The sequence below is a fragment of the Hemiscyllium ocellatum genome, chromosome 10, assembly GCF_020745735.1.
Source record: "Hemiscyllium ocellatum isolate sHemOce1 chromosome 10, sHemOce1.pat.X.cur, whole genome shotgun sequence".
In the NCBI taxonomy this organism is placed as follows: domain Eukaryota; kingdom Metazoa; phylum Chordata; class Chondrichthyes; order Orectolobiformes; family Hemiscylliidae; genus Hemiscyllium; species Hemiscyllium ocellatum.
The window spans coordinates 12,153,541-12,225,629 of NC_083410.1; positions in this window are offsets into that span (position 1 = coordinate 12,153,541).

Here is a 72,089-nt window from a genome sequence, read left to right on the forward strand (position 1 = left end):
TGATAAACACTGGAGGGGGATGGTGGGATAGGTGCGGAAGAATCCTCAATTAGAAGTACTTTTAACTGCAGCAAAGTCAGAACAAACATACCCCTGCTGTGTAAATGGGGCTCCTGGACCCACTGCTGGGCTGAGTCCCAAACCTCTCTGATCCACCGAGGGGAAACAAGGCTGGGTGTCTCCTCACTATTGGAGTGGTGAGATTATTAAAGGTTTATTGTGGGCTTTTAGAGAGGGGCTGACATTTGGACAGCTGAAGCTGCTTGTTTAAGCAGCTGTCTGCCTTCCTGATGGACAGAGAGCTCAGGGGTGGGGAGGGGCGGTTGAGCAAACGGAGACTGGAATGGGTTCATCAATGCGGCCCTCCCACCCAGTCACATGGAGGTGATGGAATCTACGTGGAGCAGGGGACTTTGCCTGAACTCCCTCCGTCCGGAGTAGAGACATTGTAAGCTCACCGGCTTTTCATCAATGAATGGGAGCTGGACTGTCTCCCTTGAAAGGGTAAAAATGATGCTAGAATCCCGAGTCTGAATTAGAGTGGTGCTGGAAAAGCACATCAGGTCAGGCGGCATCTGAGGACCAGGAAAATCGACATTTCAGGCAAAAGCCCTTCATTAGGAATAGAGGCAGGAGGCCTGCAGGGTGGAGAGATAATTCTCTCTCCCTTGAAAAGTTGTCCAGGTCGGGTGGGGTCATTTGCAATTTCAAAATGGAGAATGAGGTAAGGATATTCATTCCTGTAGGACCATGTTGGATTTACAATCCAGGACTGAACTGAATGGTAGAATCAGCTCAAAGGGCTGAATGGCCTCAGCATATATCCCTGTGCAGAGCCAAGGCCATTTCTGCATCTCAAACCATTTTTGAAAATTCTCTTCAGAGATGTGGGTGTCTCAGGTGAAGCCATCGCTGACCACTCGCCTGTAGTTGCACCTGGAGAAGATAATGGTGAGCCACCTTACTGAACCTCGGGAGTGTATGCCATTTGAGTACATTCAAAAACCTCGTTGAGAACTCTGAGGCACGTCAAGGGCATGTTCCGAGTGAACACAGAGTGCTTTTGTTACTGCATGAAGTCCTGCTAATCCTTGGTCCAAAATTGCATCTGACTTCTTTCATGCCCGTGGAAGTGGCAATATCTTCAATGACTTGACTCAGTAAACTCGCTGCGGTCCCATTGGGCTGCTTAGAGAGAGAGAGAGACAAGTGATGGTGGTTTAACCTGAGGGTCCCCACTCCTCAGGCAAGGGACACGTATCAGAAGGCAGAGCCTTCACAGTAACTTGAGCTGGTGTGGGAATCGAACCCATGACGTTGGTGTCACTCTGCATAGCAAACCCACTGTCCAAGCTAACTCACTCCCAGCCTGCACTAAGGATCCCATCATTCACCGATTTCACAACATGTTGTACATAAAAGTCGCACACACTCTAAGCTCCTGTTATGGTTTATTGGGCTGTCCTGGGGTGACATTCCTGATGAAAGGATAACGCTGCAAATGCTGACTCTCCTGCTCCTCGGATGCTGCCTGATCTGTTGCGCTTTTCCAGCAACACTCTCTTGACTCTGATCTCCAGTATCTGCAGTCCTCAGATTCTCTCCTCGGGAGTTGACACATTCCAGGTCATGTGTGAGAAATCAAGAACCAATCACACTACTTCTTCCCTGTGTTATCACAGGTCCATCATTCTAGCAGAATGGTTGATTTCCAAATTGGAAGCTCTAGTCCTGTGATGTGGAGAGACCCAGGAAAATGTACACATTGCCATGTTCCATCCACGAGGAACGCCTCCGAGTAAAATTATTCCACCACCAGGCGTGATCAGGTTTGGAACACCAAATTGGATCGATTTACCCCCTTTGCACCCACATACTCCGCTAGAAAAGCAACGTGTGGAATCCCAAAAGGAAATGGCCCCGTCGAAACTGCACATTCAGCTCTGCCAAAAATCACAAGCGGATCAACAAACAGGTCTGTGCTCAGGATTCAATGTGACAAATCCATGATCCCAATCCGGCTCAACAGTGAGATGGAGCTGAGGTAAAACCGGACTGTTCCAGTTTCCGATCCTCACTCCAATCCCGTTGCATTGTGAACCCAACAGGAATGATACACAAAGTCATCATTTCAAGATGTAGAATTATCAGCACTTTAATTGCATCTAATAAAGCCCCTCAGGCTATTATAAAGAGTTGAACTTGCTTTCAGAATGTACACTCATCTTATCTTTAAGAGAATTCAACTTGAAGGACTTCATGTGCTGTGTGTACACAATGTTGTGATCCTTCCTGCTGCTGGGTCTATGTGGGTTTGGACACTGCACTGTTGGTTGCTGCAATGTCAGTGTCACATTGCAATGTGTTTTACTGTTTTAAACAAACTAACCCGGAGAGTAACTCAGACCCGAATGTGAATTGATTATTTGACCATTATCCTTAACATGAGAACTTCTGTGGAATCCTTTCGTGCAATAGGCTGTCGGGGATGGCTCATTAAGTACAGTCAAGACTGAGATTTTAATCAGGAAGGCAATGAAGGGTTATGGGGAAAAGGAAATGTAGAGTTCAGATCAGCCAGGATCAGATTGAATGGCAGAACAGGCTCGATGGACTGAATGGCCTCCTTCTGCTCCTATGTCTATGGTCTCTGCAGTGATTATAATGAGGTCAGCCAGGTGGCTGAATAGAATATGGGTTTCCTGATTGGGGATGTAACCCTGGTCCAATTGGGGAGCCTTGGCTGACAGACATCAACAGGAGGGTCAAAGATTCTGTTCACTCTGAGAGCTGGCTCTGGGGGAGCAGATCAGTGTCAAGGACTCTCCATAAAGAGTGACTCAGGGACAGGGTACCGGCCTCTGTGGAGTTACATCCGTTTCTTTTGAAGCAGAAATATTAGGAGCAGAATGGGCCTCAGCTGTGTTGGACTTCCAGGGTTAAACTCTTGAAAAGCAACCATTTGGCTGATGTATCTGAGGAAAAAAAAGGAATTTGTATCTATACAGTTTCTTTCACAACTTCAGGGTGTCCCACACTATGTGACATTCAATAAAATACTTCTCCAGTTGAAATTCAGTTGAGTTGTTGGAGGAAGGATGGCAAAGGTTTAAGCATGTCACAACGTGTCAGTGAGCACAGATCCTGCTGGTTCAGGGATAGATGTTGGGCACAACATCAAAAAACCCTTTTCCTCAAAACTGGGCTGTGGGGTGCTTCAGTCCCGCAGCAGGGAGAGAGAGTAGGTTTATCAACACCCATGGGTGACACCACCTCTGACAGTGTCACACTCTGTCAGTATGGCACCAAACAGCCAGACCCAATGACAGGCTATCCTTTAGAAATTCGCTCATGGGAGGTTGGTGTCACTGACTGGGCCAACATTCATTGGTCATCCTTCATCACCCAGAAGGCAGTAAAGGGTCAATCATGTTGCTGTGGGTCTGGAGTCATGGGTAGGCTGGACCATGTAAGGATGGCAGATTTTCTTCCCTAGAGAACATGAGTGAACCACAATGAGTTTTCTCAATAATCAATGCTTGGTCACCATCAGATTCTTAATTCCAGATGCATTGAATTCAATGCCACTGTGGGATATGAAGTGAGATCCCTGGAATATTAGCTGGTGTGGGGAGTAGTCTAGATTAGTAATCTAGCAATAATACCAGAAGATCATCATCTTCCCTTGAAGCCTGTGGATTTCCACTAGGTGCTCCGGTTTCCTCCCACAGTCCAAAGATGTGCAGGTTAGGGTGGATTGGCCATGGAGAATTGCCCATAGTGTCCAGGGATGTGTAAGCTAGGTGAGTTAGCCTTGAGAAATATTGGGCTGGGGTGGGGGCTGAGTGGGACTCCTTTCAGAGAGTTGGTAGTGACATGAAGGACCGAATGGCCTCTTTCCACACTGTAGAGATTCGACACTTTTATGATTCCAAGTCCTGAAACACCCCAGATCTTCTTGGAAGGTGTGTCCTGTCACGTCTCCCTGAGGGTCCAGCCTGCGCCTTGGCTTTTTTTGTAAATATTTTTATTGAGAAAAAAAAAATTTATAAGTTTTTTACAAAATTACAAAACCACTACAAAATAGAGTGACAACTTTATAATATAATGACAATAACAAGAAAGTTCAGCCCACAAATGGCTGAAACGAGAGAGAGAAAAGACCCTACAAAAACTACAATTTAATCAATAACTAAAGGGGGGAAAAGAAAATAAACCAAATAAAACTAAACCAAGTTATACCAAGGTAACAAATTATATAGAATTGTCCTTCAGCACAATCCCACTAAAGCTCCCCACCACTGGGACCATTAGTAAGTAAACCCGTATTTATTCAGGATTCTTCCCCCCAGGAGCCCCCAGACCGCCAGACATAGCCCTCGTGACTACACAAAGGCCCTGATCAATATAGCCGACAAGTCTGCATCAATATAATTCAGAAAGGGACGCCATGTTCTAGATTAGATTCCCTATGGTGTAGAAACAGGCCCTTCGGCCCAAGTCCACACCGACCCTCCGAAGAGTCACCCACCCAGACCCATTCCCCTACATTTATCCCTTCACCTAACACTACGGGCAATTTAGCCTGGTCAATTCACCTGACCTGCACATTTTTGGACTGTGGGAGGAAACCGGAGCAAACCCACACAGACACGCGGAAAATGTGCAAACTCCACACAGACAGTCGCCCGAGGCTGGAATTGAACCGGGTATCTGGCGCTGTGAGGCAGCAGTGCTAACCACTGAGTCACCGTGCCGCCCATAAAACTGTTCTATAAAACAGTTCCATTTTTTGGTGCACCATACCCAGAAGGCAGTGCTCGATAACTAATCTACACCTCCCCGAAAGTCCCGGGGGATTCTCTGACGCCCAGCTCACTAGAATCCCTCTTTCTCGTGCAAAATGAAAGGATATTAAACAAGTTCTTCCCATGTACATCCAAAGAGTTGGAAGACCCAAGAGGAGGGACACAGGATCCAACTTAACGTCAGTTCCCAAAAACCTCTTCCAAAACGCTCGCTATGCCATCCCAATACCTACTGAGGTTTGTGACATGAGCACAAGCATTGGAGGAACACAGCAAGGCAGGCAGCATCAGGAGGGACAGGCAGGAGGCTGGGAGAACACAGCAAGGCAGGCAGCATCAGGAGGGACAGGCAGGAGGCTGGGAGAACACAGCAAGGCAGGCAGCATCAGGAGGGACAGGCAGGAGGCTGGGAGAACACAGCAAGGCAGGCAGCATCAGGAGGGACAGGCAGGAGGCTGGGAGAACACAGGTTGGGAGTGCGTCTTGGTTCAGGTCTGTACACCAATAAAGAGACAGCAGCTTCTGTGGGAGAGGGAGGGGCACGAGCGAAATTGTTGATTAATAAAAGAGGGTCAAAAAATATAATTAATGACAAAACGAAATACCACAGATAAAAGGAAAAGTAATGAAAGGGCCGCGCAACAAAGCAACATTTCTGCTTTCCACCAAGTTCAATCACTCTGCCTCAGGGGCAGGAAGAGACAAAAAAAAGTCCAGATGCTAGAATCCAAAGTAGACAGGTAGGAGGCTGGGAGAACATAGCAAGGCAGGCAGCATCAGGATGGACAGGCAGGAGGCTGGGAGAACACAGCAAGGCAGGCAGCATCAGGAGGGACAGGCAGGAGGCTGGGAGAACACAGCAAGCCAGGCAGCATCAGGAGGGACAGGCAGGAGGCTGGGAGAACACAGCAAGCCAGGCAGCATCAGGAGGGACAGGCAGGAGGCTGGGAGAACACAGCAAGCCAGGCAGCATCAGGAGGGACAGGCAGGAGGCTGGGAGAACACAGCAAGCCAGGCAGCATCAGGAGGGACAGGCAGGAGGCTGGGAGAACACAGCAAGGCAGGCAGCATCAGGAGGTGCAGAAGTCAACATTTTGAGTGTAACCTCTCCTGCCTGTCTACTCAGAGTGAGAAAGGAGCAAGAGTGTGTGGAAAGATCCCAGAGTCTGGTCCCCTTCAGCTATTTATCTATCGATTTCTCTCACAGCCTCCAGCCCTACAATCAGGCAAGATCTCTCTGCTCCTTCAAGCCTGGCCTCCTGCTCAACCCTGATATTAATTGCTCCACCGTCGGTGTCTGTGCCTTCTGCTGTCTGTGTCCTAAGCTCTGGAATTGCCTTCCTCTCTCTCTCTCCCTCTTTCTGTGTCTTTCTCTCTCTCTCTCTCTCAGTCTTTTCATAATATAACCTTTACAACATCTCTAAGCCTTTGGGTCAGTTACCTTCATTTCATGTAGCTTGGTCCTGTGAAATGCCTTGGATCATTTTACTATGTGAAAGGTGCAACACAAATGCGGTTTATCGCTTGCAGTAACTGCAGGAATTGTGGCAGGATCGGTTGATAGATGGCCAGATCTAAGCATTGGACGACAGCCGCCTGTGTCTGCTGCATTGTTTGTGCAGCGGTCTTTAGCTAAGACTCTGTTAAACTCAAGACTCTGTATCACTGAAGTGGCAGAAAGAAGCTGTCCAGTTCCCTGTGTCTGCACAGGTTTCATCACCCAATCACCTACCTTTCCTCCAGATCCCTGCATTTCTATCCAAATGATCATGCAAGGCCCTCTTGAATGCCTCAACTGAATGTCCTTCCAGGCAGGACATTCCCCACCCTAACTACTCACTGTGTAAATCAGTCTTCTCTGACATCACTTCTGCTCCCTTTTGAATCTCACTTTAACTCTACCTCCTCCTTCCTGTTCCTTTCATGCATCAGAACAGTGTCTCCCTGTCTACTCTGTTCCACCCACTCAGGATATTGAAGACCTCGGTCAAATCTCTTCATCAGTTCTCCTCATTGAGGTTCCTCATCCCTGGGACCATTTTTTGTATGTTGCGTCTGCACTCTCTCCAACGAATTCACATCCTTCCTGTACTCCAGCTGAGATCCAGCAAGTCTCTTGCTCAAGTTCAACATCGCCCAGGTGACAGTGAGGGCTGCAGACGCTGGGGATGAGAGTCGAGAGTGTGATGCTGGAAAAGCACAGCAGGTCAGGCAGCATCCGCGGAGCAGGAGAATCGACATTTTGGGCAAAAACATAGCCTAAAACGTTGATTCTCCTGCTCCTTCGATGCTGCCTGACCTGCTGTGCTTTTCCTGCACCACATTCTTGACTTCAACATCACCTGCCTATTCTTATACTCGGGTTGGTGTTGTGCCCTTCTGTCTCAGTTAGACGCCCTGGGTTCAAGTCCCAGTCTAAATGATGTTTATCAAAGTAAAACTCAGCCACCAGTATGTGAGTCACCCTAACATCTCTCAATACAGGTCACCAGCCTGGGTAAACGAAGGTAAGCAGGCAGGAGGCTGGAAGAACACAGAGAGCCAGGCATCAGGAGGTGCAGAAGTCAACGTTTCAGGTGTAAAAGGAAAGGTTACCACCAAAACGTTGACTTCTGCACCTCCTGATGCTGCCTGGCACACTGTGTTCTTCCAGCCCCCTGCCTACTTACCAAGGTATCCAGAATCTGCAGTTTTTTTCTCTCTGGGTAAATGAGGGGGCTGCTGGTAGGAGGAACATCCAGCTGTTAAAAAAAATACCCACCCAACAAGTTCAAAAACCAGGATTGATGTGAGCCAGCGTCATGGCAACTTCTTGTTATGTTGGGAAAGTTGTCAGAGTTTTATTGGGATAAGAGCTGGTTAAAATCCTTCTTTTAACCACCACCACCACTAGATCAATGGATCATCAACAACTCATCCCCTGACTCTGTAAAGCCTGCCAACTATTTACAAGACACAGGATGGGGTTGGGGTCGCTCCTGTCTGTTTACCTCACCCTCGACGACAGCACCTATACAATGCCAACTGGGCATGATTGTTAGCAGGATATTCAATGACAGTGGGAATCATTTTTAAACAGATTCAGTCCTTGCTTGCTGCGCACACAGACACAAACAGACACAGACACAGACACACACACACACACATACACACACATACACACACACACACACATACACACACACACATACACACACACACACACATTCACACAGACTTTCACACACTCTCACACAGACTCACACACATTAACACAGACACAGACACAGAATCACACACACACTCTCACACAGACACACACACACATAACACATACACTCACAGACACACACACACACTCTCACACAGGCACACACATTTTAACATAGACACAGACACACAGACTCACATACACACTCTCACACAGACACACACACATTCACACAGACACAGACACACAGACTCACACACACATTCACACAGACACACACACATAACACATACACCCACAGACACACACACACTCTCACACAGACATATACACATTCACACAGACATACACACATAACACATACACCCACAGACACACACACATTAACACAAACACAGACACAGACTCACACACGCATTCACATAGACATACACACATAATACATACACTCTCAGACACATTCACACAATCTCACATACACACTCTCACATACACTCACTCACTCAGACAGTCACACAGACACACACATACACAGAGGCACATACAGACACACATACGTTCACACATACAGACACACATACGCATGCATGCACATTCATGTACAGCATACATCTGTGTAGACCACACACTGATATGCACATGGTTTCCAGTTGTTATATCAATGTAGAGTGTAAAATTCTGTCAGTCTCACTTGTCATGGGGAACTGTTTTCTGGGCTATACACTGTATTTGGTGGCAGTCACCCACGGGAGTTTGAGGAAGTCTTTTAACTGCAGGGCTGTTTCAGGCTGATACACTAATTGTCATCCCCACCCATGATCAGTTTGCTCAGAAAACAGCAGGAACTGACTGTGAGGTCATCTGCTTTGAGATCGTTTATCAGCTGAGGCTACAAAGGAATGAGAAAGATGCTTTTTGTGAAATTATTGAAGTGAAATATGGATTTGAGTATATTACCTAGAGTGGCTCTTGCTCCCTTTTACATTGTGCACACTCACACACTCACCAACTTACTCCCTCCCTCCCTCTCCCACTCTCTCCATCTCTCACTCTCACTCCCTCACTCATTGTTCCCCCTCACTCCCTCCTTCCCTCACTCCCTTCCCTCACTTTACCTCTTGTAAGATGTGTACTTTGCAATTAAGAGTTGGTTTTTAAAATCTCTAAGTGCTTTCTGAATATGATATATGACACCTCTCTCCTACCTGTTGCCTAAGGTAAGGTTCTGAAAGGGTTACTGTGGGGACTGCATTAAGGTCCACTCAGTCGGATAATGGCATATTCGTCTGGGGGCTGGAATTGTGAAAATAGCCCGAATCTGAAAGGGAAAGATGTGTTGTCTCCGTCTCCCAAGAGACCAGATATTTTCCTAAGCAGCCTGTTTAGAGATGTTGTGATGTACCTCGGGAGCAGGTGGGACTTGAAACCCGGTCTTCTGGCTCAGAGATAGGGACACTACCATTGCACCACAAAAGCAACTTCCAACAGGCTAAGTAACAATCTCTAAACAGCTAATATAACCCGTGCCTAATTGCTGTCACATAATAAACGCCAAAGTTCCCTTGATGTTGACATCCACTAATGGCTGTTCCCTTGCCACTGTGGACTAAATAGGCCCTCAGACTTCGTCAACGACCCTCAGACACAGCACTATCTCTCCTTCCTTCCCTCCCTCCCTCCCTCTCTCTCTCACTGAGTTACATTCTTTCTCTATCGGATCTGACACTCAGCACAGATGCTAAGGTAGTGAAGACAGCCAAAATGGCATTGTTTCCCCTCGTGGTGATTGAACCTGGTTCAATCCTCCCTCTGCTGATATCAGCTGTGTCAATACACTGGGGAAGGCTTGCTCAGATTCCTGCTCCCAGTCACTGTCTAATAACCATTACCAGTTTGCTCAGATCAATAAGGTGTTCCCATGATATGGTGTACGCCTGTCAGCCCACAACCCTCCAGGCTTATCCTTCTCAATGGCTACTGGAACATGGGTGTCACCCACGGAATTTAAATTAATCTATAGAAAAATGATCATGTCAAACCTGAAGGCAGATGGCATTGAATAAGGAGTATGATAGAATTACGGAATTATGCAAGAAATAAATTGGGCCACTTATCACCTATTGGATAGGAGCTGCTGTGGAATGTTGCTGTTGCATGGTGAGGGATCGGGTGACATACAAACTATTAGATGAAAATCATCTTTAACTCAAGTTGTCAGACAAGAGGAAGTGAAATGGACTGAAATATAATAGGCAACAATAACAAATCTGATCTGCTGTGCCCCTCTGATGTTCAACACTTCATCCTCAGTGATGGGGCCTTCATGGGCTGAGACCCTAGATTTTAGAATTCCTTCCTAAACCAGTCTGTTTCACCAAATCTCCTTCCTTCCCTCCATCTCCTTCCTTCCATCCATCTCCTTCCTCCTCTATATCTCCTTCCTCCTCTATATCTCCTTCCTCCTCTACATCTCCTCCCTTCCCTCCATCTCCTTTCTTCCCTCCATCTCCTTTCTTCCCTCCATCTCCTTCCTTCCCTCCATCTCTTTCCTCCTCTACATCTCCTTCCTTCCCTCCATCTCCTTCCTTCCATCCATCTCCTTCCTCCTCTACATCTCCTTCCTTCCCTCCATCTCCTTCCTCCTCTATGGTACTCCTTAAGTCCTGTCCCTTTGACCAAACTTTCAGACCCTCCTGTGACATGCCTTGAGATGATTGTCTTAAGAAAAGTTCTGTTTAGATGACAACGATTGTGCGTTATATTTAGCAGCTTGATCTTTTACCAGAAACCAGAGTGGTCTCAGATTTGATTTCTGTGTTGAATTCTGGGGTCACTGGCTAACTCTCTCAAAGTGTTTTGCCTCTGATTGTAGACCTAAGACAATAAGATGTCAGAGCAGAAGTAGACCATTCAGCCCATCGAGTCTGCTTTGCCATACAATTACGTCATTCTGGATCAGTGGTGCTGGAAGAGCACAGCAATTCAGGCAGCATCCAACGAGCAGCGAAATCGACGTTTTGGGCAAAATTCCTGATGAAGGGCTTTTGCCTGAAACGCCGATTTTCTGCTCGTTGGATGCTGCCTGAATTGCTGTGCTCTTCCAGCACCACTGATCCAGAATCTGGTTTCCAGCATCTGCAGTCATTGTTTTTACCTATACAATTATGTCATGGTTGACCCAATAATCCTCAAATTCCTCTACCCCTTAATTCTCTTAGTGGAGTGTCAGAGGCTGAGGGGTGGCCTTATAGAAGTTTACAAAATTATGAGGGGCGTGGATATGATAAATAGGCAAAGTCTTTTCCTTGGGGTCAGGAGCCCAGAACTAGAGGGCATGGGTTTAGAGTGAGAGGGGAAAGATATAAAAGAGACCTAATGGGCAATGTTTCCACTCAGAGTGTATGAAATGAGCTGCCAGAGGAAATGGTGGAGGCTGGTACAATTGCAACATTTAAAAGGCATCTGGATTGGTATATGAATAGGAAGGGTTTGGAGGGATACGGACCGGGTGATGGTAGGTGGGACTAGATTGGGTTGGGATATCTGGTCGGCATGGACGGGTTGGACCGAAGGGTCTGTTTCCATGCTGTACATCTCTGTGACTCTATGATTAAAAATTTGTTTGTACCAGCCTTGAGTATACTACATCCAACCTCTTTAGCCCTCTGCAGTATAGAGTTGCACAGATTCATCACTGTCTGAGAGGGAAACAAAAATCCTCCTCATTTCTGTCTTAAATAGGTGCGTCCTTATTCTGGGATTATGTCCCCTGACCCTGGAGTCTTCCATCTTATGAAACCTGCTGGAAGTTATTGTGTAAGAATGAGGTGAGAGTTAGATTGCCCTGCAATATGATTCCAGCTTACTTGTGATCACTCGTTAACAAGGAATTTACAAGAACTCGACAGTAACGAGGGGTCAGCATCAACAGGAGAAGATTTCCAATAAAGTGAAGAATTGGACACTTGCATTTATGTAGCACCTTTCTCAATCACTGGATGTCTCAAAGCACTTTATTGCCAATGAGGTTCCTTTGAAGTATAGTCACTATTATATCGTAATGACTATACTTTTATTCTAATATATTAGAATAAATTATATTCAAGGCTGAGATAAACAGATTTTTAATCACAAAGAGAATCACGATTTAGAGGGAGTTGAGGATTATCAGATCAGTCATGAGGTTCAGAAAAGATATACAAGGATGTTGCTGGGCTTGGAGGGTTTGAGCTATAGAGAGAGGCTGAATAGGCTGGGGCTGTTTTCCCTGGAGCGTCAGAGGCTGAGGGGTGACCTTCTAGAGGTTGGTGTAATCCTGAGGGGTGTGGATAGGATAAATAGACCAAGTGGGGTAGTCCAGAACTGGATGGCATATGTTTAATGTAAGAGGGGAAATATATAAGGGGCAACGTTTTCACACAGAGAGTGGTGTGTGTATGGAATGAGCTGCCAGAGGAAGTGGTGGAGGCTGGTACAATTACAGCATTTAAAAGGCATCTGGATGGGTTCTCTCTGGATGGGTTATGAATAGAAAGGGGTTAGAGGATATGGGCCAAGTGCTGGCAAATGGGACTAGGTCACTATCACCTGATGAAGGAGCGTCGCTCCGAAAGCTAGTGTGCCCCCAATTAAACCTGTTGGACTATAACCTGGTGTTATGCGATTTTTAACTTTGTACACCCCAATCCAACACCGGCACCTCCAAATCGGGACTAGGTTAGGTTAGGATATCTGGTCAGCATGGCTGAGTTGGACTGAAGGGTCTGTTTCTGTACTGTACTGCTCTTTGACTCTATGACTTTATCACATTGAATAGCAGAGCAGACTAGATGGGTTGAATGTGAGAATAAGAATTAACGTTTCTGGTCATTGTCTGGTCATGTTTTTTTTCCATTGCCCTCACACTGCCTTTGGGTGGAATATTGACCCCAAACGTGACTGGAAGAAGAACATGGAAGTCCTCTTGTTCTTCCTCCAACCAATAAAAATGTACAATCTTCCCACGTACCACATTGCCAATGGTGACATTTTGCTGTGCGCCTCTTGGTCGTCACATTTGCCCGAATCCCAGCAGCTGCACACATTGTTGGTGCTCGGGTGATTGTGGATGGTCTCAGGAAATGGATGGTTAAGGCAACCCCCACTTTTCTCCTTGGAGTGAATTGTGGGGTGGTGGGAGTTGGGGGTGAGGAGGGGAGGTGGGGTTGCCCCATTGTTGAGGAAGGGTCTCAGTGGTGAGTTCACGGCCTGCAAACTAGACGACAGAGAACTGCAAGCAATGGAGTGTGTGATGAGAAGATAAAGCCTCCCAGTCAGTTTTATAAACCGGCCCTTATGTCTGGGTTGTTTAGAAGAACATACGAACTCGGAGCAGGAGAACGCCGTCCGGCCCTTGGAGCCTGCTCCACCACTCAGTACGATCACGGCTGATCTTTTCGTGAACTCAGCTCCACTTACCCACCCTCTCACTGTCTCCCTTAATTCATGCACTGTTCAAAAAATTACAAATCTTAACTTGAAAAGCCTCAACCACTTCCCTGGGCAGGGAATTCCACAGATTCACAACTCTCTGGGTGAAGAAGTTCCTTCCCAATTCAGTCCTAAATCTGCTCCCCCTAATTTTGAACTATACCCTCTTGTCTTAGTCTCACCTGCCAGTGGAAACATTCTCTCTACTTCTATCTTATCTATTCCCTTCAGAATTTTATACATTCCTACAAATCCCCTTATTCTTCTAAATTCCAATCAGTGTAATCCCAGTCTACTCAGCCTCTCCTCATAAACCCATCCCCCTCACCTCCGGAATCAACCTAGTGAGCCTCCTCTGCATCCTCCACACTGAACTATGATTTGGTGATAGCATGGCCAACTGTGACTCTAATAACAAACTGTGCTGGTACTGCAGGGCAGAACTGAAGGAGTGCTGCACTATTGTAGGTGCTGCCTTTCAGAGGCAAGGTCAAACTGAGATCTGGCTTCCTCCCTGGGGTGTCCGAACTTTATTCAAGGAACGCTGTCAAAATTCTCCCTCATGTTCAACGTTTACCCCTTCACTGAAGCAGTTACCCAGGATACTATAACAGCATCATTTGTGGGAGCTGCAAATATTGTACATTAAAGCAGAGATGATTCCTGATGAAGGGCTTTTGCCCAAAACGTCGATTTCGCTGCTCGTTGGATGCTGCCTGAACTGCTGTGCTCTTCCAGCATCACTGATCCAGAATCTGATTTCCAGCATCTGCAGTCATTGTTTTTACCATGGCTTGAAAGAGCACCAGCCCCCTGTACTGCAGGGACTGTGTTTCAATGACACAGAGGAGTGGAGGGACAGGTTTCAACAGGGATGCTTCCACCAGCTTTGATGGGAGGATGATCGAATGAGTGTTGACGAATCCTTCTTGAGATCAGCTCCATAAGTATCCAGGTCAAACTCAGGCCAAACCAACTCCAGTTAACCCGACACCGTGTCTGAACGCCTGGAAAGCATCTTGCCCGCCAAGGCCTGGTCTCTCAACTCTCGAATGGCCAGGGAACAGGACAAAGTCAAATTCGACAGGAGCACACTGAGGCTCAGCTGCATTGACCCTGAGGAGCTCATGGGGACAACTTGTTCATGGAGCTGCGAAGCTTTTTATGTCCTGATGGCTTCATGATGAGGTGTGGAATGAAGACATTCCTGTTCCCCAACTCCTACAATATCATGGGACACCCTCCCCCATTCCTGCAGGTCAACCATCGACCTGTACACTCGTGTAAAGACCCTGAATAGGTAAAATCACCGTCACTCTCCCAGACCAGAGGCTTGCTCTCTCATTAGAGAGAGAGAAAGAGAGAAAAACACAGAGAGAGAGAGAGAGAGAACTGGTGGTGGTTTATTCTGAAGGTCACTGCGCCCCAGGAGGAAGGGAGAGGTTGAAAAGGTGAGATACCCTCATGGTGACCTCGGTCAGTGTGGCACACTGTTAGCATCACTCCACGCCACAAACCAGGCATCCAACCAACTGAGCTAACCGAGAGACAGCTGGCAGCTATTCCGAAGTACTCCCATTGGCCGGAAAGCACTCTGGGACGTCCTGAAGTTGTATTGGGAGCTGTATAAAGGTCAGCTTATTCCTTCCTCGCTGTTAGCTATTTTAACCCAGCAATTCCCTGCTGGATAAAACAGCAAACATCGCTCCCCTAAGGAGAAAAGTCTCACCTGAAGCCAAGCCGTCTGTGTTGACAGCGAGCGGAAAATCTCCTATTACACTTTCACGTTTTGTTTTCCCACCAATGCCCCTTCCCTTTCCTCTGAGAAACTTTCCATTCAGGGAGGGGATTATTCGCTGGTGACGGCACTCCTCAAAAGCTGTGTTTGTGCGGTTTCTCCTTTGACCTGTGCCTGAGGAGGAGATGTGGAGGAGTTAGGTTTAACCTGCCCCCTGACTGCTTCCCCCCCCATTGAGCTGAGGGGCGGGGGGATGTCGGTGTAACAGCTGGGTTCCATTGCTGTCCCATGGTTTGGGTAATTTCCAAAACCTCCCCACCACCCCCAACAAGAGATGGTAGAATTTGAAGACTAACCTCCCAACACTGCTGTGAGCCACTTGGGTTGAAAGTTATTAATTTTTTTTCAAAAGAAAGACATTCATAGGAACGTAGGATGGGCCAGCATTTATTGCCTGGGGGAAAGTTAAGGGTCAACCGCATTATAGAATCATTACTGTTCAGTCCATTGAGTCTGCACCGACCCTGCATACAGCATCCCACCATGACCCTCCCCATCCCATAACCCTAAGTGGGGCTTTACCATAGAAACATAGAAGATAGGAGCAGGAAGAGGCCATTTGGCCCTTCGAGCCTGCTCTGCCATTCATCACGATCATGGCTGATCGTCCAACTCAATAGCCTAATCCTGCTTTCTCCCCATAACCTTCATTTGCCCCAAATGCTATATCTAGCCACTTCTAAAGTACATTCAATGTTTTGGCATCAACTGCTTCCTGTGGTAATGAATCCCACAGGCTCATCACTCTCTGTGTGAAGAAATGTCTCCTCATCTCTGTCCGAAATGGTCCACCCCAAATCCTCAGCCTGTGATTCCTGAACCCACCATCGAGAACAACCTCCCTCCTGCATCTACCCTGTTAAATGCTTATAAGCCTATATGAGCTCGTCCCTCTTTCATCTGAACCCTGCAGATTTCTGCACAACTGCATGGCCAATCCATCTAACCTGCAACCGAAACAGAAATTGGTGGAGAAGTTCGGCAGGTTTGGTAATATCTGTGGAGAGAAAGCAGAGTTAACGTTTCGGGTTGAATGACCCTTCCTCAGAAGTGTCCACCTAACATGCACATCCTTAATTCAGGTCAGGGCTCACATGGAGACCAGACTAGGCAAAGGTAGAAGACTTCCTTTCGTTATGAGTGAACCTCAGTGACAGATGTTCAACAATAGTCACAGCTATTCCAGATTTTATTGAATTCAAATTTCACCATCTGACATGGTGGGATTTGAATTCAATAAACAGCTGGATATTAAGAATCTAATCACCACCATACATCCATTGCCAATTGTCTGGAAAAGCCCCATCTGGTTCATTAATCTCCTTTAGGGAAGGAAGTCTGTAATCCTTACCTGCTTAAAACTGCTGGAAAAGCGCAGCAGGTCAGGCAGCATCCAAGGAGCAGGAGAATCGACGTTTCGGGCATAAGCCCTTCTTCAGGAATGAGGAGGGTGTGCCAAGCAGGCTAAGATAAAAGGTAGGGAGGAGGGACTTGGGGGAGGGGCATTGGGAATGCGGTAGGTGGAAGGAGGTTAAGGTGAGGCCGATAGGCCAGAGAGGGGGTTGGGGGCGGAGAGGTCGGGAAGAAAATTGCAGGTCAAGAAGGCGGTGCTGAGTCCGAGGGTTGGGACTGAGAAAAGATGGGGGGAAGGGAAATGAGGAAGCTGGAGAAATCTGCATTCATCCCTTGTGGTTGGAGGGTTCCCAGGCGGAAGATGAGGCTCTCTTCCTCCAGCCATCGTGTTGCCATGGTCTGGTGATAGAGGAGGTCAAGGATCTTCCATATCCACCACAAATTCACCTGTACCTCCACACGCATCATTTACTGCATCCGCTGCACCCAATGTGGCTTCCTCTATATTGGGGTGACAGGCCGCCTACTTGCGGAACGTTTCAGAGAACACCTCTGGGACACCTGGACCAACCAACCCAACCACCCCGTTTTTGAACACTTTAACTCCCCCTCCCACTCCACCAAGAACACGCAGGTCCTTGGACTCCTCCATCACCAGACCATGGCAATATGATGCCTGGAGAAAGAGTGCCTCCATCTTCCGCCTAGGTACCCTCCAACCACAAGGGAAGAATACAGATTTCTCCAGCTTCCTCATTTCCCCTCCCCCCACCTTATCTCAGTCCCAAACCTCGGACTCAGCACCGCCTTCTTGACCTGCAATCTTCTTCCTGACCTCTCCGCCCCACCCCCTATCACCCTCACCTTAACCTCCTTCCACCTATAGCATTCCCAATGCCCCTCCCCCAACCCCCTCCCCCCCACCTTTTATTTTAGCCTGCTTGGCACACCCTCTTCATTCCTGAAGAAGAGCTTATGCCCGAAACGTCGATTCTCCTGCTCTTTGGATGCTGCCTGACCTGCTGCGCTTTTCCAGCAACACATTTTTAAGCTCTGATCCCCAGCATCTGCAGTCTTCACTTTCTCCTGTCATCCTTACCCGGTCTGGCCTACATGTGACTCCAGACTCACAGCAATATGGTTCACTCACAACTGCCCTCTGGACAATTAGGGATGGGCAATAAAAACTGCTGAGTCATCATCCCATGAATGAATAAAGGAAAAAAAAGTGAAAGGTGCCATTGAAATGCAGGTCATTTTGCTTTCTCTCCTTCTTGCTTCTTGAAGGGATAGAACATTTTCTTCAGGCGTCTGAAGAAGGGTTACGCCAGACTCAAAACCCTTAGCTCTATTCTTTTCTCTCTCTCTCTACATAGAAGCTGTTAGACCCACTGCATTTCTCCAGCACTCTTTTTTAAAATTCCCTCAACAGTTTTTGACTCAGAGAATTCATGAACCCCTCTGTATTGACAAAGTGTAGGCTTCTCTGGATCAACTGAGGCCTACCCTGCAATCGTCCAACCTGACTGCAAAAGCAGTCACTTCACGGGAGTGGGGAGGGTTAAGTAATGGAACATATGAAGCAGGCCGGGGCCCAGGAGGGACTGACTCTGACTGTGCCTTGGAGACTTGAATTAAAAGCCACAGGAAATCTGAACTTCCCTGAGGAACAAAAGGGGATCAGAGAGGGAGAGACAGACAGGAAGACAAACAGGGAGCCCCATGATGATCTGTTTCAAAGCTTTTGGACTCATAAAAGACAGTGAAACATTCAGGGTCAAAGTCTGGCAGTTAAATGTCTGATGTGAATGAGATGCCTTTGTAGATTGGGCCGTGTGCTCCCTCGTTCAAGATCCACACTCGAAGTGACGGAGCGAACCGAGGAGACAGAAACCTGAGTCCATGAGATGTAGGAGCGGAAGTAGGCCATTCAGCCCATCAGGTCTGCTTCGCCATTTTACAAGATCATGGATGATCTGATACTCCTGAATCCCACTTTCCTGCTTTTCCCCATGAACCTCAATTCCCTTCCTGATCAAAAATCTGTCTCAGCTTTGTAGATACTGAATGACCCAGCTTGGAAAGTCCCATGTGGTAAAAGAATTCCACCTGTCTCCAACTCTCTGAGAGAGGAAATTCCTCCTTATCTCTTTTAAACATGTGACCCCTTATCCTGAGATGATGCCCTCTGATCCCGGACTCTCCCATCAAGGGAAAGCAACCGTCCAAGAAACAACCTTCCCACTTTGATCCTGTCAAGTCCCTTAAGAATCCTGCACATTTCCATAAGGTCACCTCTCATTCTTATAAATTCTAACAAGTACAGGCCCAAGCTGCTCAATATCTCCTCACAAGACAGTCCCTCCACACCCAGGAGCTGTCAAGTGAACCTTTTCCAGCCAGACCTTGCAGGGATGACATGCCCCTTTCTCTCAAAGGCACAGAACCAGCTGAAGGTTTAGGAGAATCTGACATATTTTTGGGTCCTTTGCGTTGAAACACCTGATCATCGATAAGACACTCGGAGAAAGTGAGGTCTGCAGATGCTGGAGATCAGAGCTGAAAATGTGTTGCTGGAAAAGCGCAGCAGGTCAGGCAACATCCAAGGAGCAGGAGAATCGACGTTTCGGGCATGAGCCTGAAAAAGGGCTCATGCCCGAAATGTCAATTCTCCTGCTCCTTGGATGCTGCCTGACCTGCTGCGCTTTTCCAGCAACACATTTTCAGACAAGACACTGGGTCCAGGTACACAGGATGGTGGGATGGGGTTCTAAGACCCCTGCTTTTTCTGATGTTCTGTTAATTTGGTACACAGGGATCAATTTCACAATTAGCAGATGACACAAATAATGAAGTGAACTGTGACTGTGGGGAGGATGGTGATAAGTCTCAAGAGAAGGCTGAAGCATATAGGGAAGTGGATTGGTAATCCAGAAACTCCAGACTCACGTTCTGTGGGACGTGTGTTTGAAACCTACCACAGCAGCCGATGAAAACATTGATAGGGGTCAGGTGACACGGTGGCTCAGTGGTTAGCACCACTGCCTCACGGCGCCAGGGACCCGAGTTTGATTCCGCTGCCTCACGGCACCAAGGACCCGAGTTTGATTCCAGCCTTGGGTGACTGTCTGTGTGGTGTTTGCACATTCTCCCTGTGTCTGCGTGGGTTTCCTCCCGGTGCTCCGGTTTCATCCCACAGTACGAAGATGTGCAGGTTAGGTAGATTAACCATGCTAAATTGCCCGTAATGTTCAGGGATGAGTTGGTTAGGTGGATAAATCATGGTAAATGCAGGGTTGGTGGAGGGACGGTTGGATCTGGTTGGTTCACTATGAACTCAATGGGCTGAATGGCCTGCTCCCAAGTTGTAATGATTCTACGAAGAACTGGAATGTAAAGCTAGCTTAAGAGTATCACCACTGTCAATTGCTCATTAAAACCCCATCTGGTTCACTAATGCCCTTTAGGCAAGGGGCTCTGCTGTCCTTACCTGGTCTGGCCTATATATGACTGCAGACCCACAGCAAAATGGTTGATTCTTAACAGCCCTCTGGGCAATTAGGGATGGGCAATAAATGTTGGCCTGGTCAGTGACACCTACATCCTGTGACTGATTACAGAAAAGAGGATTTAATTCAGGAATGTGTGAGGCTGGTAAAAATTATAACATTGTATTTGACAGAATGGGGAGAGGCAATAGAAACTTTAAAAGGGGTGCAGGGAAGGTGGCTAGGAATATAAAGATACAGACAAACCATTGATGGTGCCAGGGCAGTTAGAGAAAGTGGTCACACTTACCCTACAGTACTGAGAGAATACTGCCCTGTCGGAGCTGCTGCTTATTTGGATGAGATGTTAAACTCAGGGCTCACCTGCTGGGTAGACAGAAGATCCTATGGTGCTGTTCATAGCTGAGCAGCACAGCACCCTGGGCAATAGCTGTGGCTTAATGGATATCTCAGGAATCCAGTCGTTATCACGGTGCTGAGTGTGGGAGCTGCCTGTCTGCGAAATGTGGCTACACTTCATAAGCATCACATTGACCGTAAAGCACTTTAAGACTACTAGTGATTGTGAAAGATACCATGTAAATACTACCCTTTCCCTTTTTTAAACAAAGCGCAGAGGACCCTGGGCTGAAAAATGTGTTGCGGGAAAAGCGCAGCAGGTCAGGCAGCATCCAAGGAGCCGGAGAATCGACGTTTCGGGCATAAGCCCTTCTTCAGGAATGAGGAAGGTGTGCCAAGCAGGCTAAGATAAAAGGTAGGGAGGAGGGACTTGGGGGAGGGGTGTTGGGAATGCGATAGGTGGAAGGAGGTTAAGGTGAGGGTGATAGGTCGGAGAGGGGGTGGGGGCGGAGAGGTCGGGAAGAAGATTGCAGGTCAAGAAGGTGGTACTGAATTCGAGGGTTGGGACTGAGACAAGGTGGGGGGAGGGGAAATGAGGAAGCTGGAGAAATCTGAGTTCATCCCTTGTGGTTGGAGGGTTCCTAGGCGGAAGATGAGGCACTCTTCCTCCAGGCGTCGTGTTGCCATGGTCTGACGATGGAGGAGGCCAAGGATCTGCATGTCCTTGGTGGAGTGGGAGGGGGAGGTAAAGTGTTCAGCCACGGGGCGGTTGGGTTGGTTGGTCCGGGCGTCCCAGAGGTGTTCTCTGAAACGTTCTGCAAGTAGGCGGCCTGTCTCCCCAATATAGAGGAGGCCACATCGGGTGCAGCGGATGCAGTAAATGATGTGTGTGGAGGTACAGGTGAATTTGTGGCGGATATGGAAGGATCCCTTGGGGCCTTGGAGCGAGGTAAGGGGGGAGGTGCGGGCGCAAGTTTTGCATTTCTTGCGGTTGCAGGGGAAGGTGCCGGGAGTGGAGGTTGCGTTGGTGGGGGGTGTGGACCTGATGAGGGAGTGGCGGAGGGAGTGGTCTTTCCGGAACACTGATAGGGGAGGGGAGGGAAATATGTCCTTGGTGGTGGGATCTGTTTGGAGGTGGCGGAAATGACGAAGGATGATACGATGTATCTGGAGGTTGGTGGGGTGGTAGGTGAGGACCAGTGGGGTTCTGTCTTGGTGGCGGTTGGAGGGGCAGGGTTCAAGGGCAGAGAACGGGAAGTGGAGGAGATGCGGTGGAGAGCATCATCGATCATGTCTGGGGGGATATTGCGGTCTTTGAAGAAGGAGGCCACCTGGATTGTTCAGTATTGGAATTGGTCCTCCTGGGAGCAGATGCGGCGGAGGCGAATGAATTGGGAATATGGGATGGCATTTTTACAGGGGGCAGGGTGGGAGGAGGTGTAGTCTAGGTAGCTGTGGGAGTCAGTCAGTTTATAGTGAATGTCTGTGTTGAGTCGGTCGCCCGAGATAGAAATGGAAAGGTCTAGGAAGGGGAGGGAGGAGTCTGAGACGGTCCAGGTGAATTTGAGGTCGGGATGGAAGGTGTTGGTAAAGTGGATGAACTGTTCAATCTCCTCGTGGGAGCACGAGGCAGCGCCGATACAGTCATCGATGTAGTGGAGGAAAAGGTGGGGGGTGGTGCCAGTGTAGCTGGATCCTGGGCTTTACAAGGAAAAGCATAGAATATGAAAGTAAATATGATCTGATTAGATTAGATTCCCTACAGTATGGAAACAGGCCCTTCAGGCCAACAAGTCCACAGAAGAGAAACCCACCCAGACACATTTCCCTCTCACCTAATTCTACGGCAATTTAGCATGGCCAATTCACCTGACATACACATCTTTGGACTGTGGGAGGAAACCCACACAGACACAGGGAGAATGTGCAAACCCCACACAGACAGTTGCCCAAGGCTAGAATCAAACCTGGGACCCTTGTGCTGTGAGGCAGCAGTGCTAGCCACTGTGCCACCCCAGTGAACCATTATATAAACTCTGGTTTGGCTTCATCTAGAGTACTAGGGGCATCTCTATTTCATAAGTTCATAAGATATAGGAGCCGAATTAGGCCATTCGGCCCATCGAGTCTGCTCCGCCACTCGATCATAGCTGATCTGCCCCTCACCCCTATTTTCCTGCCTCCTCTCTTCAACCCATCACCAACTAAAAATCTAACTCCTCTTTATGAACATCTGACTTACAAACACTTGTATTTATGAATGTGATCCCGTACAGGGGTGTAATTTTAAAGATCTGACATACGAATATTTCCTGTACTTACCTTAATAAACGGTTACTTTTTATTGTCCTGCACTGTGTTCCAACTTGCAAACAGTCCCAGCGATGGAACCAGTTTGCACGACAGAGATTGCCTATATTGTTTAAAATTCTGGGCATCACACTCTGGGAAGGATGTGGATGTGGAATGCGTTCATGAGAGTGATTCTGGAGATGAGGAACTTTGGTTAAACAAATAGACTGGAAGGCTGTTGTTTTACAGAGAGGAGAGTTGAAAGGTGTGACAAAATCATGAGGAACTGAGGGAGAAACTATTCCCAGAGCTGGGAACGTTGAGAACAAAAGGGCACCCATTTGAGGCAATTGGCTAAAAAACCAAAGGAAGACTGCATTAGTGCAGCAACTGGTAGGGTATAGCTGGCACAGCCTGAGAATGCAATGAGGGCAGATTCATGCTGACTAGACATCCCAGTGTTTCTGGGACAGTCGTGTTTTAGTTGGTATCTGGACAATTTCCTAAAAATAGTTTAACTGTCCTGTGTTTTAACTATTTGCCACATTTAAACTGGGCCTGGGAAGGTGGGGTGGGAAATAAGTCTGTGTGAAACCCAATCCTTCTTCTCATAATCTCCCCCAGCCTCAGGAAGTAGCAGACTCCATATCCCTCCTCAAAGTGCTGCCTTGCTCAGGCACAGAGAATTATTCCTAGCTTTTAGACATTGGTGAGGCCACTTTTGGAATATTGGGATCAGATCTGGTCTCCCTACTATAGGAAGGATGTTGTGAAACTTGGAAAGGTTCAGAAACGATTTACAAGGATGTTGCCAGGGTTGGAGGATTTGAGCTATAGGGAGAGGCTGAACAGGCTGGGGCTGTTTTCCCTGGAGCATCGGAGGCTGAGGGATGACCTTATAGAGGTTTACAAAATCATGAGGGGCATGGATAGGGTAAATAGACAAAGTCTTTTCCCTGAGGTCAGGGAGTCCAGGACTAGAGAGCATAGGTTTAGGGTGAGAGGGGAAAGATATAAAAGAGACCTAAGGGGCAATGTTTTCACACAGAGGGTGGTATGTGTATGAAATGAGCTGCCAGAGGAAGTGGTGGAGGCTGGTACAATTACAGCATTTAAAAGACTGTCAAAATGTGTGGTACCAGAAAAGCATAACAGGTCAGGCAGCATCTGAGGAGCAGGAGAGTCAATGTTTCGAGTATAAGCTCTTCATCAGCTCTCTTCATTCCTGATGAAGAATTTAAGACTGAAATGTTGACTTTCCTGCTCCATGGATGCTGCCTGACCAGCAGTGCTTTTCCAGCACCACACCTTTCAACTCTGATCTCCAGAATCTGCAGTCCTCACTCTCCTCTCGCATTTAAAAGGCATCTGGATGAGTATATGAATTGGGAGGGTTTCGAGGGATATGGGCCAAGTGCTGGCAAATGGGACTGGATTAGTTTAGGATACAGGTTGGACCAAAGGATCTGTTCAGTGTTGTACATCCCCATGAATCTGTGGTAAGACACCTTTTAAATAATTGATGGAACAGGGTGCAACCTCTGACTGGACATTATCCCGGATCTGTCATCACATGCCACATTGCCCCTCCCTAACATGTCTGCCATTGGTTTCTCAATCTGTCAATCATGCCCAAGCCCCACCTTCCCATGGTTTTCCAACACGTCCCAGTCTGGTCAGCCAAGGCTGGGTCAATAGTGAAAAGGGATTAAATGGAAATAGTTCAAAGAGAAACGTCCATGGGATAATTCTAAAACATTCAGTGATGGTCCTTGTCTGGATGCATTGCAACTCCGAGGTGGGACTGTTCCCCAATGGGTGAGAGGCTGACTCTGTACAAGATAACCCTGTGAGAACAGGAATAGGCTGCACTTTGATAGTTGCTAGGGGATCCTGAGAAACAAAAAAAATCACGAAAAGAACTGACACTGAGTAACAGGGGAGCTAAATTCGATTTCAGCCTCGGGCGACTGTCGATGTGGAGTTTGCACATTCTCCCTGTGTCTGTGTGGGTTTCCTCCGGGAGCTTTGGTTTCCTCCCACAGTCCCAAAGAGGTGCCGGTCAGGTGAATTGGCCATGCTCAATTGTCCATAGTGTTAGGTGCATTACTCAGGGATAAATGTCGGGGGATGTGTCTGGGCGGGTTATTCTTCGGAGGGTCGGTATGGACTTGTTGGGCCAAAGGGCCTGTTTCCACACTATAGGGAATCTAATCTAATCTCATCTGAATGGAAGGTTGGTCTTTAATTCAAAGAGAATGGAGTATAAAAATTGGGAGGTTTCCCTAAAATTATACAAAGGCACCAGTCAGACCGCTGGTGTGATGTGGTGAAAGGTTTAGCTCCCCTTATTGAAGGCTGTCTGGAGGAAGTTCACCAGATTGACCAGGTAGGAAGGGACTGTCATCTTGGGAGAGGCTGAGTAGATTGGGTCTGTGCTCATTAGAGTATAGAAGATTAAAAGGAGACGTTATTGAATCATAAGGGGGTTTGACAGGGTAGATGGTGAAAAGTTGTCTCCCTTTGTGGGAGAAACCAGCACCAGAGGGTACAATGTCTGAACAAGTGGTCGCCATTGGAGATGAGGAGGAATTTCTTCTCTCAGAGGGGAGTCAACCTGTGGAATTCATTACCCCAGAGGGCTGTCGGGGCTGGGTCAGTGAGTATATTCAAGGCTGAGCTAAACAGGTTTTTAATGGGGGGGAAATGGGGGGATCCTAAGCTGTGGGTTATCAGATCAACCATCATGTCATTGAAAGACAAAGCAGATTTGATGGGCTGAATGGCCTACTTCTGCACCTATGCCTTATGGCCTTATGAGCATATTCCTGATGAAGGGCTTATGCCTGAAATGTAGACTCTCTGGCTCCTTGGATGCTGCCTGACCTGCTGTGTTTTTCCAGCAACAATCTTTTCAACTCTGATCTTCTGATCTCCAGCATCTGCAGTCCTTACTTTCTTTTGTGAACACATATACCCTCAAGACTGCCTCAAGTCCAAAATAAAGAGTGTTTCAAGTTGAAATAGATTTACCCCGTAGCCTCCATTTTAGGAAGTACAGGAGGGTCACCTCGATTGGGGGAATAATCATGTTTCTGGGGCTTAGACTGAGTTGTACTGATACAGGACAGATTTTCACTCTGCTCTCGGTTCTAACCTGAGGGCTCTATCTGACTGTCATGTTGATTCATGGTTCATCAATGCAGGGAGTTATGGCCAGGAAATGGAATGTGAGACTTCTCTCCAGCCCTGGTCCCTGACATCAATCACCTAACATTACCGGGCAAATTAGCAAAGCAATTGGCCGCGTTCAAATTTCCATCCTCGGGTTACGCTGTCATCCCAAAGCCAAGGCAACCATTGTTCCTCGACACAGTTGCTGAAGTTTAAGAGCATTGGGTTATTTTCCTCTCGGGCCCCTGATAAAGGAACAGAGAGTGTCGTAAATCAATGGGAACACTCCAACAAGGCAACCCAGTGGACCATCTCAGGGAGGGAAACCTTCAGTCACACCATCCGAAGGCCAGTTTCCAACCTCTGATTATTTTAATCCCTCACACAACATTGTCAAAGAAATACTTCAACCAATCCAGTTCACCTGTTCCTCTCCCCTTTCCCTTGATTCCTCCTCTCATGTCCTCTTCTCCCTGTCCTCTCCAGTCAATCCCCCCCTTCCTCTTGCCTTCCCTCTCCACCTTGCCCTTTCTCTCTCCCTCCCTCGTCCCCCTCCCCATGCCTTCCTGTTGCAGCTCCCTGTCCTATTGGTCCCTTCCTGCCCCTTCCTCTCCCATCCCCCTGCCCTCCCCATCCTCCTCACTTCCCCCTTTCCTCATCTTTTCCCACTTCTCCCCTCACTCCCCCCATCTTCTCTCTCCCCTCTCCCTCCCCCGATATCCCACCTCCCCTCAGCTAACTGTAGGCTGAAATCTCAGGGAGAGGAGCAGCTGATGAGCTGGGTCTGTCCAAGTTGTCCATGTCTCTGTAACCTCACTAACCCTTTGCCCCTTTGCCTGCTGTAGGTTCTAAGTGCAACCCCATTTCCCAGGGGAAAGGAAAGTAATGGGGGTAGGTGGGGGGGGAGTAAGTGGTGGTTTGATGTTCATTGTCAAGATTAGAGTGGTGCTGGAAAAGCACAGCAGGTCAGGCAGCATCCGAGGAGCAGGAAAATCGACGTTTCAGGCAGGAACCCTTCATCAGGAATGAGGCTGGGAGCCTCCCGGGTGGAGAGATAAACGGAAGGTGGGGTGGGGTGGGGCTGGGGAGAAGGTAGCTGACAGTGCAATAGGTGGATGGAGGTGGGGATAAAGGTGATAGGTCAGAGAGAAGGGTGGAGCAGATAGGTGGGAAGGAAGATTGACAGGTGGGACAGGTGATGAGGATGGTGCTGAGCTGGAAGGTTGGAACTGGGGTAAGATGGTAGGAGGGGAAATGAGGAAACTGGTGAAGTCCACATTGATGCCCTGGGGTAGAAGTGTTCCAGGGCAGAAGATGAGGCGTGCTTCCTCCAGACGTCGGGTGGTGAGGGAGCGGCGGTGAAGGAGGCCCAGGACCTGCATGTCATCGGCAGAGTGGGAGGGGGAGTTGAAATGTTGGGTCACGGGGCGGTGGGGTTTATTGGTGCGGGTGTCCCGGAGATGTTCCCTAAAGCGCTCTGCTAGGAGGCGCCCAGACTCCCCAATGTAGAGGAGACCGCATCAGGAGGAACGGATACAATAAATGATATTGGTGGATGTCCAGGTAAAACTTTGATGGATGTGGAAGGATCCTTTGGGGCCTTGGATGGAGGTGAGGGGGGAGGTGTGGGCACAGATTTTGCAATTCCTGCAGTGGCAGGGGAAGGTGCCAGGATGGGACGGCGGGCTGTTGGGGGGCGTGGACCTGACCAGGTACTCACGGAGGGAATTGTCTTTGTGGAAAGCGGAAAGGGGTGGGGAGGGAAATATATCCCTGTTGGTGGGGTCCGTTTCTAGGTGACGGAAATGTTAGTGGATGATAAGGTTTATGCAAAGGTTGGTGGGGTGGAAGGTGAGGACCGTGGGGTGGGGGGGTTCTGTCCTTGTTACGGTTGGAGGGGTGGGGTTTGAGGGTGGAGGTGTGGGATGTGGATAAGATGCATTGGAGGGCATCTTCAACCGTGTGGGAAGGGAAATTGCAGTCTCTAAAGAAGGAGGCCATCTGGTGTGTTCTGTGGTGGAACTGGTCCTCCTGGGAGCAGATATGGTGGATGGAGAGGAATTAGGAACATGGGATAGCATCTTTGCAGGAGGTAGGGTGGGGAGAGGTGGAATCCAGGTAGCTGTGGGAGTCGATGGGTTTATAAAAATTGTCAGTGTTGAGTTGGTCATCATTGATGGATCATCAATGTGTGATGTACATTGCCTATCCTGCCACCTTCCCCCTGAGCCCAGTGCTCACTCAGGCAGGCTGGCAGCCGTCTGATTGGTCAGTCAGTTGGCAATGAAGTTGGGGGCAGTTGGTCATGAGTGACTCTGCTAGTTTACTTCAAACGACTGGAGGTGAGATTGGCCACCAAACCCCTCCAAGTTCTTTACTCACACTGATTGTGCATGATCAGCCAAGCTAAGGCAGTGTGGTGGCTCATTGGTTAGCACTGCTGCCTTACAGTGCCAGGGACCGGGGTTCGATTCCAGCCTTGTCTGTGGCACATTCTCCCTGTGCCTGTGTGGGTTTCCTCCCACAACCCAAAGATGTACAGGTAAGGTGAACTGGCTCATAGTGTTCAGGGATGTATAGGTTAGGTGCATTAGTCAGGGGTATATGTAGAGTGATGGAATAGGAAGAGGCTTGGTGTGGACTTGCTGGGCTGGAGGGCCTGTTTCCACACGGTAAGGATTTGACGATGGTCAAGGTGAGTAGCTGTTTATTTCACAGGGTGATGTGCATTTAGAGTCAGCACCAACAGAGGATGCAAGGCACATCTCACTTCATCCCTCTATGATAACCCATATGAACACCTGGTTTGACAAAGACCTCAATTTTCAAATTCTCATCTTCATTTCGAAATGTTTCCAAGTCCTCAGTCCATTTCCTCGTTATCTCCTCCATCCTCCAAGACCCCCGCCATCCTCCAATCCTGGCCTTTTGTACAACCTTGATTCTCATCTCTCCACCATTGGCAATCTTGCCCTCAGTTGTCTGGGTCCTAAACCCTGAATTCTCTCATTAACCCTCTCTCTCACCCTTTAAGACATTCCTTAGGGACTGAAAGGTCACTGCATCAGGACCTAGCTTTCTTCAAGAATCACGTGAATGGTTTTTATAGAGTTGTACAGCACAGAAACAGACCCTTCAGTCCAACTTGTCCATGCCAACCAGATATCTGAACCTAATCTAGTCCCCCCCAAACCCTTCCTATTCATATACCCATCCAGGTGCCTTTTAAATGTTGCAATTGTACCAGCCCCACCACTTCCTCTGTACACACACCACCCTCTGCATGAAAAATTGCCCCTTAGGTCCCTTTTATATCTTTCCCCCTCACCCTAAACCTATGCCCCCTAGTTCTGGACTCCCCCACCCCAAGGAAGAGACTTTGTCTATTTATCCTATCCACACCCCTCACAATCTTACAAATCTCTTATAAGATCACCCCTCATCCTCCAGGGAAAACAGGTTCAGCCTATTCAGCCTGAACTCTCATTAGAAAGATAATATTGTGGGGTTTGGCTGGCATGGATCTAAATGCAGCACACAGCCATGATAGACCTCAGGATGTGCCAGTGAAGGGACTACATAAATACAAATTGTTGATGAAGATAAACAGGAAACAAATTTAATCAGCATTGACAGCATTGTCAGGACCGTGTCTTTGAATGACTGCACTGTAATCCAGCTCTCTGCCCTCTGTACATACCAATCCAATCCATTTTCCTTCCTCTTCCTCCCAAAACCATTGCATTACACCAGATCGTTCACTAACTTTGGCAGACTCCCAAACTGTTGCGACAAAACCATCCCTGAAGCCACAAGGATAGGATCACTTACATCCCGTCCCACAACTCCCTTCAGTGTGTGCACTGAAGGAGGGGTTGAAAGAGCTTTCGCTCTAAAAGGGAGCAAGGCCCTTTAACTCTTAAAGGCACAGCACCCACAGAGCTCCAGTTAGATTAGTCTCAGCTGGAGGTCATCCACCTAATCTCTTGAGTCTCCTCCCTGAACATTTCCGCCAGCTAAACATGTTATTACATGGTCAGAGCCCGTTTGGATGATTGTGTTCAGTTCTGGGCACTGGAAGTTTGCTAAAGCACTGAAGATAGTTCAAAGGTGACTTGCTAAATGCTACCAGAAGTGAGGGATTTTAGACCCAAGATTAGAGAAACTGGGCTTTACTCTCCTTAGAGCAGAGAAGATTAAGAGGTGAACTTATTGAGGTATTTGAAATTAGCTACAAGTTTGACGGGGTAAAGAAGGATATTCTGTTTCCACTAGTTGTTATGTCAGTAACTAGATTGTTAGCGAGATGAAGAGAAACCTCTTTACTCAGAGGGGTGTTAGGATTTGGAACGTGCTGCCTGGGTGAGTGGTGGAGAGAGATTCCCAAAGGAAGTTTCAAAAGATATATATTTGAAAGGGATGAAGTTAGAGGCCTACAGAGATAGAGATTGGAGAGTGGGGTAGCTCTTTCAGGAGCTGGAACAGACATGATGGGTCAAATGGCCTCCTTCTTTGCTGTACAATGCGATGATTCTGTGTTCCTTAAAAGCTACCTCTTTGAGTGATTCACCTATTCACCTGTCCTCATTTCTCCAAATGTGGCTCGGTGGAAGTTTATTCCCTGCACTTCTTTGTTCTGCTTTAATACCTTAAAGGCAATGCCTGAATATTACTGAACATTTCTCTTTGTGTTTTTATCTTTGGGTGACTATTCGGGGTCCTCACAGGGGAAGCTGTTTTAACCTGGTGGAGAACGAGGGCTGACCGTATTGAAATGATAAAGATTCTGAGGGACCTTGACAGGGTAGATTCAGAGAGAATGTTTCCCCTTGTGGGGGAATCTAGGACCAGAGGGCATCACCTCAGAATAAAGGGCTGCCCGTTTTAAACAGATACAAGGAGGAATTTTTTTTCCCCTCAGAGAATCATAAATCTGGGGGATTTCTGACCACTGTTGGCTGCGTTGTTAAGTATATTCAAGGCTGAGAGAGACCGGATTTTAATCAGGAAGAGAATCAAGGGTTACAGGCAAAAGGCAGGAAAGTGGACATGAGGGATATCAGATCAGCCACAATCTCCTAGAATGGTGGGGGAGACTTGATGGGCCGAATGGCCTGTGACTGATGGTCATCTGTCAGTAGGTCTCCCTCTTGCTGATCTTCTAGTGCAGACCGTCCATGGTGTCAGATGCCTCCAGGCTGGTGGGTTCCAACAAGGTGAGGGGACATCTTTTGAACATCCCAGGGGAGGTCTTCTTGATTGGGACAAATGGTTCCGCGTGGCCAGGAAGCTGAATGTAAGAACCCCTCCCAAAGCAGAGAGGGCCGGTTGTACTCAAGGCAATCAAATAGTCAATGAAGAGGGTTCCATAACACTGACTGATGCTGTCTGAAGGAGCAGCACTTCACGAAACCAGATAGTCACTGGGTTATTCACATAAAGATCCTTTCATCACCAGGTAAGGTCCTGATGTGGATGCTGGAGGGATGTTTGTCTTTGATGAAGAGACTGGACCCAGTGGAGACCATTTCAGGGTAAGGAGTATCCCATTGAAGGTGGGGACGGGAAGGATATTCTTCTCTCAGAGACCCATGGGTCTGGGCAATTCTGTTGCGCAGAGGTTGGCAGGGATTAGGGGATGATCTGATTGCATAGTGCAGTGGACGGGCTGAATGGCCTACTCTTGTTCTTCGTTCGTGTGCTTTTAGAGGAGTAGAGAGTCCTGATTGGTAATGAGTGCCAAGCACTTCGGAACACCGAGTAGGAACAGACTGCTATACAATAACAGGATTACACACACACACACACACACACGGACACACACACACACACACACACGGACACACACACACACACACACGGACACACACACACACACACACGGACACACGGACACACACACACACGGACACACACACACACACGGACACACGGACACACACACACGGACACACTCACTCCACACAGACATAGGCACACACTCACTCACTCCCACAGACACACACTCCCATACAGGCATAGGCACAGACTCACACTCACACTCACAGCTCAGCATCCTGAGATTTGCTCACAAACAGGGAAAGCTGCTGATGGTTATTAAAGAAGGATTGTCTACTGCATGAACAATGTACTGTACTTTCCCCAGGCTTCACCCCGTCTGTCACATTTCACCTGACTTGGAGCTAATGGTTTCCTGGCCCTTTCACACAGGTGCCCAGTTCTCCAGGTACAATTCCATGGATACAAGCATCCCACTGGTCATTCTTCACAGGCTGCCCTTGACCCCACCCCCACCCTCGTGCTCGATATGCAATCCCCCTACCCCTACACCCTACTCTCCCATCCCCTGCCCAGGCTCTGAGGCCTAGCCCTCAGTTCTGGTTGCCTTTATACTCTATGTTCAGCAGCTGGCTTTGTCTGTTTGTCTGTCTCAGGCCTGGCGAGGGAGAGAGGCCTCACCATAGGCAGTACACCTGGGCACGGGTTCCCAGAATGCAGCACTTCCCCAGGGGGTCCTGAGGATTTATAGATTTACTCCAGGGAGACAATGCTGCAGGTAAATCTGGAAGGAAGTCACAGCGGTGTGAAAAGAAATGCAGTTTAGTTTTTATTTTCTTTGAATACTTTTATTTATTCGTCAGAAAAACATCACTTTTAGATTAGATTAGATTACTTACAGTGCGGAATCAGGCCCTTCGGCCCAACAAGTCCACACCGACCCGCCACTCACCCATTCCCCTACATTTACCCCTTTACCTAACACTATGGGCAATTTAGCGTGGCCAATTCACCTGACCTGCACATCTTTGGACTGTGGGAGGAAACCGGAGCACTTGTTCCATCAAAGTCAGATAGAGATGGTATAAAAGGTAAAGTTGCCATAGGCTTACCAGAGCATAGGGCTGCTATCTCATTAGAGAGAGAGAGAGAGAACCGGTTAACCTGAGGGTCACCATGCCCTTTGAAGGGGAGGGTCCTTCATTGTAACATCATTTTTAGGCAGGAATTGAAGCCAGACTGTGATAGAGTTGTACAGCACGGAAACAGACACTTCGGGCCAATCAATCCATGCTAACCATAATCCCAAACTAATCTAGTCCCACCTGCCTACACTCGTCCCATATCCCTTCAAACCTTTCCTATTCATGTACTGATCTAAATGACTTTTAAATGTTGTAACCGTGCCTGCGTCCACCACTTACTCAGCAAGTTCATTCCAAGTACAAGCAACTCTGTGTAAAAAGGTTACCCCTCATGTCTTTTTTAAATCTTCCTCCTTTCACCGTAACACTATGACCCCTGGTCTTGAAATCCCCCATCCTAGGGAAACGACTACCTTATCCATGCTCCTCCTGATTTTATAAAACTCTATAAGGTCACCTCCCAACTTCCTGAGCTCCCGTGAAAAAAAGTGCCAGCCTATCCAGCCTCCCCTTATAACTCAAAGACCCCAGTCCCGTCAACATCCTGGTAAATCTGTTCTGAACCCTCTCCAGCTTAACAATATCCTCCCTATAACAGGGTGACCAGAACTGGACACAGTATTCCAGAAGAGGCCTCACCAACATCCTGTCCAACCTCAACATGGTGACACTCTGTCTCACAAACCTCCAACTGTCTCCCAATAAAGTAATATTGCTCAGGGGCTGCAGATGCTGTTGGCAAGGGCAGTATTTGTTAGCCATCTGTAGTTGCCCTTGAACTGATAAATAGGAAAGGTTTAAAGGGAAATAGTAGAGTAAAAAGTGAGGTCTGCAGATGCTGGAGATCAGACATGGGGGTAAAAAAGGGGGAGGCGTGGCATTACTTGTCAAAGATAGTATCACAGCAGTGGAATGGACGATGGAAGAGGACTTGCCATCTGAGGTAGTTTGGGCTGAGGTTAGAAATAGGAAAGGTGAGGTCACCCTGTTAGGTGTTTTCTACAGGCCTCCTAATAGTCCTAGAGAAGTAGAGGATAATATTGCGAGGATGATTCAGGAAAAGAGTGAAGGTAGCAGGGTGGTTGTTATGGGGGACTTTAACTTCCCAGATATTGACTGGGAGAGCTATAGCTCGAGTTCATTAGATGGGTCGGTGTTTGTACAATGTGTGCAGGAGGGTTTCCTGACACAATATGTCGACAGGCCAACAAGAGGGGAGGCTATATTGGATTTGGTTCTAGGTAATGAACCAGGCCAGGTGTTAGACTTGGAGGTAGGTGAGCACTTCGGGGACAGTGACCACAACTCGGTGACTTTTACTTTAGTGATGGAGAGGGATAATCGTGCGCCGCAGGGCAAGAGCTATAGCTGGGGGCAGGGAAATTATGATGCAGTGAGGCATGACTTAGGATGTGTGGATTGGAAAAACAGGCTTCAAGAGAAGAACACTAATGAGATGTGGGGATTGTTCAAGGAGCAGCTACTGCGTGTCCTCGATAGGTATGTACCAGTCAGGCATGGTGTAAAGGGCCTTGTGAGGCAGCCGTGGTTTAGTAAGGAATTGGAGTCCCTTGTGAAAGGGAAGAAGGCGGCATATGTAAAGATGAGGCGTGAAGGTTCAGTAGGGGCGATTGAGAGTTATAAGGTAGCCAGGAAGGAGCTAAAGAGGGAGCTAAGAGAAGCGAGAAGGGGACATGAAAAGTCTTTAGCTGGTAGGATTAGGGAAAACCCAAAGGCTTTCTATAGGTATGTCAAGAATAAAAGGATGACTAGGGTAGGTATCGGTCCAGTCAAGGATAGTAGTGGGAAGTTGTGTGTGGAGGCGGAGGAGATTGGAGAGACATTAAATCAGTACTTTTCATCAGTTTTCACTCAGGAACAGGACACTGTTGCTGATGTGAATATGGAATCACAAAAAATTAGAATGGATGCCCTGGAAATATGCAGGGAAGAGGTTTTGGGAATATTGGAAAGGATGAATATAGATAAGTCTCCTGGGCCTGATGGCATTTACCCCAGGATCCTATGGGAAGCTAGGGAGGAGATAGCAGAGCCATTGGCCTGGATTTTTATGTCGTCATTGTCAACAGGAATAGTACCAGAGGACTGGAGGATAGCGAATGTGGTCCCATTGTTCAAGAAAGGGAGTAGGGATAGCCCTAGTAACTATAGGCCAGTGAGTCTGACTTCAGTGGTGGGCAAAGTCTTAGAGAGAATGGTAAGGGATAAGATTTATGAACATCTGGGTAGGAATAACGTGATCAGGGATAGCCAGCATGGTTTTGTGAAGGGCAGGTCGTGCCTCACAAACCTTATTGAGTTCTTTGAGAAGGTGACTAAGGAAGTGGACGAGGGTAAAGCAGTAGATGTTGTGTATATGGATTTTAGTAAGGCGTTCGATAAGGTTCCCCATGGTAGGCTAATGCTAAAACTACGGAGGTATGGCATTGAGGATACATTAGAGGTTTGGATTAGGAATTGGCTGGCTGGAAGGAGACAGAGGGTAGTAGTTGATGGATTATGTTCATCTTGGAGCGCAGTTACTAGCGGTGTACCACAAGGATCTGTTTTGGGACCATTGCTTTTTGTTATCTTTATAAATGATCTAGAGGAAGGACTTGAAAGCTGGGTAAGCAAGTTTGCGGATGACACAAAAGTCGGTGGAGTTGTGGATAGTGAGGAAGGAAGTGGTAGGTTACAGCGGGATATAGATAAGTTGCAGAGCTGGGCGGAAATGTGGCAAATGGAATTCAATGTAGCTAAGTGTGAAGTCGTTCACTTTGGTAGGAATAACAAGATGATGGATTACTGGGCTAATGGTAGGCTACTTGGTAGTGTGGATGAGCAGAGGGATCTTGGTGTCCATGTACACAGATCTCTGAAAGTTGCCACCCAGGTAAAAAGTGCTGTGAGGAAGGCATATGGTGTACTGGGCTTTATTGGCAGAGGAATTGAGTTCCGGAGTCCTGAGGTCATGTTGCAGTTGTATAAGACTCTGGTGAGGCCTCATCTGGAGTATTGTGTGCAGTTTTGGTTGCCATACTATAGGAAGGATGTGGAAGCTTTAGAACGAGTGCAGAGGAGGTTTACCAGGATGTTGCCTGGAATGGTAGGAAAATCTTATGAGGAAAGGCTGAGGCACTTGGGGCTGTTCTCATTGGAGAAGAGAAGGTTTAGGGGAGATCTGATAGAGGTGTATAAGATGATTAGGGGTTTAGATAGGGTAGATACTAAGAACCTTTTACCGCTAATGGAGTCAGGTGTTACTAGGGGACATAGCTTTAAATTAAGGGGTGGTAGGTATAGGACAGATGTTAGGGGTAGATTCTTCACACAGCGGGTTGTGAGTTCATGGAATGCCCTGCCCGTATCAGTGGTGAACTCTCCTTCTTTATGGTCATTTAAGCGGGCATTGGATAGGCATTTGGAAGTTATTGGGCTAGTATAGGTTAGGTAGGATTCGGTTGGTGCAACATCGAGGGCCGAAGGGCCTGTACTGCGCTGTATCCTTCTATGTTCTATGTTCTATGTTCTATAGATCCGAGCTGAAAATGTGTTGCTGGTTAAAGCACAGCAGGTTAGGCAGCATCCAAGGAACAGGAAATTCGATGTTTCGGGCCAAAGCCCTTCATTCCTGATGAAGGGCTCTGGCCCGAAACGTCGAATATCCTGTTCCTTGGATGCTGCCTAACCTGCTGTGCTTTAACCAGCAACACATTTTCAGCTTTAAAGGGAAATAGGCCAAACGCATGCAAATGAGACTAGTTTAGCTTGGGAAACTTGGTCAGCATGGATGGGTTGGACCGAAGGGTCTGTTTCTGTGCTGTATCACTCTATGACTCTGTGAATGGCTTGCTAAACCATTCCAGAAGGCAGCTCCGAATCAAGTACACTTTCCTGTGGGTCAGGACCCAGTTGTCGGCCTGACCGGGTAAGGATGGCAGGTGACATTAGTGAGCCCACTGATTTTTTTTTAACAGAAGGTTAGCTTAGTCATAGAATCATCAAGTACAGAAGAGCCCTTTCAGCCCATCGAGTCTATACTGCCTAAAACACACGACACAAGTCCCACTGTCCTGCATTAGGCTCACAGCTTTGAATGCTGTGAGATTTCAAGGGTTCATCCAAATGCTTTTTATAGGTTAAAGGTTTCCCGTTTCAACTGGTGGCTCAAGTGGTTAGCACTGCTGCCTCACAGCACCAGGCCCCCAGGGTGACTGTGTGGAGTTTGCATATTCTCCCGTGTCTGCACAGGTTTTCTCCCACAGTCCAAAGATGTGCAGGTCAGGTGGATTGGCCATGCTAAATTGCCCATAGTGTTAGGTGCATTAGCTGGAGAGAAATGGGTCTGGGTGGGTTACTCTTTGGAGGGTCAGAGTGGACTCGTTGGGCTGAAGGGCCTGTTTCCACATTAAAGGTAATCTAATCTAAACTACCCTCCCACTTCATGCATTCCAGATCACCCTCCACCCTCTGGATGACAAAACCTACCCCAGAATCCCCTTTAAAACCCCTGTGTTTCACCTTAAAAATTATGCCTCTTTGTTATTGACCCTTCAGTTAGGCTTTCCATCTACTCTGTCCATGCCCCTCATAATTTTATACCCCTCTATCAGGTCTCCCCTCAACCTTCACTTCTCCAAAGCTTGTCACTGTTAGCTCAGTTGGCTGGTTTGTCATGTAGAGGGATACCGACAACGTTGGTTCCATTCCCGCACTAGCTAAGGTTGCCCTGGAGGGATTCTCCTTCTCAGCCTCTCCCCTCAATTGGAATGTGGTAACCCTCAGGTTAAACCACCACCAGTCATCTCTCTCCAATGCAACAGCAATTCAGTTGCTGGTGCTGATAGGGAATCACAGAATCCCTACGGAGTGCAAGCAGCCTATTTGGCCCATCTAGTCCACACTGACCCTCTAAACAGTAAGAAACTGCTGAAAATGTGTTGCTGGTTAAAGCACAGCAGGTTAGGCAGCATCCTAGGAATAGGAAATTCGATGTTACGGGCATAAGCCCTTAGACCACACTCTCCCACTCCCATCCCCGTGTTCCCCACACCCTTGCACATCCCATGGTTAATCCACTGACCATCCTATCCCGGGATATGTGGGCAATTTAGCATGGCCAGTTCACCTAACCTGCACATCTTTGGGACTGTGGGAGGGAAAATCAACTAGGAGAAAGTGAGAGCTGCAGATCAGAGTCGAGAGTGTGTCGTTGGAAAAGCACAGCACACCAGGCAGCATCTGAGGAGTAGGAAAATCAACGTTTTGGACATAAGTCCTTCATCAGGCAGCCGGAGCATAACCATACAGAGATGGGGAGAACGTGCAAACTCCTCACGGGCAATTGCCTGATGCTGGAATTGAACCTGTTGATGGATTCTGCCCCCACTGCATTCTGGGGCAGTGATTTCCACAGATCGGCGACCCTCTGAGGAAAGCAGCTTCTCCTCATCTCATTTTTTAACCAATCTTCTCTCACCCTATATCCAGATGTCTTGTTCCAGACTGTCCCACAACATCTGCTCAACGTCCACCTTCGCAACCTCCTTAGCATTTTACATACACCAATCAGATGCCCCCCTTCTGAACTCCAGCGAGTACCAGCCTGAGCTATTGAACTGCTCCTCATATGAATCCCTACAGTGTGGAAACAGGCCCTTCGGCCCAACGAGTCCATACCGACCCGCCAAAGAGTGTCCAACCCAGATCCATTCCCTTACCCTACATTTACTCCAGACTAATGCACCTAACCTACCCATCCCCAAACACTGTGGACAATTTAGCCAGGCCAATTCATCTGACCTGCATATCTTTGGACTGTGGGAGGAAACTGGAGCACCCAGAGGAAACCCACACAGACATGGGGAGAATGTGCAAACTCCATACAGATAGTCACCCGAGGCTGGAATCGAACCCGGTTCCCTGGGCGCTGTGAGGCAGCAGTGATGACCACTGAGCCACCATGTTGTCAAGCTGATAGGGCAATGGAAGCACCGTGCCAAAATCATTGTAGCAACATGGACAATCTGAATTGCTTGAATGCTGTTGGTTTGGATGTAGGAATTACCCTCCGACTGCTTGCCCTTCCTTAGAGTACAAGTACCTGCTCTCCAGAGAGTGAAAAGCAGATGGGAGCCTCAGTTTAACAACTTCATCCCAACCTTACTCCCAACAGTGCAGTGTTCCCTTTAATTATCAATCTGAATGACACCATTCAGCTCGCGCGATGGACCTTCAATCCTACAATCAAAGTGAGAAATCACTGAGCCAGCATTTACCCATCGACAGAAATGTAACGCTTTTCTGTTTAAAATCACTAAAGCAATTAAAATGGTATTTATTTTTTTAAAAATGCCTCCGCATACCTCAAGGGTAATTCTTATGTTATTGTTAGCTTGGAGCACTAAATGGATATTTTCACTCCAGTATTGTAGTTATTATTAAGGGTTTGAAAGTGACCACAAAATGAATGCTCCGAAAAATCCTAGAATGAGTTGATTTTTCTGAGTCTTTGTAGTGAGGCTGCTGAGGTATATTGATGGTGGTGGTCTCATTTTCAGGTCTCATCCTTTGTGGTCAAACTTCAAGGGGTGCATTTTTCTCTTTCACAGGAGTGGTTAGGCCACTTTTTAATTGGGCTCTGATTAAAGTATGAGTTTTTTTTTAAACATCTATAGCTTTAAAACTGATACTGAAACAGCTCGCCTGCTCAGGCAGTTGTGTTTAAAGTTTCTGGCACTGCTCTGTGTCTCGAATGGTGTCAGTGATGAACGCGGACCCCGTGCATTGTTGGAGTTAGGCTGGAGGAGAGTTTGTTGTGTAAGGTCGTAGCTCGGAACGGGTTAACCTTCATGTTACAAAAATTGAAAATGCTGGAGAAACTCTGTGGATCTGGCAGCATCTGCGGAGAGAGAAACAGTCAGCGTTTCAGGTCCCTGAGTTCCAATGAATGATCATCGGACCCAAAACGTTCACTCTGTTTCTCTCCTCACAGATGCTGCCAGATCTGCTGAGTTTCTTCTGCAATTTTGTGCTTCAGATTTTCAGCATCTGCAATCTTAGTTTGATTAAAATGTTTAAATTATAGCAGGTTAAAAATCACACAACACCAGGTTATAGTCCAACAGGTGTACTTGGAAGCTCTAGCTTTCGGAGTGACGCTCCTTCATCAGGTGGTGAGGAGCAGCACTCTGAAAGCTAGTGCTTCCAAATAAACCTGTTGGACTATAACCTGGTGTTGTGTAATTTTTAATTTTGTCCACCCCGGTCCAACACCGGCATCTCCAAATCGTAGAAGGGGTTGTTGAGACCACATATTGAATATCATGTCCAGTTCTGGTCTCCTTACTTGAGGAAGGACTTGGTGCCACTGGAGTCAGTACACAGGAGGTTCACCAGGTTGATTCCAGGGATGAAAGGGCTATCACGGTGGCTCAGTGGTTACTGCTGCTGCCTCTCAGGGACCTGCCAGGATCTGATTCCAGCCTCGGGTGACTATCTGTGTGGAGTTTGCACATCCTCCCCGTGTCTGTGTGGGTTTCCTCCGGGTGCTCCGGTTTCCTCCCACAGTCCAAAGATGTGCAGGTCAGGTGAATTGGCCAGGATAAATTGTCCACAGTGTTCAGGGATGGGTAGGTTAGGTGCATTAGTCAGGAGTAAATGTAGGGTATGGATCTGGGTTGGACACTCTTTGGTGGGTCGGTGTGGACTTGTTGGGCCGAAGGGCCTGTTTCCACACTGTAGGGATTTATATAAGGAGCAGTTCAGTAGCTCAGGCTGGTACTCGCTGGAGTTCAGAAGGGGGGATCTGATTGGTGTATGTAAAATGCTAAAGTAGGTTGCTAAGGTGGACTTTGAGCAGATGTTGTGGGACAGTCTGGAACAAGACATCTGGATATAGGGTGAGAGAAGATTGGTTCAAAAATGAGATGAGGAGAAGTTGCTTTCCTCAGAGGGTCGCCAATCTGTGGAAATCACTGCCCCAGAATGCAGTAGGGGCAGAATCCATCAACAAGGTGGAAATGTTTCTGATGAAAAGCAGGATAAAGGGCTATTGGGGGCAGACGGGAAGGTCAAGTTGTGACCAGGGTAAGTGCAGCCATGATCATGTTAAATGGTGGAGTGGGTTTGATGGGCTGAGTTCTGGATCAGTGGTGCTGGAAGAGCACAGCAGTTAAGGCAGCATTCAACGAGCAGCGAAATCGACATTTCAGGCAAAAGCCCTTTTTAGATTAGACTTTAGATTAGACTTACAGTGTGGAAACAGGCCCTTCGGCCCAACAAGTCCACACCGACCCGCCGAAGCGAAACCCACCCATACCCCTACATTACCCCTTACCTAACACTACGGGCAATTTTAGCATGGCCAATTCACCTGACCCGCACATCTTTGGACTGTGGGAGGAAACCGGAGCACCCGGAGGAAACCCACGCAGACACGGGGAGAACGTGCAAACTCCACACAGTCAGTCGCCTGAGTCGGGAAATGAACCCTGGTCTTCAGGCGCTGTGAGGCAGCAGTGCTAACCACTGTGCCACCGTGCCGCCCACGAATGGGCTGAGTTGTCTACTCCTGCTTCTAATTCCCATATTCCCACATTAAATGTTTGTGTTACATTGGCTCTACCCAGATCAACCCATACTGAGCTTTTAGAGGGAGTAGATATATCTCTACTAGCTCCCTTAAATCCTGGTAATTCTACCTGACCCAATGTAGTTAATCTTACCCTGAACTAAAGCTTCCTGATGTCTCAGAACAGTGTTGGTACTCTACCCTAGTGTGTCCTCTGCTGTTTCTCTCGAGATTGAGCTAGGATGAGTAAAAACAGAAAGGGCTGGAGAAACTCATGAGCAGTGTCTGTGGAGAGAGAGAGAAACATGTTTTGTGTCTGGTATGACTCTCATTTGGATGTGGCAGTAAACTGTCTCAAACCAGCCCTTACTCAGTCCCACTCACTGGTACAGGTGGCAAAACTACCACACAGTGCCTCGCAGTGGTCATAACTCCTTGAGAGTAAGGAGCAGGAAGTAGGCCATCTCGCCCATCGAGCCTGCTACACCGTTCAGTAAGACCATGGCTGATCGTTTCATGGACTCAGTTCCTCTTACCCCTTCCCCCTGCTCACTATAACCCATAATTCTTTTACTGTTCAAAACTCTATCTTTAACAAGGTAGCCTCAACTGCTTCACTGGGCAAGGAATTCCACAGATTCACAACCCTCCACAACTCCATCCTAAATCTGTTCCCCCTTATTTTGAGGCTATCCCCCCCCCCCCCCAGTTCTAGTTTCACCCACCCAAATACCACCTATCTTCCACTTGCCCAGAAACCATGCTCAGAAGACCCCAACCAGTTGACTCTTCCCCTACGTTCCAGCTACCAGCCTCCCGACACCCCTGACCCCCTAGTGACTTGACTGGACTGGACCCTGCCACCTGACTCTCCTTCTGACCATAAACCACACCCTACCCCAGTCCCTACAGCTGGTCTCCTGATTCCCCAGCTCCCCGCTCGACCCGATCTGACTACCTTCCCTCCCAACTTGACCTGACTACCCTAGATCCATCTCCCGCACCTGCCCCTAACAGAGTCAGAGACTCTTGTGGTTTCACTCTGGATCAGAGTTTTATTGCCTGGGGCATCAGGCCCAGCGGTGGAAGTTTATTGACTGAAGGCAGTCTCTCAGCGCAGCTTGCAGGAGGCAAAAAAACCCATTTGCATTTACATAGCACCGTCCATGACATCTGTGAGCAGTTTGCTGCCGGTTAAGTACTTCTGAAATATTGTAATTTTGGAAATGTGGCAGTCAATTCGAGCGCAGCTCCTCATAACATAGAAATTAGGAGCAAGAGTAGGCCATTCGGCCCTGCTCTCCCATTCCATATCATCACGGCTGATTATCCAACTCAGTCTCTGCTTCCTGCTCCCATAGACTTTGATCCCTTTAGCCCTAAGAACTTTATCTAACTCTTCCTCGAACATTCATTGTTTTGGTCTCTGTCTCTTCCTGTGGTAGAGAATCCCATACGCTCCCCACTCTCTGGGTGAAGACCTTTCTCTTCATCTCAGTCCTACCCCGTATCCTTAGACTGGGACTCCGGTTCTGCTCAGTCATTGGTGTTTACTCTGTCTAATTCTGTTAGAATTCTACGGGGCTACGACTGAGATTAGCGACCGGAAAAATCTGTTTTGTGGTGTTAGTCAGAGGATAGGCGTTGGTTGAGACGGTGGGGAAGCTTATTTCACTGGATATTTTCATGGGATCTTCTGCCCCCATCGAGGTAGTGCCTCAGCTTTAATGACCCACCTGGCAAGTGGCTGCACACTCTCACAATTGCCCTGGAGCTCCTGCCTACGTTGCCTGCTCACCTTTCCTGTAAGGGAGAGCCTTGTTCCTGGCTCTGAGTAGGCCTCAGGCCTTCAAAGTCTGTTACAATGTCACATTTCCAAAATGGCCACCACGGTTGTCCATACAAAGCAATATTGGTACCCCTTCTGGTGGGCACATGATATCAATGGGTTTTAACAACAACAACAACAACTACTTATATTTAACTAGCGTCTTTCAGGGAATGAAAGTGCCTCACAGACCTTTCTCAAAGAAAAGCGTGACAACTGACCACATAATTAGGCCAAATGTCCAAAGGCTTGGTCAAAGAAGTAGGTTTTTAGGAGTGTCTGACATGAAAAGCAAGGCACAGGGATGCAGGGAGAGAATTTCTGAGTTTGGGGGAACTGTCCAGACACCAATGGCAGAGAAATTAATAATCAGGGATGCACAGACAGGTCATATTGGAGGAGCACAGATATCGCGAAGTAGTGGGGATGGAGGGGATTAGGGATAGGGAGGGCTAAGGCATGGAAGATTTGGAAACAAGAGTGAGGAGTTTAAAATCTTGACTGGGAACCGATATGGGTGGGCCAGCACAGGGGGAGCAGGGAATGGGACTCACTGTGAGATAAAACATAAATAGAATTAAGGGTCTCAATTTCAAGATTGTCAGCAAGAGAGTAGGAGCGAGATGAGGAGAAACATTTTCACTCAGGGAGTTACTGGGATTTGGAACGTGCTGCCAGGGAGAGTGAAGGAGATGGATTCCAATGGGAGGTTCCAAAAGAGAATGGGACGAAGTTAGAGGGTTACAGAGATAGGGATTGGAGAGTAGGACTAGCTGGGTAGCTCATTTGGGAGCTGGCTACAAACAAGATGGGCCAAATGGCCTCCTTCTGTCTTGCACAATTCCACGATTCCAAATGGGCAGAGGAGAGTTAAGACAGTTCTTGAGTTTACTCTCTGTGGCAGGGCACTGGGATAGCAGAGGGGTGACAAAGACTGAGGTGATGGTTTCAGTAGTGGACAAGCTGAGAGAGGGGAAGCTGTCGACGGGGTAGAGATGAGAGCTTTTAATGTTGGCTCAAAGATGGGTTTGGGACCCTCGTTTCAAGATCATACATGATATTAATTGGGGGACTCAATCACATAATGAGATGGAACCTCTAACATTGCTTTCACCCCTGAGTAATTGAATCATCGCCATCCTAATCTCAAGCAGAGATTTTGATGATAAAATTACACCAACGCAGGGATACTGGGTCAGCCCTGGCTCAGCACACGCCTGGACATGTTGTCGTACATCTAGATTCAAATCACACCTCGGCTTGTGACAGCTGGAGAGGGAACAGGATGTTAATGAGTTTAGTCTCTGTCGATAACAGGTCCAGCTCCAGATAATGAATTACCACAAGAATGTGACTATCAGAGTTGATAGCTCCTTCGAGTCTCTGCGTGTCTCCATCAAGGACTGTCATTCCCACTAACACTCCCCATCCCCCCCCACCTGCCTATCTCCTTTTCCACCTATCCACTCCACCCTCCCCCCGACCTATCACCTTCATCCCCTCCCCCACTCGCCATCTTTTGGCTTGTCATGATTTGGAGATGTCGGTGTTGGACTGGGGTGGACAAAGTTACAAAACACACAACACCAGGTTGTAGTCCAACAGGTTTAATTGGAAGCACTAGCTTTCGGAGTTAGTATTTGGACTGTAACCTAGTGTCGTGTAAATTGTAATGCTATCCTTTGAGAAGGGTGCAGTGGTACGTTATGTTTTCAGAGTGTGTACCTATCAGTGTAAAGACCTGCCTTTATATAGCACCTCTCGTGACCTCCGGGCACTCCAACTAACATTGCAAGTAGTGAAGTCTTTCTCAAAGTGGACACCCTGCTACAACGTATGGGATAATTTGCATTCACTGTAAGACCACAAGATACAGAATTAGTCCATTTGGCCCATCCGGGCGAATACAGTTAGTTTTTCCAGAACGCGCCAGCTGCGTTTCTGTGTGACCCTGCACTCTACAAAAACCGCGCAATACCAATGACACCTAAAGTGTCAGCAATCTAATTGCATTATAGCCAACACACACTTTAAAAGTTCACACTTTAGAAATAGTGTTCCCTATTTACCCAATCGCATGATAATCAATTTGCTTTAATGAAGGACGTGTTACAGCAGAACTGACTGTGTGTTTCTCAAGGTAAAAACAATGACTGCAGATGCTGGAAACCAGATTCTGGATCAGTGGTGCTGGAAGAGCACAGCAGTTCAGGCAGCATCCGAGGAGCAGGAAAATCGACGTTTCGGGCAAAAGCCCTTCATCAGGAATAAAGGCAGAGAGCCTGAAGCGTGGAGAGATAAGCTAGAGGAGGGTGGGGGTGGGGAGAGAGTAACATAGAGTACAATAGGTGAGTGGGGGAGGAGATGAAGGTGATAGGTCAGGGAGGAGGGTGGAGTGGATAGGTGGAAAAGAAGATAGGCGGGTAGGACAAGTCATGGGGACAGTGCTGAGCTGGAAGTTTGAAACTAGGGTGAGGTGGGGGAAGGGGAAATGAGGAAACTGTTGAAGCCCACATTGATGCCCTGGGGTTGAAGTGTTCCGAGGCGGAAGAAGAGGCGTTCTTCCTCCAGATATCTGGTGGTGAGGGAGCGGCGGTGAAGGAGGCCCAGGACCTCCATGTCCTCGGCAGAGTGGGAGGGGGAGTTGAAATGTTGGGCCACGGGGCGGTGCGGTTGATTGGTGCGGGTGTCCCGGAGATGTTCCCTAAAGCGCTCTGCTAGGAGGCGCCCAGTCTCCCCAATGTAGAGGAGACCGCATCGGGAGCAACGGATACAATAAATGATATTAGTGGATGTGCAGGTAAAACTTTGATGGATGTGGAAGGCTCCTTTAGGGCCTTGGATGGAGGTGAGGGAGGAGGTGTGGATGCAGGTTTTGCAATTCCTGCGGTGGCAGGGGAAAGTGCCAGGATGGGAGGGTGGGTCGTAGGGGGGCGTGGACCTGACCAGGTAGTCACGGAGGGAACGGTCTTTGCGGAAGGCGGAAAGGGGTGGAGAGGGAAATACATCCCTGGTGGTGGTGTCTTTTTGGAGGTGGCGGAAATGTCGGCAGATGATTTGGTTTATGCGAAGGTTGGTAGGGTGGAAGGTGAGCACCAGGGGCGTTCTGGACCTTGTTGCGGTTGGAGGGGTGTTTCTCAACCCCACTCTCCCACCATCAGAGGGGAAAAGTGAGAAAGTGGATCATTTTTGGGTGAGGGATTGACTGTAGTTAGGAGGCTGGGGAGGCCTCATGGTGGAAATGGATTGTGGGATTATTTTTACAGTACGCCAACCAGAGAGGGTAGGTGATGCCCTGACATCTCAGACAAACGAAGCCCCATCTGCCACTGTGTCTGTGCCTCAACGCTGTGCCATGTCTATCCGGGGTGAACCCATCGCCTCCAAACTCCGGAATGAGCAGGCTCAGCAAGCTTTGGCTGATACCAAGATGCAGTTCACAAGGTGAGTGGCACGGTGGCACAGTGGTTCGCACTGCTGCCTCACAGCGCCAGAGACCCGGGTTCAATTCCCCACTCAGGCGACTGACTGTGTGGAGTTTGCACGTTCTCCCCATGTCTGCGTGGGTTTCCTCCGGGTGCTCTGGTTTCCTCCCACAGTCCAAAGATGTGCGGGTCAGGTGAATTGGCCATGCTAAATTGCCCGTAGTGTTAGGTAAAGGGGTAAATGTAGGGCTATGGGTGGGTTGCACTTCAGCGGGTCGGTGTGGCCTTGTTGGGCCGAAGGGCCTGTTTCCACACTGTAAATGAAACTAATCTAATCTAAGGTCACGTGATGAAAGTGGACAGTGCCGTGGTCAGAACGCACCTCTGTGACCGTCCAATGGCACCACCGAGACCTGGAGAAGGAGACTGACCCTTCTGGTTGAGTTTAGAGGAACCGTTGGAAACATCTGGGCTGGTCAGGTGGTCATCCCGAGATGGATAGAACTGGCAAAGTAAATGCAGAACTTTACTTTAAACTGAACTGCGAGAAAAGACATAGGATTGATCCAGGAGATAGTGAGGACTGCAGATCAGAGTTGAGAGTGTGTTGCTGGAAATGCGCAGCAGGTCAGGCAGAATCCGAGGAGCAGGAGAATCAGGCCGGACCCTTCATCAGGATTGATCCAGTCTAATTCTGTATATCCTGATGTCAATCATTTCACAATAAGGCAGGCCTGGTCCCGAAAACACACAAACTTCTCCCTCCGGCTCCCTGAAAGACAACAACTTAAAAATCCAGCTTTCCATGGTTTCCAAAATGGAGACCTGTGACCAGTGGTGTCCCACAGGGATCCGTGCTGGGACCACTCTTGTTTGTTTTATATATATATCTATATCTATATCTATATCTATCTGTCTATATATATTAATCTGGAGGAAGGTATCAGTTGCCTCATTAGCAAGTTTGAGTAGCAGATAGTGAAGAACACAGCAGAATATAGATAGATTGGAGAGTTGGGCAGAGAAATGGCAGATGGAGTTGAATCCGGGCAAATGCGAGGTGATGCATTTTGGAAAATCCAATTCAAGAGCGAACTGTACAGTAAATGGAAAAACCCTGGTGAAAATTGACATACAGAGAGATCTGGGTGTTCAGGTCCATTGTTCCCTGAAGGTCAGTAGAGTGGTCAAGGAGGCATACGGCATGCTTTCTTCATCAGACGGGATATTGAGTACAAGAGTTGGCAGGTCATGGTACAGTTGTATAGGACTTTGGTTTGGCCACATTTGGAATACTGTGTGCAGTTCTGGCCGTCACATTACCAAAAGGATGTGGATGTTTTGGAGACGGTGTAGAGGAGGTTCAGCAGGAGGTTGCCTGGTATGGAGAGAGGTTGAGTAGATTAAGATTATTTTCATTAGAAAGAAGGAGGTTGAGGGGGAACCTGATTGAGGTCAACAAAATCATGAGAGGTGTAGGCAGGGGGGATGGCAAGAAGCTTTGTCCCAGAGTGGGGGACTCAATTACTAGGGGTCATGAGTTCAAAGTGAGAGGGGCACGTTTTGGGGAGATATATGTGGAAAGCTCTTCACGCAGAGGGTGGTGGGTGCCAGGGACACATTGCCAGCAGAGGTGGGTACGATAGCATCAGTTAAGTTATATATAGACAGATACATGAATGCGCAGGGAGCAGAGGGATAGAGACCCTTAGAAAATAGGCGTCAGGTTTAGATAGAGGATCTGGATCGGTGCAGGCTTGGAGGGCCGAAGGGCCTGTTCCTGTGCTGGAATTTTTCTTTGTTCTTTGTTTTTCCAAAGGTTGGAGCCTGTCCTATTAACTCCTGATATGGCTCATAGTCAGGGTCTGTGTTCATGACGCTTTGGTGAAGTGGCTTGGAGCATGTTGTCAAGTAACGTACGTGCCACACAAATGCCAGGCTATGACCATCACCAGTAAGAGACAATCTAACGATTGCCCCTTGACAGTCAATGGTGTTACCATTACCGAATCCCCCACTATCAACACCCTGGGGTTATCATTGACCAGAAACACAACTGGTCTCACCACATAAACACAGTGGCTACAAGAGCACGTCAGATGCTAGGAATATTGTAGAGAGTAACTCACCTCCCTACTCCCCGAAGCCTGTCCATCATCTCTAAGGCACAAGTCAGGAGTGTGATGGAATACTCCCCACTTGCTTGGATGAGAGCAGTCCCAAAACATTCAATAAACTTGACACCATCCAGGACAAAGCAGCCCACTTGATTGGCACCACGTCCACAAACATCCACTCCCTCCACCACCAAACACTCAGTAGTGTGTACTAGCTACAAGATGCACTGCAGAAATTCACCAAAGATCCTCAGACAGCACCTTCCAAAGCCATGACCGCTTCCATTTGGAAGGATAATGGTAGCAGATACATGGAATACCACTCCCTTCAAGTTCCCTTCCAAGCAACTCACTATCCTGACTTGGAAATATCTCGCCGCTCTTTCACTGTCACTGGGACAAAGTCCTGGAATTCCCTCTCCAACAGCATTGAGGGTCAACCCACAGCAGGGGGACTGTAGCGGTTCAAGAAGACACCTTCTCAAGGGGCAACTTGGGACGGGCAATAAATGCTGGGCCCAACCAGTGATGCCCCCCTCCCACGAGTGAATATCGAAGGGCGACTGGCCTTTTATCATGTGATATTGTGATCCTGAGGGGCTGCAATCGTCCCTCTGGGGGAGGGATCATGACATTCCTCAAGTGCAAATTTGGGGGGAGGGAGGAGAGGGAGAGGGTGTCATCCCACCCAAACCTCCCCCCCACCCCCCCCCCCATATAAATAACCCGTGAGGAAAGAAATGGTCATGTGCAGGGAAAGGTTTAATCTGAAAATCAAACACAGCCTGTGATTTGGGGAGAGGAGGGAGACAGAGCAATTTTCGAAAGGTTGGATGTTCTCACAGCTTTGTGGCTGAGAACTTCAAGAATGTTATGAAATGCTCCACGTGAACGAATCATCTCTCCGTTCTCTCTCTCGGAGTGTCAGGTTTCTGGCCTTTATCCTCGCTGTCCTTGAACTGAGTCGGCCATTTCAGAGGGCTGTTCAAGTTCCACCACTCTGCTGTGGGGCCTGGAGTCACGTGTGGGCCAGACTGGGTAAGGAGGGCAGATTTCCTTTCTCGGTGAACCAGCTGGGTGAAAGACTCAGGATCGGCTGAGGCCCTGTAGACTCAGACCCGATCGATTGGACGTAACTCTGCTGGTGACGGGATTTGAACCTCTAACCCCAGATCATTGGCCATCATTTCCCCAGGTTCACAAGAAGGCGGGCAATTCGAGGTGCGGATGGGGGGGGTTGGTGCCCAGTTGGGGGGAGCCTAGGCCGGGATGCCATGGGGTAGAGAATAGGTCTCCTGGACATAAAGGTAGTAATGGCACAGGATTGGACAGTGCCCTCTCGGCCCCTGCAAGCTCTCTCTTTATTTCATACATAGAATAGAATTATAGAATCCCAACATCAAACTCAAAGCAGTAATTACACAGTCTGGTGGTATTGCCACTGGACTAGTAATCCAGGGACAGAGATAGTGCTCTGGCCTCAAAAATGCCCCCAGTAACAAGAGAAGGGGACGGTGGGTGGTCAGAGCTTAAAGATATGGGATAGGACTGAGATGAGGAGACATTTTTCACCCATAGAGTGGGAATCTTCTGGAACAGAAAGCAGTTGAGGCTAAACAGCAAATGTTTTCTAGAAGGAGTTAGACACAGCTCTTGGGGCTAAAGGGATCAAAGGATATGGGGAGAATGATCCGCCATGATCATACAGAATGGTGGAGCCAGCTCAGAGGGCCCAACTCTCCAGCTGCTCCTATTTTCTATGTTTCTATGTTTCTCACAGTGAAGGCACTGAGTGGGGGCGTGGGTAACTGTGTGACACTGATGTTAAAAAGATTTTTAAGTGGTTTCATGCATTGTCCAAGATAGTGGCATAAAACTGTTTTAAAACACACAAAGGTGGAGAAATCCCTGGGATCTGATCAGTTGTATCCCAGAACTCTGTGGGAAGCTAGGGAAGTGATTGCTGGGCCTCTTGCTGAGATATTTGTATCATTGATAGTCACAGGAGAGGTGCCAGAAGACTGGAGGTTGGCAAACATGGTGCCACTGTTTAAGAAAGGAGGTAAGGACAAGCCAGGGAACTATAGACCGGTGAGCCTGACCTCGGAGGTGAGCAAGTTGTTGGAGGGAATCCTGAGGGACAGGATGTGCATGTATTTGGAAAGGCAAGGACTGATTAGGGATAAGCTGAAAAGTGTGTTGCTGGAAAAGCGCAGCAGGTCAGGCAGCATCCAAGGAGCAGGAGAATCGACGTTTCGGGCATAAGCCCTTCTTCAGGAATGAGGAAGGTGTGCCAAGCAGGCTAAGATAAAAGGTTGGGAGGATGGATTGGGGGAATGACATTAGGAATGCGATAGGTGGAAGGAGGTTAAGGTGAGGGTGATAGGCCAGAGAGGGGGTGGGGGCGGAGAGGTTGGGAAGAAGATTGCAGGTTAGGAAGGTGGTGCTGAGTCCGAGGGTTGGGACTGAGATAAGGTGGGGGGAGGGGAAATGAGGAAGCTGGAGAAAAGGGATACTCAATGTGGCTTTGCGCGTGGGAAATCATGTTTCACAAACTTGATTGAGTTTTTTGAAGAAGTAACAAAGAGGATTGATGGGGGCAGAATGGTGGACGTGATCTGTATGGACTTCAGTAAGGCGTTCGACAAGGTTCCCCATGGGAGATTGGTTACTAAGGTTAGATCTCATGAAATACAGGGAGAACTCGCCATTTGGATACAGAACTGGCTCAAAGGTAGAAGACAGAGGGTGGTGGTGGAGGTGAAAATGTGTTGCTGGAAAAGCGCAGCAGGTCAGGCAGCATCCAAAGAGCAGGAGAATCGACGTTTCGGGCATGAGACCTTCTTCAGGAAGGTGGTGGTGGAGGGTTGTTTTTCAGACTGGAGGCCTGTGACCAGTGGAGTGCCACAAGGATCGGTGCTGGGTCCTCTACTTTTTGTCATTTACATAAATGATTTGGATGCAAGCAGAAGAGGTACAGTTAATAAGTTTGCAGATGACACCAAAATTGGAGGTGTAGTGGACAGTGAAGAGGGTTACCTCAGATTACAACAGGATCTGGACCAGATGGGCCAATGGGCTGAGAAGTGGCAGATGGAGTTTAATTCAGATAAATGTGAGGTGCTGCATTTTGGAAAGGCAAATCTTAGCAGGACTTATACACTTAATGGTAAGGTCCTCGGGAGTGTTGCTGAACAAAGAAACCTTGGAGTGCAGGTTCATAGCTCCTTGAAAGTGGAGTTGCAGGTAGCTAGGATAGTGAAGAAGGCATTTGGTATGCTTTCTTTTATTGGTCAGAGTATTGAGTACAGGAGTTGGGAGGTCATGTTGCGGCTGTACAGGACATTGGTTAGGCCACTGTTGGAATATTGCATGTCAGTTCTGGTCTCCTTCCTATCGGAAAGATGTTGTGAAACTTGAAAGAGTTCAGAAAAGATTTACAAGGATGTTGCCAGGGTTGGAGGGTTTGAGCTATAGGGAGAGGCTGAACAGGTTGGGTCTGTTTTCCCTGGAGCGTCGGAGGCTGAGGGGTGACCTCATAGAGGTTTATAAAATCATGAGGGGAATGGATAGGGTGAACCGACAAGGTCTTTTCGCTGGGTGGGTGAGTTCAGAACTAGAGGGCATAGGTTAAAGGTGAGTGGGGAAAGATATAGAAGAGACCTAAGGGCAATCTTTTCGCGCAGAGGGTGGTACGTGTATGGAATGAGCTGCCAGAGGATGTGGTGGAGGCTAGTACAATTCCAACATTTAAATGCCATCTGGATGGGTATATGATTAGGAAGGGTTTAGGGAGATATGGGCCAAATGCTGGTAAATGGGACTAGATTAATTTAGGATATCTGGTCGGCATGGATGATTTGGATCGAATGGCTCTGTTTCTGTGCTGTACATCTCTGTGACTCTCTGACTGGCAAACAGACTGCCTCCCCCGATGGACATCTGTGATGTTACGCACACACAAAGCGTCCTAACAATCCTATCCAAACTTGGTAGAAAGGACTTGGAGCTTCCTCCTCATTGAATTTCTAACTTCACTTGTCCATTTCATGGAACCGCTGTACCAGTTTGATTTATATTGACAGTATGAGGGTCTTTAGTGGAAGCTTCCTAACCCAGTTTGTTACCCTGAGATAATTTCCTCATTAACATTTAGAACTGCAGATGCTGGAAATCAGAAACAAACCAGAAATTGCTGGAAAAACTCAACAGGTCTGGCAGCACCTGTGGAGCAATAAAAACAGTTAACGTTTTGGGTTCATTGCCAAAGCATGTTGTGATGCACCTCTGGAGCAGGTGGGGCCTGAAAGCAGGCCTCCTGGCTCAGAGATAGGGACGTTACCACAATATCTCTGACAGCTGATTGTGGAAACCCATTAGAGATATGTTCATTTTTGAGGCTAAAGCAGCCAGTGTGTAGCAACACTGACATCTTGTGTCTGATTAGTAGAATTACAGGCCAACGAGTAAAAATGCCCCGAATAGAAAAGGTTTTGCTCACTTTCTGAGTGAGAGTCAGATACAGTAACAGTTCTGAAAGAGATAATGTTTGAGCTGCGCTAAGCTACACCCACCCTGAGTTGGATAAAAATAATGCATAAGAGCATTAAGGGCAGCACGGTGGCTCAGTAGATAGCATTGCTGCCTCACAGGTCTGTGTGGAGTTTGCACATTTTCCCCGTGTCTGCGTGGGTTCCCTCCGGGTGCTCCGGTTTCCTCCCACAATCCAAAGATGTGCAGGGCAGGGTGAATTGGCCATGCTAAATTGCCCGTAGTGTTAGGTGCATTAGTCAGAGGGAAATGGGTCTGGGTGGGTTACTGTTTGGAGGGTCGGTATGAACTGGTTGGGCCGAAGGGCCTGTTTCCACACTGTAGGGAATCTAATCTAATCTAATTAGGGAGAAAATAGGAGAATGACATTAGGTAAAGTTGCTTATTTAACGGGCTGGTATGAGTTTGATGACTGAATGGCCTCTTTGTGTGTAAAACTTCTGTGATGGTGGAGAATTAGCTGGTATCTAGCACACACACACACACACTCACACACACTCTCACACACACACTCACACACACTCACACACACTCACACACACTCACACACACACACACGCACACGCACACACGCACGTCCTTTATGTTTTGTTGCTAATGGTTAAAAAGCTTAAGGGTTAATGTAACATGTATATAGTTACTGGGATATCATACAATATTGTAACACAAGACAATAGCTACGTTTGCTGAGAATTATTCTCCACCTAACCATCTTCAACTATTTCATCAATGACTTTCCCTCCATCATAAGATCAGAAAGTGGGGATGTTCACTGATGATTGCACAATGTTCAGCCCCATTCACGACCCCTCAGGTACTGAAGCAGTCCATGTTCAAATGCAACATGATCCAGGCTTGGGCTGATATTCCTTCCACACAAGTACCAGGCAGTGATCATCTCCAATAAGAGACGAGCTCACCACTGCCCCTTGACATTCAATGGTGTTACTATCACTGAGTCCCCCACTATCAACATCAACAACCATTGACCAGAAACTCAAATGGACCCACTAGTGGCTACAAGAGCACGTCAGAGGCTGGGAATACTGTGACATGTAACCCACCTCCTGACTCCCCGAAACCTATCCACCAGCCTCACCTGGAGCACAAGTTTGTGGGCATCACGGGAGCTCAGTGGTTAGCACTGCTGTCCCACAGCGCCAGGGACCCAGGTTCGATTACAGCCTTGGGCGACTGTCTGTGTGGAGTTTGCACGTTCTCCCTGTGTCTGTGTGGGTTTCCTCCGGGTGCTCCGGTTTCCTCCCACAGTCCAAAGATGTGCAGGTTAGGTGAATTGGCCAGGCTAAATTGCCCATAGTGTTAGGTGCATTAGTCAGAGGGAAATAGGTCTGGGTGGGTTACTCTTCAGAGGGTCAGTGTGGACTGGTTGGGGCTGAAGGGCTTGTCCCCACACTGTCAGGATTGTATTCTACAATGCCCAGGTCAGGACAGTGGCCACTGCACACGGGAATGACCCTGAGTAGGCATCAGGGTTCAAGACAAGGTTTGCTGACATTGTGACATATGTATCTGATCAATCTGTGATATATTCTCTCCAAAATATTCTTCCTGAGGGTTTATGGCTGATATATATCTTGCAATCAACATTACTACACACAGATTATCTGATCATTACCACTTTGCAGTTTTGTGGGAGCTTTCTGTTTCCAAATGGGCTCTCACATTTCCTGCATTACAATGTACGTGACAACACTTTGAAAGCATCTGATTAACTGCAAGACGTTTTCTGTATGTTCTGAGTTTGTGAGGGCACTTTCATCAAGACAAGTTGCTGAGATCTGGTCAGAAAAGGGGTCTCGCCCAGTGGTTCGACACACTGGGGTAAAACCCAGCACTTTGGCATGATTATCATTTACCAGATTCACACAGGGGCAGCCTATTGTCAGTTTGATTGCTGGAGATTGCGCCATTGATTGTCTGTTCCTGCTCAGGTAAATGTTCCAGTCTGGAACAGTAAGGCTGTCTGTAAAATGTGGACTATGTGACACTGTGGCACCCTCTAGTGTCCACACACGTTGAGTGATTTCTCATGATTTGGAGATGCCGATGTTGGACTGGGGTGTACAAAGTTAAAAATCACACAACACCAGGTTATAGCCCAACAGGTTTAATTGGAAGCACTAGCTTTCGGAGCGTCGCTCCTTCAACAACTACCTGATGAAGGAGCGACACTCCGAAAGCTGGTGATTTCTCAGATTCAGTGAGCTGCGGTATTGAGGAACCAGGACCATCCTTAACTCAGACCACTATGAGGCTCTCATTAGTGATTGAGGTCAAAAATCAAATGACCCCATGCTATATTCTGACAGGTTTATTTGATGTTGCAAGCTTTCAAAGCTCCACTCCTTCCTCAGGTGTGGTCTGACAGCGAGGAATAAGACATTGTATTTATAAGTGAAAAGTTACCAACTTTCAAACTAGCTGCCCTTGTTGAATCCTTTACTGTAATCAGTTAGGAGGTAGACTGCTCCAGAAAATCCAGATTCCTTTCAGGTCTTTGCCCTTGAGGTTTTCTCAATGTACAAGAGGTGACACCTCAGGTTAGACAATGTGCTTTAGGTGTGAGGTTCGAATCTGTCTGTGTTCTGACCTGAGGAGAGGTCCATAGAATCTGCACCAGTGGAAGATGATGCTAAATCTGCACTCATTCCACTTTCCAGCAGGTAGCCCATAGCTGTGCATGTTATGACCGTGTCTGAGTAAAAGGATCTCCTTCTGAATGATTTACCCAGGCAGTACATTCCAGACCCCGCACCACAGCCTCTGGGTGAAAAAGCTTTTCCTCCAGTCCCCTCATAAACCCCTGCCTCTCACTGTAACATTGACCATTCAATGAAGAGGAAAAGCTGCCTCCTATCCCTGTGGCCCGGTGAATTGCTCCCACCCATGTGTGAGCTTCTGACCCTCAGTTATGGGCGGCACGGTGGCCCAGTGGTTAGCACCAGGGTCCCAGGTTCGATTCCAGCCTCGGGTGACTGACTGTGTGGAGTTTGCACGTTCTCCCCTTGTGTACGTGGGTTTCCTCCGGGTGCTCTGGTTTCCTCCCGCAGACGAAAGATGTACGGGCTACGTGCATTGGCCATGCTAAATTCCTGATGAAGGGCTTTTGCCCGAAACGTTGATCCTCCTGCTTCTCGGATGCTGCCTGACCGGCTGTGCTTTCCCAGCGCCACACTCTCGACTCTGATCTCCAGCATCTGCAGTCCTCACTTTCGCCCTGTGCTAAATTCCCCACAGTGTCCAGGGATGTCTAGGTTAGGTGCATTAGTCAGGAGAAGTCGTAGGGGAATGAGTTGGTGTAGACTTGTTGGGCCAAATGGCCTGTTTCCACACCATAGGGGTTCTGTGATGACCCTGACGACCATGGGGAAATTCCTGCCAAAAGGTTTAATTTAAATCGATGGATGGAAGAGCCGGGTTTAGAGGGATTCAGCCTGCGGTCCATGTGAACGAAGATAAAGGTGGAGGCCAGACTGAGTGGCCTGTTGGTGGTCAGGGACATGCTCACCATGTGGTACAAAGTTGAAAAATGTGTTGCTGGAAAAGCGCAGCAGGTCAGGCAGCATCCAAGGAGCAGGAGAATCAACGTTTCGGGCATGAGCCCCTCCTGAAGAAGAGCGTATGCCTGAAACATTGATTCTCCTGCTCCTTGGATGCTGCCTGACCTGCTGCGCTTTTCCAGCAACACATTTTTCAGCTCTGACCTCCAGCATCTGCAGTCCTCACTTTCTCCTGTGTGGTACAAGTGTTTGGTTCTCGTAGACTGTTTGAACAAAGCCGAACGCAGACGCATTGTAACGTTCCCCTGAGCATCTGGGACAAATTTGCTGCATTTTCTTTGATATTTATGACCCTGGGCCTGACTTTAGAGTAATACTCGACACGGGCCTTGTCTGAGCCACTGAAATATTTTCAGTCTTCTTCAGTGAGGGCTCTTTCACGTTCCCATTTCCTCTTTCAGAGAGAGATCGCTCGCATCCCCGTTTCTCAGAGCACTCCCTTCACTCGCCGGACCAATCAGCCTCTCGCAAAATGTACCCATTATGTGGGGGACACTCTTTGGCGGGTCGGTATGGACTCGTTGGGCCGAAGGGCCTGTTTCCACACTGTAGGGATTCATATGAGGAGCAGTTCAGTAGCTCAGGCTGGTACTCGCTGGAGTTCAGAAGGGGGGATCTGATTGGTGCATGTAAAATGCTAAGGAGGTTGCGAAGGTGGACGTTGAGCAGATGTTGTGGGACAGTCTGGAACAAGACATCTGGATATAGGATGAGAGAAGATTGGTTCAAAAATGAGATGAGGAGAAGCTGCTTTCCTCAGAGGGTCGCCGATCTGTGGAAATCACTGCCCCAGAATGCAGTGGGGGCAGAATCCATCAACAGGTTCAATTCCAGCATCAGGCAACTGCCCGTGAGGAGTTTGCACGTTCTCCCCATCTCTGTATGGTTATGCTCCGGCTTCCTGATGAAGGACTTATGTCCAAAACGTTGATTTTCCTACTCCTCAGATGCTGCCTGGTGTGCTGTGCTTTTCCAACGACACACTCTCGACTCTGATCTGCAGCTCTCACTTTCTCCTCGTTGATTTTCCCTCCCACAGTCCCAAAGATTGCACCACTGACTGAGACGATGGGAACCATCATGCTTCAGCTACCCAGTCTGACTCTCCCGCTCTGTCCCCACAGCCTTGTATTATCCAATTCCCTTTCAAAAGCTACAAAGGAATTCACATCAGGCCGTACCTTGCAGGTTGTAAAAATTCACTGTTGTTCCTTTTCCCAGGGTGTCTTCAGTAAATTTCCTATAAACTAATAGTTTTCTTTTTTAGAATTTACTTTTCGGGAAGGCAGGAACAGAGTGGGACTCCCCCGCTGGAGCTCCTCCCCTCTGCCTGGTCGTTTACTTTCTCAGGAGGCCTATCTCCCTCCAATCCCAGGCTGGCCCGATTTTAATTATTTCGCCATTGGCTCGGTGTCTTCGTCTCCAACTCTTGAACAAGCTGTCATTCAAAGTGAGCTAAAGTTGTACACTCACTGGCAACTATCCTGCAGGGGAACTGTTCAATGTGAATAAGGAAAAATACACATGAAGACATAAATTAGGAGCAGGCTGGGAGAAAACAAGGACTGCAGACCAACTTGACTGAGATTTTTTGAGGAAGTAATGAAGAAGATTGATGAAGGCAGAGCAGTAGATGTGATCTATATGGACTTCAGTAAGGCGTTCGACAAGGTTCCCCAGGGGAGACTGGTTAGCAAGGTTAGATCTCACGGAATACAGGGAGAACTACCGTTTGGATACAGAACTGGCTCAAAGGTAGAAGCCAGAGGGTGGTGGTGGAGGGTTGTTTTTCAGGCTGGAGGCCTGTGACCAGTGGAGCGCCACAAGGATGGGTGCTGGGCCCTCTACTTTTTGTCATTTATATAAATGATTTGGATATGAGCAGAAGAGGTACAGTTAGTAAGTTTGCAGATGACACCAAATTGGAGGTGTAGTGGACAGCGAAGAGGGTTACCTCAGATTACAACAGGATCTGGACCAGATGGGCCAATGGACTGAGAAGTGGCAGATGGAGTTTAATTCAGATAAATGCTAGGTGCTGCATTTTGGGAAAGAAAATCTTAACAGGACTTATACACTTAATGTTAAGGTCCTAGGGAGTGTTGCTGAACAAAGAGATCTTGGAGTGCAGGTTCATAGCTCCTTGAAAGTGGAGTCGCAGGTAGATAGGGTAGTGAAGAACGCGTTTGGTATGCTTTCCTTTATTGGTCAGAGTATTGAGTACAGGAGTTGGGAGGTCATGTTGCAGCTGTACAGGACATTGGTTAGGCCACTATTGGAATATTGTGTGCAATTCTGGTCTCCTTCCTATCGGAAAGATATAGTGAAACTTGAAAGGGTTCAGAAAAGATTTACAAGGATGTTGCCAGGGTTGGAGGATCTGAGCTATAGGGAGAGGCTGAACAGACTGGAGCTGTTTTCCCTGGAGCGTCGGAGGCTGAGAGGTGATCTTATAGAGATTTACAAAATTATGAGGGGCATGGATAGGATAAATAGACAACGTCTTTTCCCTGGGGTCAGGGAGTTCAGAACTAGAGGGCATAGGTTTAGGGTGAGAGGGGAAAGATATAAAAGAGACCTAAGGGGCAACGTTTTCACCCAGAGGGTGGTACGTGTATGGAATGAGCTGCCAGAGGAAGTGGTGGAGGCTGCTACAATTGCAACATTTAAGAGGCATCTGAATGGGTGTATGAATAGGAAGGGTTTGGAGGGATACGGGCCGGATGCTGGCAGGCGGGACTAGATTGCGTTGGGATATCTGGTCGGCATGGACGGGTTGGGTGAAGGATCTGTTTCCATGCTGTACATCTCTATGACTCTATGCTGGAGATCAGAGTCAAAAAGTATGGCGCTGGGAAAGCACAGCCGGCCAGGCAGCATCCGAGGAGCAGGAGAATCGACGTTTTGTAACATAAATCTTTCTCCAAGTCCTAGATGCTACCATAACAGGAAGTCCCCTCTTTACATCCACCCAGTCAAGTCCTCTCAGGACTGTATATGTTTCAACCAAGTCTTTTGAACTCCAGCTGATACAAGCCTGGACTGTCCAATCTCTCGGTAGAACAACCCACCCATTCCAGGGATCAGTCCAGTCTCTGAACTGCTCCAACATATCTTTCCCGAAACAAGGAGACTGTACACACAGTACTCCTGATGCAGTCTTGTCAGAGCCCTCTATAACTGACATGTAGCCTGCCCGCTTTTCAACTGAATTCCACTCATAAGAAACGGGAACATTTTATTAACTTTCCGAATTACTTGTTGCACCTGTTTTTGACACTTTGATGTTTCATGCACGAGGACATGCAGATCCCTCTCCGGGCTCTGCACTCTCCCCATGTGGATAACATGTTCCTGGGGTACGCTTTGTGCTGATGTTCTCCTTCTGTCCATTCCAGTCCCCCTCCTTGTGCCCTCTTCATAACAGAGTCAGACTCCTGAGCGGTTTCTTACCTTTAATTTTTCCCACTTCTTGCTTTATGTTCTTTCTCTTTGTACCTTCTGTCCTCGGATGGCATTGGTGATGTCCCGGGTAAAAGTCAGCGCACACTTTCAGTCACAGCCAGGACTGGAACTCCCGGCCTCAGTGTGGGCCCAGACTCCCGGCCTCAGTGTGGGACTGGAAATCGAGGCCTCAGTGTGGGCCCAGACTCCCGGCCTCAGTGTGGGACTGGAACCCCACCCCTCAGTGTGGGACTCAGACTCCCCTCCCCCCTCAGTGTGGGACTCAGACTCCCCCCCCCCCCCTCAGTGTGGGACTCAGACTCCCCCCCCCCTCAGTGTGGGACTCAGACCCCCCCCCCTCAGTGTGGGACTCAGACTCCACCCCCCCCTCAGTGTGGGACTCAGACTCCCCTCCCCCCTCAGTGTGGGACTCAGACTCCCCCCCCCCCCCTCAGTGTGGGACTCAGACTCCCCCCCCCCTCAGTGTGGGACTCAGACCCCCCCCCCCCCTCAGTGTGGGACTCAGACTCCCCCCCCCCCCCCTCAGTGTGGGACTGGAACTCCCCCCCTCAGTGTGGGACTCAGACTCCCCCCCCCCTCAGTGTGGGACTCAGACTCCCCCCGCCCCCCCCCTCAGTGTGGGACTCAGACTCCCCCCCCCCCCTCAGTGTGGGACTCAGACTCCCCCCCCCCTCAGTGTGGGACTCAGACTCCACCCCCCCCTCAGTGTGGGACTCAGACTCCCCCCCCCCCCCCTCAGTGTGGGACTGGAACTCCCCCCCTCAGTGTGGGACTCAGACTCCCCCCCCCCTCAGTGTGGGACTCAGACTCCCCCCCCCCCTCAGTGTGGGACTCTGACCCCCCCCCCCTCAGTGTGGGACTCAGACTCCCCCCGCCCCCCCCCTCAGTGTGGGACTCAGACTCCCCCCCCCCCCACTCAGTGTGGGACTCAGAATGCCTGTCTCAGTATGGAGTTCTCCCTCAGAGTGAAGCCTGGTATGGTGTGAGTTGTAATTCTGAATCTTATTTCTCAAGTTTTCCAATTTATTGCTGGGCTTTCCAATGTCTTTGTCATTTTATGTTTTATTTTACAGAAGTTGTCCTGTAGTCTCTATGCCCACGTACCCTATCAAATGTAGCACTGTCAGTGGCAAGGTGTAAACGTTTCCTTGCACGCGTGTGAGTACATGTGACAATAAAGTCAGTCCTGGTATCTTTGTGTCAGTGGCAAATTTAGCAAATCAAAATTCTGGCCCCATATCTGAGACTTTGACCTGGATCTGCAGAAGGTTAAGGCAGTGATAGTTGTTGCTGTTTTACTCTGAAATTAATTAGAGATTTGAATCACTGGGACAGCTCAGGTAGCTATGTCACCTTTTTATTGTTTGGAGATGCCTGGGGTATGCAGTTAAAAATCACACAACACCAGGTTATTGTCCAACAGGTTTATTTGGAAGCACTAGCTTTCAGAGCGCTGCTCCTTCATCATAGGAAAGTGGGCGGCATGGTGGCTCAGTGGTTAGCACTGCTGCCTCACAGCACCAGAGACCTGGGTTCAATTCCCGCCTCAGGTGACAGACTGTGGAGTTTGCACATTCTCCCAGTGTCTGCGTGGGTTTCCTCTGGGTGCTCCGGTTTCCTCCCACAGTCCAAAGATGTGCAGGTCAGGTGAATTGGCCATGCTAAATTACTCGTGGTGTTAGGTTAAGGGGGAAATGTAGGGGAATGGGTCTGGGTGGGTGTGCTTCGGCGGGTCGGTGTGGGCCGAATGGCCTGTTTCCACACTGTAGGGAATCTAATCTAATGAACTGAAAACAAATTGGTCACTCTAAAAGATGAGAGACTTAACAAATAATCCAGGTATTTTTCAATGTATAATTTCAGCTACATCACACTGTAAACTTTTGCTATAAATTCTATGTCTTACAATCTTATTCTCCACAACCACCTGATGACGGAGTAGTGTTCAGAAAGCTCATGGGGTTTTCAATTAAACCTGTTAGACATAACCTGGTGAAGTGTGATTTTTAACTTTGTTCACCTGTTTTAAGTGAAGTGGGTAGAATTCTCCCTCGGGCACCATTCTCACACATCACCTTCAGTAAAATCAGAATAATGATCCTCTCTCTCTACACACCAGTATTCCCTGTGAAGCAGCTAACTGAAACAAAAAGGGGACGAAACCCCATTGTATCAACATAACAAAAACAAGCAAAACAAATAGCACCTGAAGATGAAAAAGAAGCGAAGCTAAATATTTTCCAGTTCAGACAGAATGTGCAGTAAGTACAGGCCTTGGAAAACTATTAGTTTGCCAAGAAGGTTTATAAATTTAAAACATAATCATTCAAAGCACTGGAATTCCCTTGCTCCACTGAAGAGTGATGGTTATCGACTGAATTCTGGCAGGTTCTGAGGATTCCAAAGCTCCTGACTACAGTTTTCCATTAAGCAATGTACTGAGCTGTGTGTGCTACCTTGTGTGTATGTGTGTGTGTGTATATGTGTGTGAGTGTGTGTGTATGTGTGTGTATGTATGTGTGTGCATGTGTGTGTGTCTGTGTATGTGTGCATGTATGTGTGTGTGTATGTATGTGTGTGTGCGCGTGTGTGTGTATGTGTATGTATGTGTATATGTGTGTGCGTGTATGTGTGTGTGTGTATATGTGTGTGTGAGTTATGATAGGTAGATAGGTACATGAGATATATTGCCCTCCAATATATTGGCAGCACCTTCAACACACGCACATGTAAATACTGTGGCTACAGGAACAGGTCAGAGGCAAGGAATGGTACAGTGAGGAACTCACCTCCCAAGCCTGTCCACCAATACAAAGCAGAAGTGAGGACTGCAGATGCTGGAGATTAGAGTCAGGATTAGAGCGGTGCTGGAAAAGCACAGGAAGTCAGGCAGCATCCGAGGAGCAGGAAAAATCGACATTTCGGGCAAAAACTCTTAATCAGGAATGACCATCCACAAGGCCCAAGTCAGGAGTGTGATGGAGTACTCCCCACTTGCCTGGATGGGTGCGGCTCCCACAACACTCAAGAAGCTCGACACCATCCAGGACAAAGCAGTCGCTTGATTGGCAGCACCTTCAACATAGGATTCCTTCAGCACTGATGCTTTGTGGCAACAAAATGCAGTGGATACACTGGAGTAATTCACTGAATCTCCCCCGACAGTACGTTCCAACTCTGTGACATTTAACCCCCGGGAGGATGAAGCCGACAAGTACATAATAACTTCAGCAACTGCCTATTCCCCTACAAGTCACTCATCATGCTGACTTACAACAATATTACTAACTATGCCTTCATGTTGCTTAAGCTGGTCTTTATTCATCTGCGTCTCACAGTTGGACCAATTAAGGCTGTGGGGGGTGATCTTTAGTGGCCGTTTAATGTCATCCGACAGAATTGTGATTCCCGCTCCTGTGTCCAGTTTTAAACTGTGCTGTCTGTGATGTCAGTGGTTCAGTATTGAGGATCAGGGCTCATGACATTTCTAAGAGGAATAACTTGCTGCATGGATCTTATACCAAGAAGGGAACACAATGACTGTAACCACTGCTTTCAGCAGGGTGGATCACCTTCACCTTCTGACTTGAGGATCTTTCCGGGTGGCTCTTGTGGAAAGCTTTCAGAATGGCACATGGCATTTATCAGGTGCCTCCCATGTGCCCATCATAACCCAGTTTTAATTCTGTGTCCACCCTGATCAGTGGGAGTGCATTTGACTGAGCTAAAGCTAACAAAAACTCAACTTGAATTTTGCTAGAAAGGGAGCTGAAGATTTCATGTCTTGCAGTCATCAGGATTAATTTCAAATGGTTACAAGAATTTATACTGCAAATACTACCTCTACAACACATTGCCTACATCTACATTTAGATTACTTGTTGACGGGGAGAATTAGATTGCAAAGGTAGCCTTGAGTTTTTGCAGAATAAGTTTTGTTCCAAGCAGCACAGTCTGGAACCATAGACTCATTGTCATTGTGATGATGCTGCTGCCTTGGCCAGGTAATGTTATTATTGGTATTTTTTTTGGAGACATAGACTCCCAAAAAGTCTAAGTGGAAGGGTTTTAGGGCCAGTTTGATTGTAGCGAACAGATGCTGCCTCAGTTAAAAGGCTTTCAAGTTTAAAAAAAAACACTTGGATATGGAGGGGGGGCACGGTAACTCAGTGGTTAGCACTGCTGCCTCACAGCACCAGGGACCCGGGTTCAATCCCTGCCTCGGGCAATTGTCTGTGTGGAGTTTGCACATTCTCCCCATGTCTGTGTGGGTTTCCTTTGGGTGCTACAGTTTCCTCCCATGATCCAAAGGTGAGCAGGTTAGGGTGAATTGACCATGCCAAATCGCCCATAGTGTTCAGGGATGTGTAGGTTAGGTACATTAGTCAGGGGAATGGGTCTGGATAGGTTACTGTTCAGAGGGCCTGTTTACACACTGTAGGGATTCTAATGAAAGGAGAGTGGCCAGTTCTTCCAGGCAGCTTTTCTCTGGTTTGGTTTTAACACAGTATTGTTCTAAAGCTATTGGATCCATAGAAGCAGATCTATGCCAATCTTCCTCTCTCTCTGACATCTCTCCTGTAAGACTCTATGTGTGACTTTACCTTTTGTGGCAAGGGGTGTTTATGGGGATTGCTGCAAATATTTGGAACAGAGTCATTAAGTTGGGATGATCTGTCGGGTTTTCAGAGAGGTTAAGTTATTCCGTATTCTGTTCTCTTCTGTTTGTGTTTCATTTGGTAATCTTTTAAATAGATTCTGTTTGTTTAAAACTATGTGGTTTGACCAACTGCATCACTCCTGGAATATCCACTGTACACCTGCTTAAAACAACTAGCAAAGTTAGGGTTTGGGCCACTTCCTTGAAATGTTTTGAGGGGACCCGGCTTGGTCCGTAACATCATAGAATCATACAGCTTGGAAACAGAACCTTCAACCCAACTAGTCCATGCTGACCATGTTCCCACACTAAACCAATCCCAACATTCTGCACTTGGTCCTTGTCCCTCCAAATCTTTCCGATCCATGAATGATGTGGGGAACTTTGTTGTCTGAAAAGGAGGAGTCTGGGGCAGAAATGCAATCTGTATCAATGTGCCCTTTGGCTTGCCGTAGTCATGTGACCTCTATCACATAAAGTGACAACATAGGGCAGAGGAACCCTCATCTTTGTGGAATTACATGTTTTCTCTTTCAGTTTGACACTATTTTTAACTTCCTGAGTTAACCACAGATGGTTCCTCATCCCTCAGCCTCTTCCTTCCTCCCAGGAATGGCTAATTGCTGAGTTTTCTGAAATATCTCCTCAAAAGCAATAATTTGCAGATTACTCCCAATCACTACATGCAAGTGACTACAGAAATAGGAGGATAAGACAGAGGGATGTGTGTGGCTGGGAAGATGATACATGGTGGTGGTGGTGCTGTAGATTCCTGGGATACTGGGACTGCCTCTGGAGGAGACAACACCTGCACAAAACCAATGGGTCCCGTCTGTCCAGGGTTGCTGGTGGGTTATTTGTGTTAATGCTGTTGAGGATGCTTTATTTCAAACAGGGGTGTGGTCACCAGGGTTGAGTATCAGACAGGATTACCTGCCTGCTCAAAATACTGGGAGGGACGGCTAGCACTAGAATAGAACAAATTAGTAGGTGGGGTTGGAAATAAGGTTAAATTAAAACATTCTAAATCAGGCGAATGGTGCATCTATATGAATACGCTGAGCATGGCCAATAAGATGAAGGCATTCTGGCCATAGATTGCTCAGTGGAATTGTGATTTTATGGCCATAACTGAGACTTGGCTTAACATCAAACAGAACTGGGTGGTCAAATTCCTGGATACAAGGTGTTCAGGAGAGAAAAGGAGGAGAGATTGGCTAAGGAGGACATTGCAGCCCTGGAAAGAGAGAAAGTCCCAGGACAGGACTAGCCAAGGAAGGAAAAGGGTACAAAGGCTCTGCTGAGAGGTGAATGGTGCGGCTGTTATGTTACTGGGATTGTAACCCAGAAACCTCGGGCTCATGTTCTGGGGACCTGGGCTTGAATCCAACCACAGCAGACGGTGATATTTTAATAGAAATAAAAGAAAATTGGAATAAAAGGCAGACCTATTGGCAACCAGTGTCAGTGGTTGGAAGAAGCCATTGGGCTTCTGATGCTGCTAGAGAAGAAAATCTGCTGTCTTTACATGGTCTGGTCGACATGTGACCCCAGTAACCATAGCGACGTGGTTGATTCTATGGCCCATGGGCAATTAGGAATGGACGATAAACTTTGGCCTAGCCAGTGCCGACCGTATCCGATGAACAAATAAACAAAATGGTGTCCTTGTAGCGATCTTTCAATACTGGTTGCTGGTGTATGATTCAATGCAAATCGAAGCTTCCACATCATCCCACCAGGGGATCAGAAAGGTGTCTGGAGGATCATGGGGAACTGGCAAAGTTTGGAATCCAGTGCCCATGGGTGGGGTCCGTGTGTGTGTGTGTGTGTGTGTGTGTGGCTGGTGCCCATGGATTATACCCTGAGATGGTGTCAGGGTGTGCACCAATACAGAGTTTCTGTGCAGTCAGGGACCTGCTCTGACTTCTGTATGGACGTCTAACTTTTTCGATATGTTCGGTAATATAGGAACTGAGTGCTAATGAGGTGCTGAACAAGTTATACTCCCTCTTTAACTGGCAACTCACTGCTGCTTTGAGGGAAGATCAGCTCAGTGCTGAACAAAGATGGACCAAGATTAGAACATAGAACATAGAACATTACAGCGCAGTACAGGCCCTTCAGCCATCAATGTTGCGCTGACCTGTGGAAGCAATCTGAAGCCCATCTAACTGACACCATTCCATTATCATCCTTATGTCTATCCAATGACCATTTAAATGCCCTTAAAGTTTGTGAGTCCACTACTGTTGCAGGCAGTGCGTTCCATGCCCCCACTACTCTCTGAGTAAAGAAACTACCTCTGACATCAGTCCCCTATCTGTCACCCCTCAATTTAAAGCTCTGTCCCCTTGTGCTAGCCATCACCATCTGAGGAAAAAGGCTCTCACTGTCCACCCTAACTAACCCTGTGATTATCTTATATGTGTCAATTAAGTCACCTCTCAACCTTCTTCTCTCTAATGAAAACAGCCTCAAGTCCCTCAGCCTTTCCTCGTAAGACCTTCCCTCCATACCAGGCAACATCCTAGTAAATCTCCTCTAAACCCTTTCCAAAGCTTCCACATCCTTCCTATAATGTGGTGACCAGAACTGGACACAATACTCCAAGTGTGGCCACACCAGAGTTTTGTACAGCTGCCACATGACCTCATGGTTCCAAAACTCAATCACTCTACCAATAAAAGTTAACACACTGTATGCCTTCTTAACAACCCTATCAATCTGGGTGGCAACTTTCAAGGATCTCTGCACATGGACACTGAGATCTCTCTGCTCATCTACACTGCCAAGATTCTTACCATTAGCCCAGTACTCTACATTCCTGTTACACCTTCCAAAGTCAATCACCTCACACTTTTCTGCATTAAACTCCACTTGCCATCTCTCAGCCCAGCTCTGCAGCTTATCTATGTCCCTCTGTAACCTATAACAACCTTCGGCACTATCCACAACTCTACTGACCTTAGAGTCATCTGCAAATTTACTAAACCATCGTTCCAAGCCCGCGTTCAGGTCATTTATAAAAATGACAAACTGCAGTGGCCCCAAAACCGATCCTTGCAGTACACCACTAGTAAGTGATCTCCAGCATGAACATTTCCCATCAATCACCATCCTCTGTTGTTTTACAGCTAGCCAATTTCTGATCCAAACTGCTAAATCACCCTCAATTCCATGCCTCTGTATTTTCTGCAACAGCCTACATGGGGAACCTTATCAAATGCCTTACTGAAATCCATATACACCACATCAACCACTTTACCCTCATCTACTTGTTTGGTCACCATCACAAAGAACTCAATAAGGTTTGTGAGGCACGACCTACCCTTCACAAACTGAGTTGACTATCCATAATCAACTTATTCCTTTATAGATGATTATAAATCCTGTCTCTTATAACCATTTCCAACCCTTTATCCACAACCAAAGTAAGGCTCACAGGTCTATAATTTCCAGGGTTGGCTCTACTCCCCTTCTTGAACAAAGGCACAACATTTGCTATCGTCCATCTCTTCTGGCACTATTCCTGTGACAATGACGACATAAAGATTAAAGCCAAAGGCTTGGCAATCTCCTCCCGAGCTTCCCAGAGAATGCTCATTTGGAGACCATTATGCTGAATACAATTGGCTTAATGGCTTCCTTTTCCACTAATATGATTCTGTGAAATGTCTGCAATTCCACTCTATTGACCTTTTCATTAACCCAGACTTCAAGATGGCTTTCACCAGTGCTTTTTACTGCCTCGTATCATTGAAGTAACTGCACAGAGGCCGGTATCCCATCACCAAGTTACCCTTTACTATCACATGAACCATCCTTGACTCTTGTACTGCCTCACATAGAGTATTTCTGATATTGACTCTTTTTATCTGTCATCCAGAGGACATTGAATGGACCAGATTAACAGCCTCAATCAGGGAACTCATATTCCACGAGGTTCCCCCGGCTGACCTTGTTCCAATCAGTACAATATTGACCATCTTTTCAGCTTAAAATGCTAGTCTTAGATCCACTCTCATCTTATGATCACTTTTCCCTATGGATATCATTACTAATCCTGTAAAAATCTGCTGCATAATTTCATAGCATGTGATGTCAGAGATAATGTAGAACGTAGAACAATACAGCACAGAACAGGCCCTTCAGCCCTCAGTGTTGCGCCGACCTGTGAACTTTTCTCAGCTCGTCCCCCTACACTATCCCAAAATCATCCATGTGCTTCTCTAAGGATTGTTTAAATCTCCCTAATGTGGCTGAGTTGACTACATTGGCAGGTAGACAGCCCTTACGCGCAAAGAACCTGCCTCTGACATCTGTCTTAAATCTATCACCCCTCAATTTGTAGTTATGCCCCCACGTACAAGCTAATGTCATCACCCTAGGAAAAAGACTTTCACTGTCTACCCTATCTAATCCTCTGATCATCTTGTATGTCTCCATCAAATCCCCTCTTTGCCTCCTTCTCACCAATGAGAATAAACCCAAGTCTCTCAGCCTTTCCTCATAAGACCTTCCCTCCAGCCCAGGCAACATCCTGGTAAATCTCCTCTGCACCTTTCCCAATGCTTCCTGAAATATGGCGACCAGAACTGTACACAATATTCCAAGTGTGGTCGCACTAGCGTTTTGTATAGTTGTAATCGATTGGCATGAATAAGGGTTTGGTTGGCTAGCAGGAAGTAAAGAGAAAGGTTAACTGGGACCGGTTTGGGTTGGCGCACAGAAACGAGGGGAGTATGACAGGAATCTGTGCTGGCACCTCAAATACTTTGGATGTTGCCAAGCAACCTGAAATGGTCAGATGGAGTATACCACAGGTAAGGGTGAACCTGTCCATTTTGGCAGGAAGAATATAAAACCAATCTACTATTTAAATATGGAGGGCTTTCAGAACCCAGTATGCAGAGGGATCTGGGTGTGCTGGTACATGAATTACATTAAATTAGTGTGCAGGTACAGCAAGTGACTAGGAAGATAAACGGAAAGTTGTCTATTGCAAGGCAAATGGAATATAAAAACAGGGAGGAGATTACGGAGTACTCGGAAGCACACGGTAAAATATGACGGAGTTAGCACGGTTTCATAATGGGGAGGTCACGCCTGACAAATCCATTAGAATTCTTTGAGGAGGTAATGAGCAGATTAGACAAAGGAGAGCCAGTGGAAGTGATCGATTTGGATTTGCATACGACCTTTGGCAAGGTGCCGCATAGGAGGCTGCAAAATAAGACAAGAGCTTATGGTGTTAGGGGCAAGGTGCTGGTATAGATCAAGGATTGGCTGACTGACACAAGGCAGAGAGTAGGGATAAAAGGATCTTTTTCAGGATGTCAGCCAGTGACTAGTGGAGTTCTGCAGGTGTCAGTGCGGGGACCACAACTATTCACCGTACGCACGGACAATCTGGACGAAGGAACTGAGGGCTTTGTTACCAGCTTTGCAGGTGACACAAAGGTAAGTGGAGGGGCAGGTAGTGTTGAGGAAGTAGGGAGGCTGCAGAAGGATTTGGACAGGCCAGGGGAGTAGGCAAAGCAGTGGCAGATGGAGTACAATGTGGGAAAGTGTGAGGTCATACACTTGGGTACAATAATAGAAGTGTAGACTATTTTCTAAATAGGAAAAAGCTTCAGGTAACTGAAGAATAAAGAGACTTGGGAGTCTGAGTTCAGGCTTCTCTTAACAAGAAGGTTCACTTGGGAAGGCAAATGAAATGTGAGCATCCATTTCAAGAGGACTACAGTACAAGAGCAGGGGTGTACTGCTGATGCTGTATAAGACTGGTCAGACTGTATTTGGAACATTGAGAGCAGTTTTGGGCCCTGGATCTGAGGAAGAGTGTGCTGGCCATGCAGGGAATCCAGAAGAGGTTTATGAGAATGATCCCTGAGATGAAGGGCTTGTCATCTGAGGAGTGGTTGAGGACCCTGGGTCTGAGCTCAATGGAGTTTATAAGAATCAGGGCAGATCTGATTGAAAATTACCAAAACTGAGAGACCTGGAAAGAGAGGATGTGGAGAAGACATTGCTATGAGTAGGAGAGACTGGGTTGGAAGGCACAGTCTCAGAGCGAAGGGATGACCCTTTAGAACTGAAATGAGGAGGAATTTCTTCACCCAGAGGGTGGGGAATCTGTGGAACCCATTGCGGCAGAGGGCTGTGGAGACCAAGTCATTGAGAGGATGTAAGACAGAGATAGATAGGTTATCGATTAATTAGGAGATCAAGGGTTATGGGGAGAAGGCAGGACAATGGGGTTGAGAAACATATCAGTCTTGATCAAATGGCAGAGCAGATGTGAATGGGCTGAATGGCCTAATTTGGCTCCTATACCTTATGGTCTTATGGAAGCATAGCTGCACCTGTACAGGACCTTGGTGAGATCACAGTTGGAGTACTGTGTATAGTTTTCATTTCCTTATTTGAAAAAAAAAGCATTTAAGTGTTTTGGAAGCATTTCAGAAAAGGTTCAGTCAACCCACTCCTAGGATGAAGGGTTTATTTGATTAAGAATAGTAATACAGGGTAGGCCTATAATCAGGGATTTAGAACACTGAAAGATGATCTGATTAAGCTCCTGAGATCTTGAGTAGAATAGATAGGCACTTAGCAGGAGGGTGTGTCCTCTTCTGGGGGAGACTAAAACTAAGGGACATGGTTTAAGAATAAGAGGTCTCCTTTTCCAACCAGAGATTAGACCTTTTTTTTCTCAGACTGTCAGTGGAGAGTGGAATTCCCTTCCCCAGAAGGTAGTGGAGGCTGTAACTTTGAACGTATCCAGGGCTGAGTGAGATACGTTTTGACGTGTTCCGAGGAAGGGTCATTCAACCTGGAATGTTGACTCTGATTTCTCTCCACAGGTTCTGCCAGACCTGCTGAGCTTTTCCAGCAATTTCTGTTCACGGTTAGATACATTTTCGCTGGCCAAGGGAATTGAAGGTGACGGAGAGGCAGGAGAAAGTGAGGACTGCAGATGCTGGAGATTAGAGTCGAAGAGTGTGTTGCTGGAAAAGCGCAGCCGGTCAG